The sequence below is a fragment of the Pongo abelii genome, chromosome 1 (assembly GCF_028885655.2).
Source record: "Pongo abelii isolate AG06213 chromosome 1, NHGRI_mPonAbe1-v2.0_pri, whole genome shotgun sequence".
NCBI classification, from domain to species: Eukaryota; Metazoa; Chordata; class Mammalia; order Primates; family Hominidae; genus Pongo; species Pongo abelii.
The window spans coordinates 79,505,881-79,577,969 of record NC_071985.2 but is presented as its reverse complement, the minus strand read 5'-3'; the positions used below and the strand labels follow the sequence as shown (position 1 = coordinate 79,577,969).

General features: G+C 37.7%; 1 protein-coding gene across 5 annotated transcripts; it reads left to right on the top strand.

Moving 5' to 3' along the window:
• Window positions 1–25,049: 25,049 nt before the first annotated feature.
• On the top strand, window positions 25,050–46,750 carry GORAB (golgin, RAB6 interacting). 5 transcript variants are annotated; one of them, XM_054525541.1, is made up of 6 exons: window positions 25,110–25,193; window positions 29,234–29,345; window positions 32,130–32,487; window positions 35,425–35,526; window positions 37,654–37,794; window positions 44,927–46,750. In XM_054525541.1, the coding sequence occupies exons 4-6, from the start codon at window positions 35,471–35,473 to the stop codon at window positions 45,372–45,374; spliced, it is 645 nt and encodes a 214-aa protein (XP_054381516.1). In that variant the 5' UTR covers window positions 25,110–25,193; window positions 29,234–29,345; window positions 32,130–32,487; window positions 35,425–35,470; the 3' UTR covers window positions 45,375–46,750. The 5 variants fall into 5 exon arrangements, with proteins under 5 accessions (XP_002809849.2, XP_054381516.1, XP_063582577.1 ...); XM_063726507.1 differs by lacking the exon at window positions 25,110–25,193 and adding an exon at window positions 26,373–26,560; XM_002809803.5 differs by lacking the exon at window positions 29,234–29,345 and having other exon boundaries at window positions 25,050–25,193.
• The last annotated feature ends 25,339 nt before the right edge of the window (window positions 46,751–72,089 follow it).

Below are 72,089 nucleotides of genomic sequence, written 5' to 3'. Positions count from 1 at the left end.
AAGCCAACTTGATGGTGGTGGATAAGCTTTTTGATGTGCTGCTGGGTTCAGTTCGCCAGTATTTTATTGAGGATTTTCGCATCAATGTTCATCTGGGAGGTTGGCCTGAAATTTTCTTTTTTTGTTGTGTCTCTGCCAGATTTTGGTATCAGTATGATGTTGGCCTCATAAAATGAGTTAGGGAGGTGTCCCTCTTTTTCTATTGTTTGGAATAGTTTCAGAAGGAATGGCAAAAGCTCCTCTTTGTAGCTCTCGTAGAATTCAATGTGAATCCATCTGGTCCTGGGTGTTTTTTTGTTGGTAGGCTATTAATTACTGCCTCAATTTCAGAACTTGTTATTGGTTTATTCAGGGATTCAACTTCTTCCTGGTTTAGTCTTGGGAGGATGTACATTTACAGGAATTTATCCATTTCTTCTAGATTTTCTAGTTTATTTGCATAGAGGTGTTTATAGTATTCTCTGATTGTAGTTTGTATATCTGTGGGATGTGTGGTGATATCCCCTTTATCATTTTTTATTGCATCTATTTTATTCTTCTCTCTTTTCTTCTTTATTAGTCTGGCTAGTGGTCTATCTATTTTGTTGATCTTTTCAAAATACCAGCTCCTGGATTCATTGATTTTTTGAAGGGTGTTTCGTGTCTCTATCCCTTTCAGTTCTGCTCTAATCTTAGTTATTTCTTGTCTTCTGCTAGCTTTTGAATTTGTTTGCTCTTGCTTCTCTAGTTCTTTTAATTTTGATATTAGGTGTCAATTTTAGATCTCTCCTGCTTTCTCTGTGGGCATTTAGTGCTATAAATTTCCCTCTACACACTGCTTTAAATATGTCCCAGAGATTCTGGTACATTGTGTCTTTGTTCTCATTGGTTTCAAAGAACATCTTTATTTCTGCCTTCATTTCGTTACTTGCCCAGTAGTCATTCAGGAGCAGGTTGTTCAGTTTCCATGTAGTTGTGTGGTTTTGAGTGAGTTTCTCAATCCTGAGTTTTCATTTGATTGCACTGTGGTCTGAGAGACTAACACATACATAGTTGTTTGAGGATGAAGGTAAAAGTTGGCTTTAATGTGTGTTTTTTTTCTGCAGAAAAGGAATCATCGCTTTTATCAGCCTAAAAATTGGTCAAGATCATTATTTTGGTGTTTGAGTTGTAGACTCTATTTCTATATAGTACCAGATGTCTATTACTTCTGAAATAAGGAGGCTGATAGGTTGTTATAATTACAAACTGTATAGAGAGAATACTTGATAGATCTTAAGAAATATTCAACTATTTTAGTTTGAAAAACTGCTTTTCTTGGAGTAACTGACCATAAATTTGTCATTCAGATAGATCTGGTTTACTGCTTGTGGAAAGGAGGGAAAGGAAAAGGGAAAGTCTTTGAACAATTTAAAAGTAAAGAAATGTCTTAATATATTAAAAAATAATAATTAGGAATGTGAAAGTACTAGCGGGAAAATGTAATTTTTTCCTTTAAAAAATTATTATTATTTTAATTGACAGATAATTGTACACATTTATGGGGTACAGTGTGATATTTCAACATATGTATACAATGTATAATGACCAAATTGAGGTAATTAGCGTATCCATCATCTCAAACATGTATCATTTGTGTTGGGAACATCCAAAATCTTCTCTCTTACTATTTGAAAGTATAGAATAAATTGTTGTTATGTCACCCTATAGTGCTGTGAACTATATTGCTCCTATCTAGTTTTTGTATGTTAACCAACCTCTTTCTATCTTCCCACCCCCTTATCCTTCTCCACCTCTAAGTAATGACTATTCTACTCCATACTTCTTAGCAACTTTTTTAGCCTCTACATATAAGTGAGAATGTACAGTATTTATCTTTCCATGCCTGGCTTATTTCACTTAACATAATGTCCTCCAAGCTCATTCATGTTGCTGCAAATGGCACAATTTTGTTCATTTTTATGGCTAAATGGGATTCCATTGTACATATGCCACATTTTCTTCATTTATCTACTGATGGACACATAAGTTCATTTCATATTTTGGCTATCGGGAATAGTGCTGCAATAAATATGGGAAAGCAGATCTTTTTTAAACATTCAGATTTATTTTCCTTTGGATATATACCTGGTAGTGGGATTACTGGATCAGAAGGCATACAAATGACCAACAGGTATATGAAAAAATGTTCAGCATCACTAATCATCAGGGAAATGCATATCAAAACCATTGGGAAATATCAACTTATCCCAGTTAGAATGGCTATTATCAGAAAGACAAAAAGAACAAACACTGGTGAGGACGCAGAGAAAGGAGAATTGTTACACACAGTTGGCAGGAATTTAACTTAGTATAGCCATTATGAGAAAGTAAAATTAAAAAGTAAAAATAAAACTATGATCTAGCAAAATGTAATTCTTAACATAAACAGTTGAAATGAATTCTGAACTTAGGACCAATATTAATTATAAAATTGATTTTGGAACACATACACACACATAAACACACACGTATATATTATACACACACAGAATCAGGAGTTGCTTAACAATGGGGATACATTCTGAGAAATATGTCATTAGATGGCTTTGTTGTTTTGTGAACATCATAGAGTGGACTTAAACAGTGGTATAGCCTACTACACACCTAGGCTATATGGTATAGCCTATTGCTTTTAGGCTATAAACCTGTACAACATGTGACTGTATTGAATACTGTAGGCAACTATAACGCAATGGTAATTATTTGTATATCTAAATATATCTAAACATAGAAAAAGGACCGTAAAAATACGGTATTATAATCTCATGAGAGCACTATCATACATGTGGTATGTAGTTGACTGAAACGTCGTGGCGCGGTGCATGACTATATATACACATATGTATCATGGATACCAAAGCACCTAAAATTCAAAGCCATAGGTAACCTTATCATTTTACTAACAGTTTTTGAACAGCAGAATCAGCAATCTTAATAACATAAGTTTTAAAATATTGTGAACAATCTGAAGTAGTCAGAGTCACTATAAAATAAAATGCATCAGAGCAATAAAGGAAATTTAATGACAAAAAGGCTGCCTACTGATTTTCAAGCAACCCAGAATCCACTATTTGAAACATTAAGTATAATATCTGGGGCTCCTGGTACTGAAAAGCAGAGACTATCTTGCAGAATTTCATATCCCTGAAGTTCATGACACAGTAGTCACTTAATAAGTATTTGTTGAATGAATTAAGTGAGTCTAAAGATTCCACAGGCTAGGAATACTTGGGTCAGTTGGTACTGACTCCACTGCCATCACAATCCTAGTGTTAATATCTGTTGTCTTAGATGAATCCACAGAGAAGGGAGCTCTTGGCAGCATTAAAAATGTGGAGCTAGTTTTTCAGAGCTGAGTCAGAAGGTAAGCAATGAGCTGGGAGCAAAGGGAAGAGGTAAGGAAAGATATTATAAATGAAATATATACATCATGTTTGTGAGAACACATAGGCTAGCTTATAGCACAATCATTATCTGAGTAAAGGGGGTACTAGTTTATTCATTCTTATAAAGAACTACAGTGGTTCCCATCATACATCAGCATTGGTATGATTTGATAAATGTCTAAAGATGGATTTTTCTTACATATACATGGATACTGAGCAAGGTAAGACATACATAAATGAGAATCCGATACAAAATCCTACTCATAAATGATAAATTTCCAACAGTCTGACTTTAACCTTCAGTTAATAAAAGCACTTTTGTGTTTGAAATATACCTATTCAAAATATGCAATCTTGTTTATATGAATGGAATTGGCAATAGGGGAAACAATGACAAATCTGTGTCCACTGAAAATAGAATCCTCCGTCCTCCCCAATCCATCTTCTGTTCCCTTGGCTTCCAACAAAGAGGTTCTAGGAGAAGAAGCAGCATTAGGATGCCACTGGTGGTGGTGACTGCTGTTGGCTGCATCTTCACCCTAAGATGCATGTCTGTCTAGTGGTGGAAATAAGGGTCTCTGTAGCCCAACAAGACAGTTCTATGCTGCCACTCAGTCTCCAGTGTTCATTATCGAGGCCACATGAGGGCAAAACCTTCCATTCCTCTCCTCATTCCCCTCCCCCAGCTGAGCATGGAATAGACATTAAGTAAGGCCTCCTTCGCGGAGGGCATTTCCCCCACTCGAACATTCTCTCACAGGCCCCCTTTGTTCCCTGCCCTCCGCCCCATCTACATGCTGCAGCAGCAGTTGCCCAGATGTTCTCTATCAAAGCCTGAGCCATGCCAGCAAACTTTGGCACGCATGAAAGTGCACTGAGTACTGGCCCTCCAGAAATACCTTTTCCCCCCTCTGATTTCTGCAAATATTTTTAAATGTTAATGGGTTCCACTCACCCACAACGTAGGGGGAGGTTGCAGAACAGGACTCTGTGTGTCCAGCAAATTGCAGCCTGAGGATACTGCTTGGCGCCTAGGTTCTGTCCCACCCTCGGGGCATTGGCAGGGGTTCTCCAACCTTGAACTGTAGAGGCCAGTTTGCCAGCACATAGCTTTCTAGTGACAGAGGTTAGATAGATAGGTCGTTGACAGGAAAGTTGCTTCAGGCTACAAAATAAATAAATAAATAAATAAGACCTAAACTGTCTCAAAAGTTTCTGAAAGTAACAGAGATCCTTTAAGTACCACTGAAATAAGATTTTGAAACGTTTATTTTCTCCTCTTAACTCATCCTCTCTTCTCCTCCTCTTCTTTTTTCTTCTGTTTAAAAATATACAATTTTCCTGGTTTGGTACGTAGTCAAAAAATAATTTGACCTATGCTTTGGTACTTTGTACATCACATCCCTTTTAAAGCCCCTTAATAATAGAAAATGGTTCATTAACAAAAGCCTTGGTATAAATTTCAATAAAATGTAAATTCGAATATTTTAGATGGAGGTGGGAAAGTGGTATGCATTTGGAGAGAAAAGGAAAAGGGTGGATGACATGTTTTTCCAGGAGAAACTTATTCGTCTTACTTCCATTGTGACAGTTGTTTTAGGGCCTGGCTAGAAGCCATCTAAAAGATAATGTAAGGCCACCTGCTATGGGCTGAATGTTTCAGTGCCCCCCACCCACCCCACCACCACCAAAACTCATATGTTGTAACCCTAGTCCTCAGTGTGATAGGATTTGGAGAGGGGGCCTTTGGGAGTAATAAATCATGAGATTAGTGCCCTTATAAGAAGAGACAGGAGACAGGAGATTCTCTCTCTTTCTCTCTGCCATGTGAGTACACTAGGAGAAGACAGCCATCTGTAAAGCAGGAAGAGGGCCCTTATTAAGATCCCAACCATACAGGCACCCTGATCTCAGTCTTCCAAACTTCAGAACTATGAGAATAAATGTTAGTTATTTAAGCCACCCAGGCTATAGTATTTTGTTTCAGTAGCCCGAAGAGAATAAGATACTATCCTTAAAGAATTCTTTGTTTTTAATTCTGTCCTAATGGGCTCACTCTGGAAACAAATTGCTTAGGTGTTATTGACCTCTCAGGCCTCTGAAGGTTTCTCCATAGCTAAAGCTCCATCTGTTGCTTACAAAGTTATAGTGCTTGAGGTAGGTACCCCATATGTCTTGCCCCTGCCCATGCTTTGAACTTTGTTCAAAGAAGGATGGTCAGTAACTTTTTTGTGAAGTAAAAGTGAACCCTCAAAACTCAATAACAAGAAAATATACAATCCAGCATAAAAATGGGCAAAAAGATTTGAATAGACTTGTCACCAAAGAAATGATACAGATGGCAAATAAACACATGAAAAGATGCTCAACATTAGATGCCATTAGGGAAATGCAAATTAAAATCACAATGAGATACAACTATACACCTATTAAATGCCTAAATTTCTTTTTAATGATAATACCAAGTGCTGACAAAGATGTGGAGCAACTAGAACTCTCATACATTCCTGGTGGGAGTTCAAAACTACAACAACAATAATCAAATTAGTGGTTGCCAGAGGCTGGGATTGGGGAAAAATGTTAATAGTTGTTTATATTCTGTGTGCTGGCAATACAGGTTTATGTTTTATTTCCTGTACTTCTGTTTATTTTTTAAAATTTCCTCCAAATAAATTTTTTTAAGAAAATGAAGAAATGTATACATTGTGCTAGGTAATCTCCATTTGCCCTTCCAGATAAATTCACAATCTTTCTTTTTTCTGTTTTGTGCCCTGCAAGGCTGACTTCTATGAGCTATGTCAATCAGGCGCTTTGCCCTCTGACTTCCTGTTGGGTTAGGCTAGTGGGAGGCATCAGCAGGACTAAGTGGGTAGGAAGAGAAAAAGGATGGGGTATTTATTCCTCCAGCTCCCTCCCTGGCAGGCCACAGGATGGCAGTGGCTGACTTTCTCTACAGAGGGCCACAGCTCCTGTCAAGGTACCTTCTACAACTACAACTTTAGCAAGCAACAGCCACCAAGTTCTTGGATTCTGGTTACCACTTCCTTTCCTTGTTCCTGTGGCCTTGGTGGTCATGATTCCTAGCAGTTGCTATCATTCCTTGTTAATTTCCTTTAACATAGCTCACACCTTTGTAAATGGTCCCTTCATTAAATTTTTCTCAAATTATCCAATTTGAGTTTGTTTCTTTTTATGTCACATGCTAATAATACCTTGCTAACTCTAGGTGCTCCACAACTTTAATCAAAAAGATCTTTCTTTTGGAATCTTTAACAAAAGCCTGTCAGATTAAAAAGCAGAAATTAATTCCCAGACTAAAAGTATATGCCATCAAGTGTAGCACATAATTATCTGTCTACCCATCCATTTTAGCATTAGGTAGCCAGACAAAGCCTTTGCTACTTACATACCTGGACTGCAGTATTTGACCATTCTGTTTGGCCATAGAATTATGCTAATCAATCAGTTTATATATATATATTTTTTAAATGGCAAAACATGCATTGTACTCTAAATATGTTGAGGGCATTGCTTACTAAATTTCATAATATAACCTTTATTATCACTTACGGGAGAAACTTCTATGCTTCTTTTAAGTACTTTATATATATATATATGTGCATACATATATATATATGACACTGCATATCATATATATGACACTGCATATCATTTCCCCGCTCTGTTTTGGTTCTGAAAAGATTCAGAGCAAAAATTATGATCCAGCTCTAGAAAGTATATGAGACCCAGAAACATAGTGTTTGTGTACTACCCTCATTCTCTGCTATGTTTTCTTTTTCCTAGTCTTATTTTCCCTTAAATTACATTTCTTTATTTTAATATATATAATATAGTTGCACACATATACATATCTATTTACATGTGTGTATGTGTACATATATATATATATATATATATATATATTTGTGCCTGTGTATTTTTAAGGCACCTTAAATTCTTTCTGGCCTAAGCAGCAATATAAAGAGTACAAATTTATAGTTTCTTGACAGATGATTTCTATTAACTAAAGGCAAGAGTATAGTTTAGCCACATTACTATTTAATCTCCATTTTGTTAATGTAATCTAAAGATTATCTAGCCCAGAACTATTCTAACCTTAAAATGTGTGCCCTTTACAAACTGTCTACCCCTCTGAATATGTCTCTTATCCACATATGTTGAAAGAATCTTACATAATTTCTATTACTGTAAAGAACATTAAAACATATGAAATCATTGGCTAACTATAGTAATGACTAGGTTTCTTTAAAAAAATATATTTGAGGCATAACAGTGTATTGACTGGCCGGGCGCCGTGGCTCATGCCTGTAATCCCAGCACTTTAGGAGGCTGAGGTGGGTGGATCACGAGGTCAGGAGATTGAGACCATCCTGGCTAACACAGTGAAACCCCATCTCCACGAAAAATACAAAAAAATTAGCCGGGCATGGTGGCAGGCGCCTGTAGTCCCAGCTACTTGGGAGGCAGGAGAATGGCGTGAACCCGGGAGGCGGCGGAGCTTGCAGTGAGCAGAGATCGCGCCACTGCACTCCAGCCTGGGTGACAGAGCGAGACTCCATCTCAAAAAAAAAAAAGAGTGTATTGACTAACAGCACAAACCCTTGAGTCAGACTGTCTGGGTTAACCCAATTACTAGATGTGGAATTTAAGTTACTTAAATTATTTGTTCCTCAGTTTCCTCATCTGAAAAATGGGACAGATAATAAGAAAGTTGTGCAGATTCAATGAGATAATACAGAAGAACAGAAACTGTCAAAATAAATATTATTTACTATTATTTTAATAAAATACTTTTCCTGGAAAACATCTTTCCCAGAACTATCATACAAATGATGATGATTTTCAAGGATCCAACTCAAACCTCATTCAGAGCAAAGCAATGGTAAAAATTCTTTATGAATAACAAGCAACATAAATAAAGTCACCACTTTAGTTTTTTCTATTTCTATTCATTTTGTCAAGCCACTGATTCTACAGCTACTTAAGGTTATGACTAGGCATTTGTTCAAAATGCTCCATTTGATAAGGTGACTAAATCTTGTCAAAACTCTCTCAGGAGGTCTATGCCCAAAGTAATGGTATTAGTTCATCTTACCCAGTTAAACATTTTTTCCTGTTAAACGTGGGCCTTTATAACTGATTGCTCCCATATTGCATGTTTAACAAATATAAAGTCATGCCTCTTCAGTAGTCTCCTGGAGCTGGTTGATGCCATTGGCATCAGCTGGTAAGGGGTGATTGTACATATCTCTTCTTAACTCCACAATTCACGTTTACACTATGGAAACCAACAATCAAGTTTTTTGTTTTCTTTCTGGAGAGGCTTTTATTAAACATTGCCAGCACATCACTGCCCCTAGTCTAAAAGAACCAGCCTTCACAAAGTGTCAGAGTTAGAATGCCCACAATATCTTTTATAATTGTAGCCTATATCAACAGCTTGTATTAGAGGCTATCCTGATTTGCATATACCAAAGACATGTGGTGTTTAAAAAAACAACAAAACAATTGGGTTTCTATCTGGAATATTCATATTTGTGAATCTAGCTTTTTGTTCTGGTTTAAAATGTGAGCATAAGTCTTTTCAGTTGCAACAGTAACTACTGTAATGATGCTGTCTGATGATTCCTTATATCAAATTAACTTGAAAATATTGATACATGATGTAAGTACCCTTAGAAATTCAGTCTAATTTATTCAAAGAAGTTTAACTACAGAACATTTTATTTTGTTCTGGAAATTTTATAAAGGCATTTTGCCAAAAGCATTAAATATGTGATTTTACTTGTTAAGATTTGTAGGAACTCCTTTAAATTTATTATAAAAAATAACAGCTACAGCAACACATTTTCCCCTTTCATTAAGGTAGTGAGAAAAAGAACTTTAAGAGCTTTTCCATAAAAATGCTCTAAAATATTCCATTAAAATTAAAAGGCAACTGCCATATCACACGTGGTCAGATTTAACTATTCAAAGTTATTTTAGGTATATCAGCCCCCAAAGACCAAACTACCTGAGAGTCCAGCTGTGTTCAAAGTAGATACGGATCTACAGAACTCAACCTCTACAGTGGGATAAGGCTGGCACAAACAGTTGTTAGACCAGAGAAGAAAAGAAGAATTCTGAGTTTAATATTAGTATTTGATTCCCTGAAAAGCCTCACTTGATTATAGGATTATTGTTAAGGAAACAATCATCCCATGATGATCAGGGAGAAATCTATGATAGAGCAAGGAGCTTAGAACAAAAGCCCAATTCCAGCAGTACTAGCCATGTGATCCCATGCCAGCAATGGTGAATTGAGAATCTTAGTATCAAGTAATTTTCTAGGTTGTGGGAAATAATTGCATTTCAGTTGAAATCTTAAACTCTCATAATTACAAAAAGTATCTTTAAACTACTACAACCATATGCATATTTGTTGTTAACTGTTATACTCCTTCTGGTATGGTTCTCCTTGCCTAGTTTTGTTTTATAACAATATTTATGCATTTTAAATATGGTTTAAACATTAGTGGCCACAAAGATACATAGCTCCATGCATAAGTAACTTATTAATGTATTTTGTAGGGTGGTCCGTTATACATATATTTAATTAGCTTTGGAATCAGATGTTAAATATTTATTTTAATGTCCCAAATATCAACAAATAAAAGTACCCTATATTTTTCAAGAATTTATTATTGATTTTGAACTTAAATCTTAATCTTTTACCAGTATCCTTGTTAGGGTCACCCAGAACCCCAACAAACTGACATAATGTACTTTCACCTGAGTACCAGAAGCTGATGTCTTTGGAATCTTAATTTTGGGATAAAAGAGAGTTATCAAAAAAAAAAAAAGGTAAGCTAGTGAGCACAATTTTTTTTAAAATATGGACACAATAAGACAGTAACTAAGTTAAAAACAAAAAAAGACTTGCCAATAAATGTTAACATTTTACTTTTTGAACCAGTGTTAGACACAGGATGTACGAGCAGGACTATTTTTGTTTTGTTTGCTTTGTTTGTTTACAGTTAAGTAAAAAGTACAGGGCTTGAAACTATACATACCTGGGGTATAATTCTGGCTCCTCCATGTACTTATTTCCTTGACCCTGAGAAAGTCACTCAGCTTCAAGTAACATCTGTTTCATTAGATTTTCATTCAGGCCCATCAAATACTGAAAAAACAAAAATAATAGATAAGACTTTCCTGACCTTATTTTCATAAAAACAGTGCCAATGATGAATAAAGGGCAATGGTAACATTGGATTAGGCCATTGCCTTTCCTTGGAATATCCCTGTTAAGAACCTCTCAACCTTTGCTTTAGAATGATTTCCTACCGTTAAGTACGGCTATAATGTTAATCCTAAAAGTGAAGGATTTCTTCAAATTCACACACACACCATCACTACTTGTTTGCAGGCCAGTGGCCATTGGCTTTTCTTTCACCTAAACGAAAGAAGGAGCCATTTCCAGTCTACTCGCCTACTCATTTACTGTGAGCTCAACTGTTATTTGGAAAGGTGCCATACATTTATGAGAGCCTAAGGGATATTAGATGATTGTCATCTTTCTCTTGTTCCCTCGCCCCCCCCACCAAATGCCCTGGCAAAGTTGCTGCACCTGGACATGGAATTCCCTGCAGAGTCCCTTGTTACCAGAATTGTGGAAAACTTGGACCGAGTTCAGAGAAGAGCTGCTAAAATGGTTAAATGACTGACGGGGCCAATTTATAAGGAACTCAGAAATGTTTGGTTAAGTGGTAATTACCCTAAAAAAGGTGTGGTGACTGGCATTAAGTTTAAATTCCAAGCCATACTTGGCAAGAGGCCTCCTTTCAGGTGGCCTCCACATTCAGAAATACTCTGAAGAAGGAGTAGAATCTTACTTTTGCTTGAGCCTCCAACCCCTGCACAGGCTGCTTGGGTGGTATTCACATGCCAAGTGTAAAGCACAGAAGGCAACATCACTAATGCAGAAAGCTCATTTAAGATGACTGAAGAATGCTTAAAGGAAAATCTTCCCAGGAATCAGGAAGAATAAGCCTGGGTTGTGAAAAGCCAGTCCCTACATCCCAGTTAAGCACCTATCACACCCCACACAGCCAATATCTGCTTGATGGGTGGTATCATTTAATAAGAACTGCTGGCTGAGTCCAAAGTATACAGGTCTGTCTAAAATACACTGCTGGGAATATTGATTCCATTACCTGACAAGAGTGTCTACTTGACCAAAGAGGAAAACCTAAGAACAACAGCTATAATAGTCAAGAAAGCAGAGTGAGAAAATTTCTTATAACAGCATTTTCCAAAATGTCTTCTAGGTGATGTCAGTATGTGTTATATAAATTAAAAAAGAAAAGAACCTAAAAACTGGAATAAATGAAGTTTAATCTTGTGTGTTTATGATGTGTTTGTTTTTATTAACAGTAAAACCCCTCAGAGCCATTAATATGCCGAAGCCTATAGTGTGTCACTAAGAAGGGTAGAGTGTACACTATTTCCTAAATTCAGATTGGGCATGGAGTGCTTTATTCCAGAAGCACGGACCTTTGTATTCATTGTATTCACAGCCACTTCCATAATACCTTTTACAACGCTGCATTCAGTAAATGAGCAATGAAAATGAATGAGTCAACCTAGGCTAGAACACAGGTCTTAAATCCCAATCTACTCCTCTTTCCACCACATTCATATTCTAGTTACTCTTTACTTACAATGAATCTTTTCACTCTATATAAATGAAATTAAATTTGTTAACCAGAAGCAGACTGACCTGAAGCTACTAAAGCTCAAGCTTGTGGGCCTCTCTTCGGGCTTCCTAGTCCCAATAACTCAGTGTATATATTTACAGTGCTGCTTTTACTTTTTACTTGAGGAGGCCTCACAAAACTGTATAGCCTTCATGTCCTGCACAACCTGCTGCTACCATATAAAATGAAAATGAGTTTTCACCAAATGTCTAAGTTGTCACTGAGATGACTGAACTGAAATTATTGATGATATTATGGATGAAAATATACTCTGGATTACTCAGGCTCATCTTTAAAAGATTTCATACTCCTGTGTAGCTGAAATGTAGATTCGAATAAGAAATAAATCTGAGTTCATTCTTTCCATACTCTTCATAATTATATTAGCTTCAACCGTTTCTTTTTGTTTTGTTTTGTTTTGTTTTGAGATGGGGTCTCACTCTGCTGCCCCGGCTAGAATGCAGTGGCACAATCTTGGCTCACCGTAACCTCCACCTCCCAGTTCAAGCAATTCTCCTGCCTCAGCCTCCCAATTAGCTGGTACTACAGGCATGCGCTACCATGCCCGGCTAATTTTAGTAGAGATGGGGTTTTGCTGTGTTGGCCAGGCTGGTATTGAACTCCTGACCTCAGTTGATCGCCTGCCTCAGCCTCCCAAAGTACTGGGATTACCACCGCACCTGGCCCATCTCACTTCTTATATGCCTCTAAAATGTTTATCACTTCTACTATTCTGTTGTTTTCTTAAATTAGCACCTTACCCAAAATAGTCTTTCTTCCAATCTCCCCACCCTTCAATATTTTAAGACTATAAATAGTCACTATGAAAACATCACATTGTAAATATTACTACAATTCCTTCTGAAGACCACCAGAAGCTTCTGAATCATTTTTTTCTATGTAATAGTGACTGACACTTATAAACCTGAATCTATAGTGCTGCAATTTGGTGTTCTATTTCAATTCTTTAAAAGCTTCACTTATATTAGCCTCGTCTTTTGAAATTTCCTGTTGGCTGCCTGAGATAAAATAATTTCCAGCCTAATCTTCATCTTATCTCCTATCCATTTGACATTATGCCTTCAAAATAATATTTTATTATTTAATCTAAATGAAGAACACTTGATTCCAGAACATTAAATCAATAACATTAACAGACTGACCTTTGTAATTCATTTTTATCATGATTGATAAGCCAGTTTAAGCTTTCACTATAGCTACCCAAAGCTTTGCAGATTCCTTCTAGACTATTCATAATTTAACAGGATATTCTAACAACCACACACAAAAACATCACTTCCAACCTGTTTGTATGTTAGAGCAAATCAGGGTTTTACTCCCTCATTTCTCATGCAAAAATTACAAAATTAGAAAACTGAGCACAAATGCCAAAAGTTTTACCTGCCTCTCTTTCCTTCCCATCATCTTACCGAGTTGGTGACTATGAAAATATGCTGAGCCGAAAATAGCAGTTGTGTACTGCCAGGTCAGCCTTAGTCATTTCCAAGCCAAAGGGGAATTGACAGATACCCCCTTTACAAGTCTAGTGTTTGTAAATATCAAATGAAATGACTTCATTCAGTCAATTATTTCTGGAGAAAGCTGGCAGAATAATGTGGTAATTAAACTGAGGACTGATGGAAACTATTAAACAGGAGGGCTATTTTGCCCAGCAGTTCTAGTTAATGCTTTTTATGTGTTTTTGTTTTTTAAAAATGCTTGAAATACTAGTTCACTTAAATGGAATTGCCTCTTCATTGAAATACATATTTAAAATGTTCCAGTGAAGACAGCATAAGTAAAAGACAGGAGAAACTCTATTTTCTCATATCTTCTGAGTCATCAGTATGATTTCCTTATTTTAGATGAAATCAAAACACAACTGTATTCAAATGTAAGTAGAACATACCCATATCCCAAAGCCAGAACACAATATAGTCAAGACTCAATTGCCTGGGTGCTGGGTATTCACTTCAATCTGAATATGCTGTCTACAGTGTATGTTTGCCCAGTCTAATCTAGTCTCACTTAGGCTCCTCTAGCTGGCCACCAGCTTGATTCATCCATCCATCCACTCATTAATTCAACAATATTCAGCAACCATCTCCAGCACTGTTTCTAGTTACCTGTAATGCAGCAGTAAGAAAAAAAAAAAAAGTACTTTCCCACATATCTCTCCTGGCTACCTAATATTTATGCACTCAGGGACAGACAAAAGTTCTAACAAAAAAGAACAAATTGGAATCCGAAAGCTAATGGAAAAGATCTCTGAATGCTTCCCAAAGGAAAATGCAAGCTGTTAAATTACTTGTAGCTCTTCATTTTTAAGTGATTTACATACAAATAACCACCATTTTCCCAGTCTTTGATGGATGGATACAAAGGTTTAAAAAACGGAAACTTTTAAGCCATTGGTAATAGTCTGAGAATGGATTAAGAGAAGTTGGCAAAAATTAAGAATAACTTAGGAAAACCAAGCCAGAAAATTCCAAGGTAGAGGGAAACTGGGAGAGTTAATAACTAAAAACAGCTTCTGCTACACTTCATAAATATTTCTCATTTTTCTTTGTTAGAATACATATTTCTATCATATATTTAATAGTATGTGATAGATAAATAAGCATACTGAATAAATAAGCATATTCTTTTGAAAATGCAAATATCATGGGGATGTGGAGTTAAGGACCATTAGTCATCCACATTCTGCTCATATGAGCTATGTAAACATTTAATGAAATGTTTGCCACAGATCTTAGCAAGCTTAGAAGTAATATGAAAGTAGATAGTAGTAGTTAAAATTGTGAATTCTGAAGTTATACTGCTCAAGTATTCAAGAGCTAATATTTGAATTCTAGCTCTATGACTAACAAGCTGTGAAAGCTTGGACAACTAACTTAATCTCTTGGTGCCTCAGTTTCCTCATCTACAAAATAGAATAATAGTTGAAACTTATGCTGAAACTTGCCCTTTTGACAAAAACAGAGTAAGAAACAGGGAATTAATTTATGTTTCCTTCTAAACCCAAAATAAACAAACAAATAGAATAACAATAGTTTTCAAGACACAGGATATCAGGCAACCAAGGACAGTGATCTCTAAGAGATGAGAAAAAAAATGAGGCAAGACCTATGATTTCCGCAGTTGACTGCCTTGAGAGTCCTCAGGTCAAAGCACGTGGCAGGGGAGGGACTGGACAAATCCTAGAGGACTACTACTTGAGGAGGTGAAGCTCAGACTGCAAGAAGAACAAGGAAACTAGAATTTGTATGACGAGGTATCAGAAAGGAGTGAGCTGCATAGAAGAAGAATCGTGGAGACCAGTAGAAAGTTTCCCTCAAGGTGATCAGCACATATAAGTGAGGAAACTACATGAGCCAGATGCTATGATTTGACTGTTTGTCCCTTCCAAAACACATCTTAAAATTTAATTGCCAACACAATGGTATTGGAAGGTACAGCCTTTAAGAGGTGATTACGTCATGAGGGCTCCATCTGCATGGGCGGGTTTAATGCCTTTATAAAAGGGCTTCCAGGAGTGGGTTCTCCCTTGCTTGGCCCTTCCACTCTTCTAACATGTGAGGAACAGTGTTCCTCCCCTTCAAAGGACGTCACGTTTAACAGCCATCTTGGAAGTGAACACCAGGCCATTACCAACACCAAACCTGTTGGCACCTTGACCTTATACTTCCCAGCCTCCAGAACTGTGAAATAAATTTCTATTATTTATACATTACCCAGTCTGTAGTATTCTGATATGCCAGCACAAAATGAGAAAAAACACCAGGGAAAGAACTATGCAAAAACACCAGACCAGGCATAGTGTCTGTTCCCATCAATCAGACTGGAAACCTTCACAATTCCCAGAGCATTTGGTAGAGTATTCAGAAGATTCTTGCATTAGTAGCAGGAAATAATTAGTCCCTGACTAATCATTGAATAATTAGTCCTTGACTAACCATTGCTCTGGTTATGTCACAAATCTCAAAATCAAGGCTCAAAAAGATAAGCCTATTTTCAAGTAACTTCAGTGTATCTCAGAACAAAGCTCAAAAATATTTATAGGAAAACAAAAAATAGCTAGCACCCAACAAGGTAAAACTGACAATGTCTTGAACCAAACAAAAGATTACCAGTCATGCAAAGAAGTAGGAAAATATAAATAATGAGTAAAAAGATTAATCAATTGAAACTTACCTAGAACTAACATAGTTATTAGAATCAGCAGACATGGATATTAATGTTTGTCATTCCTGTATTCCATATGTTAAAGAGATATAAAAATACCTTAAATAATCAAAGATATAAAAACTATCTAAATTGAATACCTTGAGATGAGAACTACAATGTCTGTAATAAAAAATACACTAGATGCAATTAATAAAAGATTAGATATTAGAGAAAAAATTATTAAAAATATTAGTGAACTTAAAGATGTAGCAATAGAAACTAAACAAAATGAAGCAAAGAGAGAGAAAAAGATGTTAAAAATGAAATGACCATCAGTGAGCCACAGGAAAACTTCAAGTAGCTAACATGTAATGGAAGCCCCAAAAGAAGAGGAAAAAAGAAGGGAGGATAATAATATATTTAAGGAAATAATGGTCAGAAAACTTTCAAATTTGATGAAAACTATAAACCCAGACATTCAAGTATCTCAAAGAACCCGAAGCACAAAAATAAAGAAGAATGAAAGAAAGAAAGAAAGAAAGAAAGAAGAGAAAAAGAAAGAGAAAAAGAAAGAAAAAAGGAAAGAAAGACAGAGAAAAAAAGGAAGACAGAAAGAAAGAGAAAGAAAAAGAAGAAAAGAAAAAAAGAGAAAGCAAGCAAGCTACACACTATACCATGGTACATCATATTCAAACTGATCAAAAACAGTGGTAAAGTAAAAATCTTAAAAGACAGAGAAAAAACACCCATTATGTAAGAAAGAGCAAAGGTGAGGATGATACAAATTTCTCATCAGAAACAATGCAAACTAGAAGAGTGGAAGAGTATAAAGTAATTTTTTAAAAAAAAGTTAAACTAGAATTTTATATCTAGTGAAATGTCTTTTGAAAACTAAGGCAAAATAAAGACTTTTCCTACAGACAAAAGGTGAAAGAATTAATCAGCAGCAGACCTACACTGTAAGAAATACTAAAAAAAAAAAAAAAAAAAAAAAAAAAAGCCCATCAGGTAGAAGGAAAATGATGCCTGGTGGAAATATGAATCTACACAAAGAAGTGAAGAACACAGGAAATTTTATCTACATGCGTAAATATATATTTTTATTTAAATCTGTTTAAAAGTTAACTTACTATTTTAGCAAAAATGGTAACACTGCAGTGTGGTTTTAAAACATATGTATAAATGAAAGGTATGAAACAATAGCATAAAGGCCAGGAGAGAAAAAGTAGAGGTGTATATTTATAAGGTTCTTATAGTACATGTGGTATGATACTACCTGAAGATAGACTATGATAAGTTAAAAATACATACCAAACCCTAGAGCAATTACTAAAATAACAAAACAAAGAATATAGCTAATAAGTTTATAAAGAAAATAGATACAGTCATTAGAAAAAGGAAAGAGGAAAGATATACCAAGGCTAATATTTAGCAAAAGAAAGTTACAGTGGCCATATTTATATCAGATAAAGTAGATTTCAGACCAAAATTAGGGGGAAGAAAAAGATCATTATGATAAATGAGTCAAAGAATCAAGAAGACATACAAACACAAACATTTATTCCCCTGTTGTTATTATAACAGAGTTTCAAGATACATGAGACAAAACTGAGATAACTGCAAGGATTAATGAACAAACCTACAGTTATAATAGGATATTTCTCATCCCTCAATAAATAATAGTACAAGGAGTCAGAAAATGAGTAAGGCTATACAGGACTTAAAAACCTAATCTTGGGAGGCTGAGGCAGGCGGATCACCTGAGGTCAGGAGTTCAAGACCAGCCTGACCAACATGGAGAAACCCCATCTCTACTAAAAATACAAAAATTAGCTGGGCGTGGTGGTGCATGCCTGTAATCCCAGCTACTCAGGAGGCTGAGGCAGGAGAATCACTTGAACCTGGGAGGCAGAGGTTGCGGTGAGCTGAGATCATGCCATTGCACTCTAGCCTGGGCAACAAGAGTGAAACTCCAAAAAAAAAAAAAAAAAAAAAAAATTAAAGGGAAACTATATTATGAGACATTTAAAAAGTCTTAATAAATTTAAAAGGATTTAAATTATACAAATTAAATTTTGATGACATGGAACTAAAAATAGGAATCAATAAGAGAAAGGTCTCCAGAAAATCTCCAAAATATTTGGAAACCAAATAACAAAATCTCAAATAATCCATGAATCAAAAAATCAAGAGGAAATAAAAAGGAATTTTGAATTGAATGAAAATAAAAACACAGTATATCAAAATTCATGGGATGCTGCTACAGTGATACTTAGGGAAAATTTTATTGCATTAAGCATTTATTTAGAAAGGAAGAAAAGTTTTAAATTAATGAACTCAGTTTCCACCCTAAGAAACTAGGAAAAGAAGAGCAAATGAAATCCAAAGAAAGCAGAAGAAATACAACAGTAAAGATTAGAACAGAAATCAACAAAATAGAAAACCCATAAACAATAGAAAAGTTCAACAAAACCAAAAGCTTATTGGAGAAAAATTAATAAAACTGATAAACCTCTAATGACAGTGACAAAAAAAATTTTAAAGAGAGAAGACACAAATTACCAATATCAGTAGAGAAGCGAAATCACTACAAAATCTACAGATATTAAAAGAATGATAAGTATATGAGAGGTCTCCATGCCACCCTCAGGTTTGATGATTTGCCAGAAAGACTCATAGAACTGAGAAAAGCAGTCATACTCACAGTTACAGTTTATCACAATGAAAGGATTCAGATTAAAATCAGCAAAGGCAAAAGACACATAGGGAAGAGTCCAGGAGAAATCAGCTGTGAGCTTACAGCTGTCCTTTCCTAGTATATTTGTGTGGACAGCACTTAATTCTCCCAGCAATTATGTGTGACAATGCATATAAAGTATTGATTGCTAACCAGGAAGCTCACTTTGACATGTAGGATTCCTACTGGGGGTCAATCACATAGGCAGAGAGCACTCATATAACTGACTTCAGCTACCCAATCTCCAGCCCCTCCAGGCATCAAACTGATACAGCATGGCTCAGGAAGACAGACAAATAAAAACAGCCATTTACTGAATCACGTTGTTAGCATAAACTATCTGGTAAGGCCAAAAGCCCCATGTATATAAAGATGATCTTATTAGGTGGGATATTCTAAAAGCTTGGAGCTTACCTCCTAGGAGCCAGTCAAAGGCTAGTCTTTTCTTGGACAAGTGCAGGGTTTGAGCATCCCAAGCCCACTAAGTTAGTTAACTCTTTACTGCACAATAAAAGAGTATTATAAACAACTTTATGCCAATACATTGAAAAACTTGGATAAAATAGACAAATATCTTGAGAGAAAAAACACCAAAGTCACTCAAGAAGATTATGTGAATAGCCCTATATCTATTAAAGTTATTAAATTTGAAGTTAAAAACTTTCTCACAAAGGAAACTCCAAATGACTTCACTGGTAAATTCTATCAAGTATATAATGAATATCAGTAGCACACAGTCAGCCAAAAAATTTGAGAGACTATTTCTCAACTCATTGTGTCAGAATATTACCTGATCCCAAATCAGACAAAGACATTACAAAAAACAGAACTACAGACAGATATCCCTCATGAACATATGTAAAATTTCTAAATAAAATATACTAACAATTAATATATGATATATAAAAAGGATAATATATCATGTCTAAATGGAGTTTATCCCAGAAATACAAGATTAGTGTAACACTGGCCACTCAATGCAATTGACTAGATTAACAATATGAAAGAGAAAAATCATATGATCATCTCAATAGACTCAGAAAAAGCATGCATCAAAATCCACTATCCATTCTGAGAAAGGTTCTCAGAAAACTAGAAACAGAAAGGAATTTCATAAGCTGTTAAAGGGCATTAATGAAAAACCTAAAGTTAACATCATGCTTAATGGTGAAAGGCTTTATGTTTTTCCCTTGTGATCAGAATCAAGTCAGGGTATACAATCTCCCTTTTTCTATTCAACATTGTACTGGTGGGTTAGCCAGTGCAATAAGGCAAAAAAGGAAATAAAAAGCAACTAGATTAGGAAAAAAAAAGATGTAAAACTGTTTATTTGCAGACATGATTGTCTTTGTAGACAATCCAATGAAATCTACCAAAAAAATGCTATTACAACTAATAAATGTGTTTATTGTGGTCAGAGGATACAAGATTAACGAGTCCATTTTATTTCTATATTGTCTTAGCTCATTTGGCTACTATAAAAAAAATACCTTAGACTAGATAATTTACAAACAACAGAAATTTATTGTTTGGTTCTAGAGGCTGGGGAGTCCAAGACCAAGGTGTTGGCAGATTTGGTGTCTGGTAACGGCTTGCTCTCTGCTTCATAGATGGAATGTTGTTGCTCCATATTCACATGGAAGAGGCAATCTGACTCCCTCAAGCTTCTTTTATAAGGACACTAATCCCATACATGAGGGCCCTGATCTCGTGATCAAATTACCTCCTAAAGGCCCCACCTCTTAATACTGTCACATGAAGATTAAGTTCCAGAATATGAATTTTGTGAGGTATACCAAAATTAAGACTGTAGCAGGTATAAATAACAAACTAATTAAAAATTGAAATTAAAAATAACACTACTTATAATAGCATTGTATTTTAAAGTAAATCTGACAGGTGTGCAAGACTTATTGTTTTGAGAGCCCAGAGCTAAACTGGGGTTGTAGTACTATAGCAACCCTGACCTTACAGGAAATGAAGGGGAACTAGATATGGGTGTTTACAGAGTGCCTTTCATGGGATACTTCTTTTACCTGGTAGAAATCCTAGTTGTCTGACCCACAACCAGGGGGTCCCTCACAGGGGGATCTTGTTTATACTGGCAGACACCCTTGTGGCTCTTGTCTGACCCACATCCACTCTATGCCTTTCTGACCACTGCTCTGGCACTGGGAGTCCAACCTGTGTTTCTCCAGGGCAAAACTTGGTCTGGGGTAGCCCCATGTTCTCCAGATGGAAGGCACAAATTCAATACACAACCACAATAGGAAATAAGTCCAAAGATTTTTACTTACAGATCCTGAGTAAGGAAGGCATAAGGGTTAGAAAGGCAGTCCTATATCCTCAAGTCGTAGGTAGAAATGAAGAGTCAGGCAAAGGAGCAGGGACAGGAAAGGAAGAGAGGCAACTGGCAGTATAAAAAAGGGAACTGGATGGGTCACTTTACATTCGAGGATAAATGCTGGTAAAGCAGGGAGCTCAGTCTGTAGACAGAAGAGATGACAAATTTTAATTAGTGCTGTAAAAAGTTATAAAAAACATAGAAGTGGGCGGGTGCTACTTAGATAGGGTGGTCATAGAACGTCTACATGAATATTTAAGGCCAAAGCGTAAAGAAGCAGGAAGAACCAGCCAGACAAGGGAAAGATAATAATTAAAGGACAGCATTTGGGAAAGCCCTGGGTAGGTAGCAGAGGGTAGTAGAAAAGACAGTCTGGTGTATTCCAAAACCCCAACGAATGCCAATTTGGCTGGATTATAGTGAGTGCAGAGTAAAGGGAAAGAGCCCAATGGTCACATAAGAGAGGGAGACAGGGGTGAGATCATGTAGGATCATGCAGGAACTGGGATTTTATTCAAAGTGTGCTGGGAAAGCATTTTACTGTTTTGACCAGGCTACAGACACAATTAGTCTTCATTTTTATACTCTAGTCGCTCTGATGGAGAATCAACTGGAGATATTGTCTAAATTGTCATAGGTGGTCCCCTTCTATAAACACATAAAGATGCTAAATACTGTATAACATGTTCTTATTTATGTAAACAAAAAATATATATCACAGAGCCTAAAAGAAAGCAAAGAAGATGTCGAAAGGGGGGGCCTCTACCTAGATATAGGTCCTGGGGATTGGGATTCCTACACATAATTTGAAGACAAGATTGCTGAAATAAAGCTGAGTCTAGAAAAGATAGACCATGTGATCACAGAGGGTTAGAAAAACTCCAGGCACAGTGGCTCATGCCTGTGATCCCAGCAAGTGGGAGGCCCAGTTGGGCAGACCACTTGAGCTCAGGAGTTGGGGAGCAGCCTAAGCAACATGGCAAAACCTCGTCTCCACAAAAAAATATAAAAATTATCCATGCATGGTAGTGGGCACCTATAGTCCCAGCTACTCTGGAGACAAAGAAATGGAAGGATCGCTTGAGTCCTGGAGACAGAGGTTGCAGTGAGCCAAGATCATGCCACTGCACTCCAGCCTAGGTGACAGGGTGAGACCCTGTCTTTAAAAAAAAAAAAAAAAAAAACACAAAAACTTAAGACTGTTGCTTTGGAAAAGCAGTAAGGAGGCTTGCTATCTGTGAGTAATATTACTATTATTATGTTGTTTACATAAAAACATATAACATGTTTTTATTTACATAATCAAAAAATACATCATAGAACTTAAAAGAAAGCTAAAGAGATATAGAAAGGGGGATTCTATGTAAATATAGATCCTAGGGATTGCGATTCCTTCACATATTTGAAGACAAGATTGTTGAAATAAAGTTGTGTATAATTTGTATACATATAAAGGCAATTAAAAAATACTGAGACCTGAGTCCTGTATCATATATGGGGGTGGGACCCAAGAACCAAATTTACAGTAGAAGCTGAAAAAATTACCTTAAATATGGATTAAAACAACTGAAACTTTAGGACCAATAAAACCAATCTGTAGAGACACTTTCTTAACTCAAGGAAGAGAAGACTTCTGCAGAACAAAGAACTTTGAAGATAAATTCCCACTTAAATATTACACATCATTTGAAGAAACTAGCCACCATGAGGGAGAGCCAACAGAAACAACAAACAGGAGATTTAGAACCTAGCAAACTGGAAACTATAACTTTTATACAGACGGATTTTATTATCTTTTACTATGTGTCACTTTTGCTTTGGTTCTCATTAAGGGCCAATGCAAAACCTTTTAAAATATCCTATATTTACATCTCTATTAAGATCACGGATAATTTTTGAAATTCCCCCAGAGTGAACTAAAGAACATTTATGTATAAAATTCAACATGGGGCACACAAGGTGGTTTACTGTTATTAGATGAACTAGATGGCGGTTGCCTGCAAATAGGAAACTGAATTAACTACCAGATTGCCACTGATCCCCGTCTACTACTTTGGAGCTAGATAATCTATAACTTGAATGTACTTAGTCTATATTCAGAAACTGGAGGTAACTGTCTCCTCCAGGCCTTTTGGATGGCATTTTAATTGTTTAATATTATGAAAAATGAGTACACATTTAAAATGACTGCAGCATCCCCAAATTTCAGAAACCACTTTTAAGTTTTAAAAGCTCGGATTTACATGGGAAATTCCAAACATCCTTCACTTTTTATCACTTACTAAATCTGAAGTACTCATTTCAACTTTTCTTGACGAGTTTTGTTTTGTACTTTACTCCTTTCTTTCATTTTGTTTAAAAATATCAACACACTAAAGCCAAAGTATTTTAAAATGTAAGCCAAGATGAGGTGTTTTGTTGTTCTTACTGCAAAAATAGTGACAGAGAACCATGAAAAATAGTATAACTAGTTCTCTTTTGAATCATCCTTATCTATGTGTATTTTGACAACGCTTGCATCTTTTAATCTTTGCAACCATATTTCAAATGAGGAATAGTGTTCAAGGTTAGTGTTCAAGGCAGAACCCGAACTACGGTATTAGAACTCCAGGCAGGATCCTAAGAAATGCTTTTCCATCCCCCAGCACCGACGTTTTACAATGTCTTCTCTGAAAAATAGATTTAAAGGGGAGACTTTTAAGAAATCCCGGCCGGGCGCAGTGGCTCACGCTTCTAATCCCAACACTTTGGAAGGCCGAGGCGGGCGGATCCCCCTAAGGTCAGGAGTTCGAGACCGGCCTGGCTAACATGGTGAAACCCCGTGTCTACTAAAAATACAGAAAATTAGCCGAGTGTGGTGGCCGGCGCCTGTAATCCCAGCTACTCGGGAGGCTGAGGCGGGAGAATCGCTTGAACCCGGGAGGCGGAGGTTGCAGTGAGCCGAGATCGTGCCATTGTACTCCAGCTTGTGCAACAAGAGCGAAACTATGTCTCAAAAAAAAAAAAAAAAAGTAAGAAAAAGAAATCCCTTAGGAGGAAAGTTACATATTGTAATTATTCACAAAGGAAACAACCCAAAGCAAAAGAAATCTGAGAGCCGCTCCGGCCTGCGAGAGACCTGGTTATGCCTGTTCCCTTTTCATCAATTATACCCCACCCCTTTTAAATGTTTCTTCATCATCAAAATCCTAAATCTGATCATTTCCTGAGTCAATCTGAAGGAGGCCTCCAGCGCTGTGCACACTCCCAGCAAAACACAAGGATTTTAGAGCACACTAAGAGCCACAGAGAGCACCGCTCCCGCCCCACAGGTACAGGACCCCAAAGACACTTAGATCTCCCATTTCCGCCACCGACTTGTAGCTCCTTCCCAAATACCTGTTTATCTCCACCCTTATCCCCATCGCCATTTTCCCCCTTAGCTCCTGAAGCGATTAACCAGCAACAGTGAGAAACAACGAGACAGAGAGAGAGTAGAGGCAAGCCAGAGGAAACGAATGTCTGCGTGGCAAGGTTTCCTTAGGCAGTTTGTCAGGCACTGCTGAAGGCAGCCTGGAAGGAAGCCGGACCCTGAGGCCGGGGAGAGAGGGCCTTGTGTTTGGAGTCCGATGCACTGATTGGCCGCGGCCGGGGAAAAACCCGGATGCGCTGGGCAGCGGTGTTGGCAGTCGCGGCTCCGAGATTTGGGCACTTTTGGTGGTGCCGGTGGCCCGGGCCGATGGCGCAAGGTTGGGCAGGCTTCTCTGAGGAGGAACTGAGGAGACTAAAGCAGACTAAAGGTAACAAGATGGGTTTACAGTGGCTTAATTCTTGGGTCTTAAGGGGAAGAGGCGGGGATGCAGCTTTGGCGGGGGAAGGGGGCGTGGAAGCGGCTACGTTTGTGTTAGCGGAAGGCGCTGTAAGTACGTGGACTGGATTAGGGGGTTTCAGAGGTGGACTTACTGGGAGTCACGACGGGAGGGGCAAGCCAGAGGACTGGGATCTTCTTTTAGAAAAAACGGTCCAGGAATCCACTGTAGGGATTTGACTCTTGTGAAAGGAATGGGACTTGGGAGAGGAAGTGAGCCTACAGCCGGGGTGTCTCCCTTAGGGAAGATTGTTGCAGGAATCAACGGTTGGAAGGTTAGGGTCAGGGTAAGGGAAGGAGGAAGGGCGCACACCGTATTAGAATTGTGATGAATTTATAGAAGCAGATGGTTGGAAAAAAGGAGCACAGGCGTCTGAATAAAGGCAAAAATTCGGTACTTTTCACAATTCATCTGGAGTGTTGCGCATTCACTTCTGGTTGCCAGATGATTTTTGCAGTACTTCCCAATTTTTGAGAATCAGCAAACCAAAAGGGTCTTTGAGAGGGTAGATGTGAAGACTTTATATGTTTATATATATACAGTCTTACTGACTTTGGAGTAAGCTAACCTTGTACTTCTCTCTCTTGCTTTATAGAATAATCATTCAATGGGCTTGTACAATTTTATTTTTTGATGAAGGAATTAAGTTTGCTGATTGTTGGTGGAAAACTTAGTAATATTAATTGCACTTTGCTCGTGGTTGAAATTTCGCAGTGATCTGTATGGTTATCGTGGTAGTACACACAATTTCTGTAAGAAGTGTACATCACTCTTGGTACCTTAATTCAAATACTTTATTTTGGTAGAAAATGAAGTAAACCTTTTATTAGCGTTTGTGGGGAAATTGGATGTTGCTCTGGTAGCTTGTGCATTTTTAGCATAAATATGAGAATAATCTAGGGCAGACAAGTGGGAAAAGAAGTAAATTAGTAAGATAGGGCCAATGTAGATTATATCGATTGGGGACATTTTGACTGGTCCAGGGGACTTTAAAAACTCTGTCATAAAGGTTATGCTACGCTGTGTGGTTAACTGACTCTGTGTTGCTTGATATACTCAAATTCTTTTGCTCTGTGTTTTCAACATCCATTCACATACTTTGATATACAGGGTACAAGTGCCCTGGCCTCTGGTCTGACTCCAGTAGACTCATGAGGAGACAAACCACAAAGTTATGTGATAGTAGATATTGCAAGAACTTGCTTCAGAGACAAGAGGAACCTCACTCTGCCGGGGATTGGATGGAGCTTGGGAAGATTTCACAAAGGTTGTGTGTTAGCAGAGGCGCATTTTCCAGGGTAAAGACGACTTAATATAAAAATGTAAATTAAACAATATATTCATTATGTAGAAGTATATTTTGAAATATCTTTGCAACTAGAGGTAGATAGTGGATGGTAAGGACCTGAACTTCAAGGTCCACTGTAGTGTGGAAACCAAATCTCTAGTCCGTGACCACCTCGAGGACGGAAAATATCTTAACATCCTTGTATACCTGTAGCTAAACACAGTGATTGGCATATAGAACTTCCAGCTCTTCCTCTAAATCTTTTCTCCTTGGATTCCTTGTTTGTAAAATTAGAGGATTTGGCCCTTTAATTTTAAAGCCATTTCTAGCTGTTCTCCATCCTTAAAAATTTATTGAATAATTTAGGAAGATGCAGTTGGTTGCCTGGAAAAATAAGGACAATAGTACTCTGGAGACCCCTGTATGGGCATTGAGGAACATGGTCAAGAACGTTGTTAATAGTCTTGTTTATAATATTAAGAAGTTGGAAACAACCAAAGTGTCCATTAACAAGGGAATGGATAAATAAATTGTGGTATACTCATCTAGCAGGCTACTGTGCAGCTGGTGGGAATATATTAGTATTAACTTTAGCCACATGCATTAAAATGTTTGTTAATACAGTATATGTAATTACACTTGGCCCTTGAACAACACAGTTTTGAAATGTGGTGGTTCACTTATACACAAATGTGCATTTAAAAAATACAGTATTTGGGGGATGCAAAACCTGAGTATATGGAGGGCCAACTTTTGGTGTATGTGGTTTTCACAGCGCCAACTGTGGGACTTGAGTATGCACAGATTTTGGTATACATGGGGATCCCAGAACCAGGTATCCTCATATACCAGGGATCAGCTAGCTGTATATATAATATGTACAGTCACGCACTCAATAACAGTATTTCAGTTAGCAGTGGACCACATATACAGTGATGGTCTGGTAATATTATAATACCCTGTTTTTACTGTACTTTTTCTATGTTTAGATACACAAATACCATTGTTACAGTTGCCTACAGTCTTCAGTATAGTGACATACTGTACAGGTTTGGAGCTTAGGAGCAAAAGGCTGTACCATATAGCCTAAGTATATAGTAGGCTGTACCATCTAGGTTTGTGTAAATATACTCTCTGATGTTTGCACAAGGACAAAATTGTCTTACAACACATTTCTTAGACTGTATCCCATTGTTAAGTGATGTATGATTGTATATAGTGGGGAGGCGTGGGAATGTGATCAGGGAGAGGGAATTTCAGAGGTATTGGTATTTATGAAATCAGGTTAAGGCAAGTTAAGCTAAAGTAACAAATAGTCCTAATAAGTCAATTGTTTAAAATAAAGATTTAGTTTTCACTCTAGTTTCATGTTTAATGTGGGTTTGGCAGGTGACTGTGTTCCACAGTCACTCCGTCTTTTGGTGCTGTCTTGTAGGAGTTTACCATGGTAGGAAGAAAGAAGATTGAAAATTGAACATTGGCAATTAAATCCTTTCACCAGTAAATGACATGCGACACTCCTACTTTTATTTACCAAAAGCAAGTCATATAACTTGGGAGACAGGAAATAAATTCTCTCTTATCTTCTAAAAGGAGGATTATGTCTATCCTTAAACAGTAGTTACTTCTACTACGGCCATATTTTATTTCTTAAACTTTTTTTTTTAATCATATAGGTTGGAAGACTGAGTGTGTGTGTTTGTGAGTGTATCACATGCATATATTTGATGTATGATCTATTTCATAATGAAAAATTGGAAGAAAACAGTACAGCCACATGCTGTCAATTTTTAATTAAATAAATTATTTATTCATAAGAGTTATTCTTCATACTGATTCTTTGCCAGTTACATTATGAATATCTTCTCCCAGTTTTTAAGTTATCTTTTCACTTTTATCTTTTCGATGAACAAAGTATTTTATTTTTTGAGACTGGCTCTCACTCTGTTGCCCAGGCTGAAGTGCAGTAGCACGATCATAGCTCACTATAACCTTGAACTCCTGGGCTCAAGCGATCCTCCTGCCTCAGCCTCCCAAGTAGCTGGGATTACAGCTGTGTGCCATTACACCATGCTAGTTTTCTTTCTTCTTTTTTTTTTTTTTTTTTTTTTTTGTAGGGATAGGATCTTGCTATCTTGCCTAGGTTGGTCTCAAACTCCTGGGTTCAAGAAATTCTCCCTCAGCCTCCCAAAGTGCTGAGATTACGGGCATGAGCCACCACCCTAGGCCTTAATTTTAATGTATTCAAATATGTCAACCTTTTTTTAATAGCCAACATTTCCACATCTTAAGAAATTAGTTTCTTACTATACTTAGTATAGTAGTTACAAGTGTGAGCCACTGCACCCAGCCAGTATTCTTGACCTTCTATCTTTTCATATAAAAATTTTAATAATTTTACCAAATTTAATGGAAAACTCATTAGGAATTTTGATTGTAATTGCATTGAATCTTTAGATCAATTTCATCTTCATGTTATTAACATTGCCACTAACATGGTATAAGTCTCCATTTATTTAGCACTTTTTAAATTCTCAATAAAATTTTAGAGTTTTCCCCATAGAGGTACAAAACATGTTTTTGTTAGATTTGTTCCTAGATAAGTGATAATTTCTGTTATTGAAATATATTCTCTTTAATTGTATTTTCTAATTGTTTTCTGCTGATATATAAAAAATACAAGCCAAAAGAAAAGTCAACAAAAGACATGAATAGATATTTCCTAGAAAAGAAACTATGAAGAGATGCTCATCACCACCAAGGAGCAGAGAATTACAAATCAAGAATACAGTGAGGTACTATTTTACACCCATTTGATTGACAAAAATTAAAACATCTGACCATCTTGTATATTGAAGAGAAAGTGCATCCACAGGATCTTATATATTACTAGAGGGAGCACACTTTGGAAAGCATTTTCACATTTCTTCTAAAGTTATATTGTGTGACTTAGTAGTTCTTAGATAATATCCTAAGCAAATTCTTGTACATGTAAAATAAGAGACACAATATTGAAATTCACAAAAGCAAAAACCTGTAACCAACCTAAGTGTCTATCAGTGGAAGAAGATCAGTAGACTCTGGTTTATTCACACAATGAAATGTTATACAACAAAATGAATGACTGCTGCAACACAGACAATATGAACGACTATTGACGGTGTAATATTAAGTAAAACAGACATACAGCACAAAACCCTTTTTATAAAGTTAAACAACTAAGTAAATACTTTTTAGAATTATTTGTAGATGCAATATGACTATTAGAGAAGGAAGAGAATAATCAACATATGATTCAAATGATAGTTTTCTGGGGTTCAGGGAGCAGGACTTAAATAAAGGATATGGAGTATATATCACAAACTGGTAGCCCATTAGCTTAATTTAACCCAAAAATGTATGTGGCTTTTCAGCTTTGCCTCCTTCCTTTCCCCTTCTTTCTTTTTTCCCTCCTTTCTTCCTACCTGCCTTCCTTTCTTTCCCTTCTTCCCTCCCTCCCTCTTTCATTCCTTTCTTTCTTCTTTGTCTCTCTTTCTTTTATCCAATCTTTACATTTCTTTTAGTTAATAATGGTGATAATCATTGTGTTATTTCCTAAGCCAGCTATACCTGTTGCCTTTGTTTGGGGGTAGGTCCATGTACTAGGTGAGCCATTGAATTGTGAGCAGAAGTGTTATGTCACTACTGGGTCAGCAATTAATTGCTGTAGCAAGACCTTCCTGACCTCTCTCTTCTCCCTGTGTTGTGGTGTCCAGCAACACTGAATACTGACTGTACAGTCAGCCTAGAGCCCTGAGAGACTAATCAGCAGAACCTCTCTGTTAGCCTTTAGTTGGCACATGGCATTAATGAAAAATAAACCTTTGTGGTTTAAAACCACTAAGATTTGCCCCTGCAGCGTAATCTAGATTTTCCTGATTGATACAGTTCCCTACATTTAAAAATCAAGATATTTTACATAAAAGTCTAAATTGTAATCATAAAAATCAAAATATCTGGCTATGGTGACCTAAATTTTTTAATGATAGCAATTGACTAAAGGTGACTCAGAATTTGCCCCCTTTACACTAGACTTATGCTTCTCAGTTCACCACAGTCTCCTTGATATTTGCAGCCCCTAATATAGAGTGTGGGAAGCAGTATGTTCTGTGTTTAAGTGGCCTGATTTGCTTATTGTTTATTGTTTAAAATTAGCATTTTCAGTCTTATAGCTAGGTTCTGTAAAAATGCAAAATAAAATAGAAGTTACTACCTGAATTTCAGAGGAACTATTAATAATTCAGCTAATGAGTTCAACAGGGAGATAAGCAGGCTAAGTGACATTTTTTGATGGTGTGAATAAAGATCAGAGCCAAGAATGTGTTCCTGTTGCAAGATAGAGGATACTTTGTGTTTCTGGCTAAAGTCAACAATAACATTTGCTTTTGATAGTACTTCAGTCTTTTAGAAAATATTTTCTGTACATATCTCATTTAATTCTTACACCAACTTCATGCATGAAGTAGAACAGGTTAATTTTCAACCAGCTTGATAGATGAGGAAACTAAGGTATTGAATAAATAATTGACTTACCTGAGGTCACTGAACTGGGCAGAAGCAAAGCTGGAATTGTGACTCTAGAGCTTTTAACTATACTTTGGGAAATTCAAATAATAAGCTTGTTTTGCTTCAAAAGTCAATATGCCAAATTTGAAAGTCCCATTTGAGATGTTCATTTACAAGAACTCATAATTTCACTTCCCAGGCATTTAAGAGAGAATGCTATTTATAGATCTTATTAAATATAGTATGAATGTGAGTCAGATTCTCCAGTTGTCTGCCCTAAGATGTTAACACTGGCATGGACAGTCCAAAAAGTATAATAGAAGTGTTATTATTTATAACTTTAAAGATATTTCCCCCCAGTTGTTTTATCTTCTATTGCTTTACTGAGGCTACTATTAAAATCAGTTTGAATGCATTGATTAGAGCCTGACTAGGCTTCGGGGAGTACAACCTTGAATTGTTCTATAGGATGAAAGACAACAATTTAAGGTTAACTAGCATTCCTAGAAATAAGAGACTTCACTCAATTACATGCCTGTTATAGCATCTGAATATGTATCACATATGTACCAAATTGCCCTAAAAGCTGTTAAAATTTAAGAGAGGGTAATCCCATTTGAAAATGCAACCACCATTTTGTTTCAAGAGAGCAGACAGAACCTTAAATCAAATTTAAAACCACATAATTCAGTCATCTCCCTGATTTGGTCAAAATTAGTTGCTTTCTTTTGACAACTATGAAATCAAATTGAAAAAGAAACTTCACTTTGTGACCTAAGGCCTAACTCACTGATGGACTTTCTCTGAAGATAAATTAAGAGATGGGGCAGTTTCTGTTAAATATTAACATTATGATCTGAAAACTATTGAAACTCTACAGGAAGATGGCTGTTTTTCCCTTAGACTTTCAAGATAATGAGGTAGGAGAACCACTAGAATTATCAAAGTTTAATGTTAATTTTTTATTTTCTTAGAGGAATTATAATTATTTGCTGCTCACACAAAGGAATTTTCCTCTATTTTCTTTTGCATAGATCCATTTGAACCACAGCGACGTCTCCCCGCGAAGAAAAGTCGACAACAACTTCAGCGAGAAAAAGCCCTTGTAGAGCAAAGCCAAAAACTTGGGCTTCAAGATGGATCAACCTCATTACTTCCAGAGCAGCTGCTTTCAGCACCAAAACAGAGAGTTAACGTTCAAAAACCACCTTTTTCTTCCCCTACTCTTCCGAGTCGTTACACTCTCACCTCTCCTGTTGGTGATGGACAACCACAGGGCATTGAATGTCAGCCAAAGGAACTGGGACTTGAGAATTCCCATGATGGTCACAACAATGTTGAGATTCTACCTCTAAAGCCAGATTGCAAATTGGAGAAAAAGAAAGTGGAATTGTTAGTAAGTCTATATGAAAAGTCCATGAGACTTTTCATTTAACCCGTTTTTTCCTAATGGGCTTTAAGGAAATATAATTTGTTTATTTTAACATTTTCTCTTTTGTATTCAATCATAGGAATGTGATGTATAAACTATTGAAAAATAGCTACCGCCTAAATATAAGCTGGACACAGGCATTCTGTAGGTTTTATGTTATTTAGTCTTCATAACAGCCTTACAATGCATGTTTATTATTTAAACTTTATACATGAGGTATCTGGGACTCAGAAAAGATGACACCTTCCTAAAGCTAATACACTGCTAGTAAATAGTAGAGTTGAGATTTACATATAAGTCTGTCTGGGTCCAAAGTTTATGCCTTTTACACTGAGCAGAAGCAGTTCTTTTTTTCTTTTTGTCTTTTTTTTTTTTTTTTTTTTTGAGATGGAGTCTCACGCTGTTGCCCAGGCTGGAGTGCAATGGCGCAATCTCAGCTCAGAAGCAGTTCTTATATGCATAGTGCCTCTCCCCAAATTGACCCCTTTTTTCAACTTCCAGACTATTTCCATTGGCCCAGAAATTGGAACTTGTGGAGAGACGTGAAGGGATGGTCAAAGGAGAGAGGGTAGGAAATTTAGGGGACTAATGATATAACTCAGTTCATCATTAGATTTCTTTTTATTTATTCTTTACTGTCTTTGTATTAGAAACAACCTTCATAATTTAGCTACACTGTTCTTGTGGAAGATGCCATTTTTTGATTTGCAAATTCTTAGAATTTTTTGTTTGATAGCTTGTGTTTTAATATGTACTCTTATTTCTTTGTTTCCTCCTGATTTATCACTCACAGAGAAGGAATGACATTTGTCTCTGTTTTCTCTTTTCTGAGTTCTTTTCAAAGTATCTTTTTTTCTTTCTAATCTCTGACATCTTTTTAATCTGTGCTGATCCAGATTCTATCCTGTGAATTTAAAATGTTTCCTGTCCACTAGGGGTTTACAACTAAGAAATCATTTTGACAAGAGGTATAAAACCATATGAATTATGAAACCTATATTGAGCAAGTGCATACATTAAAGTGTCTCTAAGTGTAGTTTACCAACAAAGGCCTGAGACAAATAGGAGGTAAGTTTACATTGAGCTGGACAATTTGGATTGGATGTTATAGGGAAACTTATTCTTTTTTTGGATACTTGGAAGAATTTTCATAAAAGACATGTAACCTCAAACCATTCATGTAAAGGAGAAATTTTGAGGTTTTAAGGAGGAGAAAGGAAAGCTGTGTCCTAGAGAATGTTCAGAGATGATACCTCATTTTTCTGGGAGAGGTGGCAAAGGATAAGCCAGAGAACAGTAGAGAATTAAAGAAATGAGGAAGGAGGACAGGCGCGGTGGCCCACACCTATAATCCCAGCACTTTGGGAGGCTGAGGCAGGCACATCACTTGAGCCCAAGAGTTGAAACCAGCTTGGCCAACATGGGGAAACCCCGTCTCTACCAAAAATACAAAAAAATTAGCTGGGCGTGGTGGTGTATGCCTGTAGTCCCAGCTACTTGGGAGACTGAGGCACAAGAATTGCTTGAACCTGGGAGGTGGACATTGCAGTGAGCCAAGATCATGCCACTGCATTCCAGCCTGGGCAACAGAGCGAGATTCTGTCCCCAAAAAAAAAAAAAAAAAAGCAGAACTGAGGAAGGATCAGAAGCAGAAGCAGGGGATGAATAAGTAGAGAATTAAAGAAATGAGAAAGGATCGGAAGCAGGGGATGCCTTCCTTCCTAGCAAGTTCACTAATGCAGCAAGATACCATGAAGCTCTCTGAGGGCTAAAGGCCACAATCAAAATAAAGGTTAGAGAAATCCCAGGTGTCAATATTGTAGATCATATGGGAGAGAGTGCAGGGTGAGCTGTGGGACTAAGGCGCCTGGTGAGGAGATGCCTGCAATAGTAAAAGTGAGAAATGACCAGTCCCAGCACTAAGGTGGAAGGTGTAGAAATGGAGAGAGAAGGACAATTTTGGAAGTTGTTACTAGATTTGGGAGTAGAGGTATGTGATATAATGGCTGTAAGAAGTGACAGTAATAGGAATAAATAGCTTTGCCAATACCTTGTTTAATTTGAGTTGACATCAAGCTCATGACTTTATGGGAAATTTTAATATGTTTATTTTAGAATTGGACAGATTGTAAGACAATACATGTTTTCACATCTTTGAATTTTTTTCTTTAGCCCAGCATTCCAGTCTTAGCTCTTAGTGTTTTACTTTGTTTAAAAATGTCTAAGTTGGGCTGGGCACAGTGGCTCACACCTGTAATCCCAGCACTTAGGGAGGCAGAGGCGGGAGGATAGCTTGAGCCTAGGAGTTCGAGACCTGACTGGGTAATATAGCGAGACCCTGTTCTCCACAAAAAGGAAAAAAAAAAAACAAAGACAAAAAAAAAGTCTTAAAGAGTTGGGAAAAAGTGAGCAAATTGAAAGAAAATATTAATATATGAAATAAACATTGGTTATTGTCTGAAACATGTTAAGGTGGTGGAGACTTTATAGAAAACTCTAAAAGGTATAAATAATATGACATCAGCTACAGACCAATTTTTATTAATCTCCATTCTGCATATAATACATAATTAACTTACACAAATTTCTTTGTACTCCTAAACATATGCCACAGTATTCTGGCTTCCAGTTTGTGGATTCCTAGATTATATATATAATGGATTTCAGAGGTCCAATTTATGTAAGCCTCTTTACTTTAGATCGTAGTCTTTGTTCCCATTAGAGCAAAATAATGAACTGCAGATGGGTTTCTTTTAAGAGGACTTTTGAAAGAACATATACATAAATCTTCTTGATTAAATTTTATACTTAGGGGACTGAGACTGGTAAGGTGTTGGATAGGGTAGCAGTTTCTTTTTCTTTCATAAACTCATTTTTATGCTTTTTTTGCCCCCTAGGCAAGAAAAATCTCGTTGGGAAGTCCTCCAACAAGAACAACGGCTAATGGAAGAGAAAAATAAACGTAAAAAAGCTCTTTTGGCTAAAGCTATTGCAGAAAGGTGAGGCACCTGAACCAGGAGAGGCTGTTTGTAACCTGTAACCAGTTGTGTCATGTGTTATATTTATTTTCCCATGTCTCTTTTAATAAACTGATATTTTTTCTTCAACCATTACTTTTAAGACTAACTAAACAAATCATGCTTTATAAGTGATACTGAAATTCCAGTTATAATTTATTAAAGAGAACTTTTTAAGCATAGAGCATATTAAATTTGTAAATATAGTTGCAGTTAAAACTTAAAGACCTTCATTAGTGCTCCCAGTTTTAACCATCTACACATTCATAAGGGAAGCAGTAAATAGCTATCAGTATATGTAAATTAGCAACAAATGCAAGGTTCAGTTTTTATGTGGGGAGGCCTTAATCATTTGAGGTGTAGAGGAATAAGGTTTTCTACATAAGTGACATACTCCCATGAATCTTCATTGTATTTTCTATGGGCATTTTTCTTAAATAATTTGCCCCGCCTCCACAAGTGGAAGATACATGATATAGTTTAACTTTTTATTGATGACTCAGGGTCATTATTATGAGCACTGTGTGAGATTCAATTTTTCTTTCACCTTCCAGTGTCTGTCAGCAGCCCCTTCACATTTACTGCATTGTACCAGCCCCACGCAACAACATTCCCATTGGAATCATTCTTCCCATCCTCCACCACTCTTGCTGAGTTTGTAGTTTCTGTCTAATCTCCTGTGGCCTTAGGAAACTAAACTTAGTCAATAAATCAATGGTTGTAAATAGTGAAAACTAAAGCAAGGAAGTGCATTTTCTTTTTAGACTTCCAGAAGAGTCTGTCAAACTGTTACTGCTTGAAGCTAGAGTATGTGTAGGGGCAGGAGAAGAGGGAAGAAGGTGATGGGTATAAGAGTAGTTCAGAATTTTGTCTGCCAGAGGAGTGAGTGTAGTTGAGAAATGATGGTTTTTCTTTTTCTACTACTGGTACACCTTGATCTTTCTTGAGGCATAGGAAATATGCAACTCACTGAGTTACTATGTTTCAAGGGAAAAAACCAGCAGATAAAAGAGTAGTGCCCTCTTTTTTTTTTTTTTTTTGTAAATGATTATTTAAAAATAATTAAAGCATTTTAGTAGTCTTCAATTTCTAAGAGATGGGAAGGCTGTTTTCTGTGGTTTTACAAAAAGATGTATAGGCTCAGCAGTTCTTCTCATAAGTGCTTTTGATTTTAGACAGCACCAGTATAAACAAAAGTGTAAGGAAATACAACATGTTTGAACTATTAATAAATGGACAACGAAGTACTTGACATAAAAGAATCATACTGTTAAGTGAACTTTTGTAGGCAGAAAGGAAGGGTAAATGCCTAAGAGTAGAAATCAAGAGGATGTCCTATGTAACATAGTGGATTTATATGGGGATTTTTCTTCTTCCTTCACAATGTGTGTGAAAATTTGAAATCAGTGAAATCATGATTAAAGCGTTGCTTTTTTATTTGCTTGTTCCATTTCTTAAGTATATATTGTACTTGGGAGAGGGGATTGAGAAATGAGGATTGAGGTTGGATGTGCTTTTAAATAAGGAAAATGAGTGTTTTGGTGTTCAGCTCCATAAAGAATTTTGGTAACTAGTAGTTTTCCTAGAGAACAAGAATCAAAGCAATAAAAGTTTGGGGAAACGGGTCCCAAGAAAGTTAAAACTAAGTGGATGTTCTCAGATGTATAAAGAGGTGTGGTTTAGTATAGACATCTATCTGTTCTTAATGTCAGGTAAGTATCAGACAAATGAAAATGGGCTTAGCAAGAAGAAGAATTAAAGACTAGAAATTTGGAAAGCTCTGTTGAATGTTTCAATGTAAAGAGAATACAGATATATTCTTTTAGTGTTTGTTCTCTTTACAGAATGAATATCAATCTATAAATGAACTATTTGCTGAGTTTTTTTAGACTTATTTGTTACTTTGTTTATGAAACATGCAAATATAAAATTTCAAAAACTCAAATGTTAACCAGCTTTTATTTTATTTCAATTTTTCTGATTTTTTTCTAACTTTTAAAATATAAATTATAAATGTATATACAGTATCTTGCTTTTTCACTTACATTGTATGTGGACACATGGTTTTAAAATGTTCTTATTTTCCCACTCACATACCTGATTTTCTAGATCCAAAAGAACTCAGGCAGAGACCATGAAACTAAAGCGGATCCAGAAGGAGTTGCAGGCTTTAGATGACATGGTGTCAGCTGACATTGGAATTCTCAGGAACCGGATTGATCAGGCCAGCTTAGACTATTCATATGCTCGGTGAGTTGGGGAAATTGAATCTGAACAAGGAGTATGATTTAATTAATGTTTATTGCCAGCTGTTCCAGGGGCATTTATGTATATATCATCATTGAAGCCTCAAAACAACCCCATTCAGTGCTGTATTTATTCCTCTTTTGTGCTAATTCAAGTGTCTCCTCTTCAGTGAAGTCTTCCTTAACTCTGCCCTACTAGTTAACCTTGTTCATTTGCCATTAGAGCAGTTCTTGCATTATTTATTTACTTTTTAGTCTTTGCTGCTAAACCCGCAGCTATTTAATGTTTGGAAGTTTTTTTACTAATCTTTCAGGATCTAGCAAAGTAAATATCTGAGTGATTTGCCCAAAACTGTTATTCTAACACCAAGTCTGTGTTCTTTCCATTAAAATTTTTGATATCTGATATGGTCCTATAGAATTGAAGTCTAGTTCTCACTTTAGCTTTCATCAGAGTAAGAGGATCTAGTTTAGTTTTTAAAAGCTTATGAATATTTTAAGCATATCCTCTGTCTCGGAAATTTGAAATATATTCTCTTTTTTTTTTCTTTTCAATTATACTTTGTATGAAATAGTTTAATATATGTTTCCTTGGTTTCAACCATTGGCATTTTTTAAAAGAGAAAAAATACCATGGAGTATTTTTAAAATGAACTAACACATGTAATGAATTACATGGACTTTGCAGACAGATAAAAGGGCAAAAAAAATGTCCAATTTCAGGGTTTTCAGCCCTTTCAACATTGCTTTAATCATCCTGGTTTGTCTTTTTTCACAAGGGAATGCTGTGTTAGTGACTCAGTTTTCTATCTTTCTCTGTTACACTAGAAATCCATCAGAATGCCTCATTAGGCCAGGGTAAACCACAACATCAGAATGTTTATATAACAATTTATTAAAGCGGAAATGCTTGATTGTGGTTTTTAATTAACTGTTGAGTGTTTAAGAAAGAGTCTTGTGGTTGTCCTTGTGACTTTTGTAATTGTTTTTGGACCATATGCTATTAGACTTAGAGTTGTCTTTATTAATTAACTACTTAAAAGAATGCCATCAGTAGCTGATAACCAGAGGTTCCAGGTTTCCATTAATAAGGTCATTAAGGGAGGTAACAGATTTTATTTAAGATTAAACTAAGCCGTGATTTGTAGCACATTTTATTCTCTGTAACATAAGTTTGCCAGAGGAACATTTTTATGCCTTTGTAGCCTTTTGTATGAATAATTCATATTATAAGGTAGAAGTACTAGGTACCTCAGTTGAAATTTGAGGCCGGGCACGGTGGCTCACGCCTGTAATCTCAGCATTTTGGGAGGCCAAGGCAGGCGGATCACGAGGTCAGGAGTTCAAGACCATCCTGGCTAACATGGTGAAACTCCATCTCTACTAAAAATACAAAAAATTCGCCGGGCGTGGTGGTGGGCGCCTATAGTCCCAGCTACTCAGGAGGCTGAGGCAGGAGAATGGTGTGAACCCGGGAGGTGGATCTTGCTGTGAGCCCAGATTGCGCCACTGCACTCCAGCCTGGGCAACAGAGTGAGACTCTGTCTCAAAAAAAAGAAAGAAAAGTAATTTGATTCTAATTTTGTCCTAGTGGAAACTGGAGAAAGACGCCTTTTCATATTCAATATTATATAAGAAATGTCATAGTTTTAGCCTTCTAAGAACCACAACAAAGAAGGTGGGATTACTAAAGGAAAAAACATCCTATAGTCTATAAGTACCCTAAATGAAATTTTAGTAAATTTTTAAATCTTTAGTAAGTTACAGATGACAGTTTCTCATGGTACTAATATTGATGTAGTTGAATGTAAGTAGATGTTGTGTGCCACTATTTTTGTTTTTATTTTTAGGTTTTTGAGACAGAGTATCACTCTTATTGCCCAGGCTGGAGTGCAGTGGTGTGATTTTGGCTCACTGCAACCTCCGCCTCCCAGATTCAAGTGATCCTCCTGCCTCAGCCTTCTGAGTAGCCCAACTATAGGCGCCCGCCACCACACCTGGCTAATTTTTTGTATTTTTAATAGAGATGAGGTTTCACCATGTTGGCCAGGCTGGTCTGGAACTCTTGACCTCAGGTGATCCGCCTGCCTCGGCCTCCTAAAGTTCTGGGATTACAGGTGTGAGCCACCACGCCTGGCCATGTGCTGCTATTTTCAAAAGCCGAAGCTCTTGCGTTGAGTCAAAGGGAAACACAGACTTTGTTGACTAGAACCATAGTGTGTCTTGTTCATGCGTAAGATTAAGGTATTATTTTCTAAACTTGCATTTGTGGTTATTGAGAAATTACAGGTTGGTAAAATAATATTATGGTCCAGATTTGAAGTGAAAGATAATCCCTAGGACAGTCAGTTTTTATGGGAGATTTCCTGGTTTTTTCTTTTTTTAATAAATATGATATCTTAGTTCTATAGTATTTGGTACAGTGCTATGTCCACAAAAGGTTCTTGGATAGTGAATAGGTCAGAACTTGCTTTAAAATTGGCTTCTGTAGAGCAGTGTTTGGATAGACACCTCTGAGAAGACTAGCACTTTGAGCCAATTTGAGAGAGTTGCTGCTGCTGCTGCTGCTGCTGCTGCTACTGCTACTGCTACTGTTCACCACTGGGATTACAGTGTTGCCATATGCTGTGCAGACCAGCTTATAAAATCCAGAGTGGCTGCATGTAGAACATTTTTTTAAATCACTATTGACCATCTAGGTTTCATAGACACCCTCATACACACAAACATAACACCCACAGACAAATATTTTTAAATCACTTTATGACTAATTTTTAAAAGTAAGATTAAAAGGGATTGTGTAAAACAACTTTGTTTTAAAATTTTAATAAGAATGTAAGCATGGTAACCATCTTTGTATCAAGTAATGTTTGACTCACAAACTTAAAAAGCTGAGAGAGTATAGTTACATCCTTGTAGCAACACAGGATAGTCTAGATACTTGTAAAATATTGGGTGTACGTTCTCCCTGCTGAAATGATTAACTCTATGATAAAATCATTTTTCCTTTCTATGCTTAGAAATATATTTTTCACTCACTGATTGTTAAGTTTGAGAAAATTCACCTAGGATATGTTTTGCTGAAGACTCATCTGAGATTTCACATATGATCGATTTTATCATCTAGACTCTAGAATGTGTCTCTGCATTTGTATTAGTTTCCTAGGACTGCCATAACAAGTAATCCAAACTGAGTGACTTAAAACGACAGAAATTACTTCTCTTTCATTTCTGGAGGCCACATATCCAAAATCAAGGTGTCAGATTTGTGATTTCTTCAGAGACTCTAGGTATCCATTTCTTGCCTCTTCCAGCTTCTGGTGGCTGTGGGCATCCCTTGGCTTGTGGCCACGCCATTCCATTCTGTGCCTCCATAGTTATATTGCTTTTTGTTCTCTCAAAACTTCCTCTGCCTTTCTCTTAAAAAGATGCATGTGATTACACTTAGGGTCCAACTGGATAATCTGGAATAAACTCTCAAAACCTTTATCTTAATCACATCTTTTTCCATATAAGGTAATTTTCACTCATTTGTCATAGAAAGTAATATTCACACGTCCCAGGAATTAGGAAGTTAATATCTTTGGGAAGCCATTTTTTAGCCTACCACACCATTCATCTTTTGATTTCTGTAACAGTGGCAAAATGTCTTCCTCTGTCAGTTGTCTCTGGTTTGCAAATGCTGGATAGGCAGAAAATGAAAACTAAAAACAGGTTACAAAAATGGTGTTTTCAGTCTTCTTTTATACTTTCTGGAGGTGACATAATACTTTGTACACCACAGTAAAGAAGCTCAACAATGAAAATTTATTGCATCATCCTTTTACATCGTTTTCATATTTTAATTTCTTTTTATTACAAAAGGGAATAATAAGTAATGATGAAATAATTCCTAGGACGATGAAATGGCAAAATGTTTCAAGATACAGAAAATATAAAAATACTGCAATAATCCTATAATATATCTTAGATCTATGAAAGGGTTCTTCGGACCTCTCTAGTAATTGCAAAATATAATTTATTTTATTCTGTTTTTTTAAATAAGTAAATTTTCTCATTATTTGAAAGACTTAAGAAAAGATAAAAATTATGAAATGCTAATTTATACAAATAGTGAGAACTGCTCAGAAAAGGAACTGAAAAACTAAAAGTGGACCCGTGGAACCCAGTGGTATACCGAGGGTTAATGGTTGAGTTTTTAAACATTTCAAGGGATAACAAAACAAAGAGACAATTTCTAGAATCCTTTAAAAATAACATTCATTAATTCATTCCATCCCCCTTTAAAATAACAAAACAGTTCTATAATTACATTTCCAGTTCACTCTGTCTTACTGTGTTATGTATAATGCTCTTATTATTTTGTTCCAGAATGTCATCATACACTAATTTGGTATTACCCACCTGACCATAGGCTGGTAGTGCAGTTTGTGAAACTAATCAATATTTTAAACATTAAATCACTCTGTAGGAGAATATATATTCGTATTTCTGGCCAGAAGGACTTTAAATAAATAAACAAAATATAAAATCTTCAGTGATTTATTCAGGGTGATAGATCAATGGAAACCAAGGGACCTGTTTGCAAATGTTAATTTCAATTCAGTATTCATGAATCCAGACTGTAAATCTCTACTGATTGACTTTGACTGGCTGAAGGAGACCACAGACTTGCAGAGAAGGGAAGTTTGAGGCAGGGTCAGGGCAGGGTATTCATACACCTATAGAGAATGTCAGAACTCTTGTCTTGTTGCAAGAACATTACATGAACAGGGTATGTTATAAAGTATGGAGATAAGGGAACTAGGTATCCAGTAGAGTTCCTTTAGAACAATTCTTTTAACATAGAGGGTTATTGAAAGATAATGGGTGCTCTCATTTTTACATTTACTATATTTACGGTTAAAAAAGGAAATATGATAAATTAACATTATGTAAATGAGTTTTCAAGTATAAATACCAGGTCCCTAAATTTTGCATAATCTTAATTTTAGATTCATGCTTACTAATATATTAACAGTACTTTTTGATTCTGGTGTTCTAAATGAGAAGTTCTGTTTCCTGAGCACCTACCAGGCACAAAACTGGAAGCTTGCCCCATTTATACTGTTTAATCCTCAAAACTCCTATGAGGTATTATTATCATCATTGTTTTACAGGTAAACCAAGACTCAGCTTAAGTAACTGCCCAGAGTCACTGTACTGGAATTTTCAGTTATTGCATGCCTCTTCCCCAACCCCTTCCAGAGGAACCTGGCTGTGTTTTGGACTCAGGATGCTGACCTGGGGCATACCTAATTAGAATAGTGATGGGCTACCGACTCCAGTACATTTAATCCATAGGCTAAATAGTGGTTCATGGCATGGCCTGACACTAAGAGTTCTGTTTAAACTGAGATGAGCTGGGCAAACCTGTGTTCTCCTCTGAGAGTGTGGAATTGGATCACTGAGAGATTGAGTGGAGTGAATTTGATATAGAGTGCAGGTGGTGGCCATATTGGCCTGTGAGTATGATAGGAAAGCTGAAATGAGAGAAAATATGTCGCTTCTAAGCATTGAAGAGAATAGCCTTTGATTCTGATGACATGACTATGAAATTGCCTCGTGTATCCTACAATAAAACCCAATTTTTACCTGAGCTAGTTTGACTGGAAATCTGTTCTTTGCATCCACAAGAAGCCTTGACCGAAACGAGTACACATGGTAAATGTCAGGAAGGTTTTGAACCCTGGGTTTTCTAAAATGAAAGCCATTTATTATTTTCACTGTATTTTCTTCCAAGACAGAGAATCCTAAATTAGGAGATATACCTGTTTCTTTTTTGCTATAACTCTTGTACTAGAAGCTACTTATTATGCTAAGTTGATGTAGGCACTCATAAACAGGTAAAGCAGCATGGCCTTCACAACTGCTAATGGTAATGAAATTGAAGAACTAGTTGGAAATCAATCTTTTTTCTTGCAAGAGAGGAAGGACCCTCTTGTTGCAAAAAGAAAAGCAACAAATTTTATAGAAAAGGCAAAAGACAATAAATTAAGACACGATAACTCTTCTTTTTGTACTGACCTAATGCAGAAGAAAAAAGTGAGATTGCAAGGTGACTTCTCCAGTAGAATTGCCCTACTTCACATGACTTCACATAAGATTACCTATCAACAGAGTTTATACATGTGTAACTATGTAAAATTTCCTAGTAAGAGTGTAAGAGGAGTAGTGGAGAGAGTGAGAACAACTTAACCCAAGGATTCTCAACTGGGAGCATTTTTGTCCAATAAGGGATATTTGGCAATGCCTGGAGACACTTTTGGTTGTCATAACTTTTGGGAATTACTGGCAACTAATGGGTAGAAGCCAGTGATGCTGTTTAGCATCTTGCAGTGCAGGACAGCTTCTCACAACAAATAATTATATAGCCCAAATTGGCAGTAGCACCAAGGTTGAGAAATCTTGCATATAGCTATTCTGAGGTTTTCTGCTTGATGTTTACTTCTTGCCCTCACCCAGTATCATTTTGCTGGGTGTGCTCTTTTCCATTTATATTCATCTCCCGACCACTGTCCGTATCTTTCTCCATCAGAATTTTTCTTTTTTTCTAATTTATTAATCAAGAGAACAGTTTTCCACTTTCTCCATCTCTTGTCTGTCTTCTCATAAATTTAACCAGCTGTGGGCTGAAGCTAGCTTACCCTGGTTCATGTGGATTTTGTGTATCTCTTCCCAGTTCTGCATTCAGTAATATCACGTTGGTGGCTTGAAATTGGACAGGGTGGCAGTAATTATCCCATGGAAATGTAAACGCTACAAATCAGGGCTCCCCATCCTCCCACCCCAGAACTAGCATACCACTGAATTAACCTTTTAGCCTGCCTTCACTCAAAAACAGCTTTGTAAAGAAAACATTGGTGCAGAATAACATGTTTTCATTAGGTGAATTCAAGTAAGGATACTGTGAAAGTTTCAGCAGCCATAGCCTAGTCTGGCCAACATGTAGACAAGTGTTTGTAAAGTAGTAATATCCGTATCTTCATTATATATTTTTTCCCAATTTTGGAGTTGAGTTATTGTTTCTAGATCCTCTTTTGAATATCTTCTTCAATGGAAAACTGATGGACCTATCTTTATACACATCCTTACAGGAAGCGGTTTGACAGGGCTGAAGCAGAGTACATTGCAGCAAAGCTAGATATACAGCGCAAGACTGAGATAAAAGAGCAACTCACTGAACACCTTTGTACGATCATACAGCAAAATGAGCTCCGAAAGGCCAAGAAGTTGGAGGAGTTGATGCAACAACTAGATGTACAAGCCGATGAAGAGACTTTGGAGCTTGAGGTGGAGGTCGAGAGATTGCTACATGAACAAGAAGTAGAATCAAGGAGACCAGTGGTTCGTTTAGAGAGGCCATTTCAGCCTGCGGAGGCGAGTGTGACATTAGAATTTGCTAAAGAGAACAAAAAGTGTCAAGAACAAGCTGTTTCCCCAAAGGTAGATGAACAGTGTGGAAATTCCAGTAGCATCCCCTTTCTTAGTCCAAACTGCCCAAATCAAGAAGTTAATGACATTTCAGCTGCTTTAGCCACATGAAGTTCTGGTATTCTTTTGAGCTAATATGGTATTGAGTAAACTATACTTTTTGCAGTAGATCATGCCCTGACCTCCAATGAAAACCTCTTTAAAACAATGCTGATTTTTGAATTCATGATTAGTTTTAGTAAATTAATATGTTTGGCCATTTTAAAATCCAAAATTATGATAATTGTATTTCTAGGGGTATGTTTTCACCTTGATTTTGGCCCAGTTCTTTCAGTGTTCTGTTTATCCTTTTTACTGAATTAAAGTGACTTAAAAGGATGAAAGAAAAACTACATGGTTGGAGTGTTTTTAGACCAGATAAATATAGAAAGGAAAATGGAAAATGATACTCAATACCTAGTTGAACTCATTTCACTTCTCCTGGGAGATGTATTAAGACTGGAAGTCCTATTTTATTTAATCAGCATCAGTAAAAAGACAAAAATTACAGTGTGAACAAGAGAAAAACAGGAATAGAAGAAAAAAGTTGCAGGTTGAATTATCTATCTGGATATTACTAGAGCTGTAAAACACAACGTGGAAATTGGAATTTATGTGAAGAACCAGACAACTTAAACCAGCATCACTTTTGTCTTCAATTTGCCTTCAAATGGTTTTAGTTTACAACCTGCATTTTGTTATTTGAAACATACACACGTATATATAAACACATGTAATTTTACTGTTATATTGTCTTTCCTTTAATTGATGAATTGATTAAATTTAGACAATTAAAACATTTCTAAAGTGAGGCTGAAAATAATATAGAAAATCTCATTGCTGCTTGTGATTATCAAAAAAAGTATGTGTTTTCTTTCTAAAGTTATCTATAAATATGTGTTTGATATGTTGGACATGAATTACCCTGTCATGAAGCATTTAAATTGTTAAAATGCTGATTTTCTTATTAGTTTGTTAATTGCCTGTTACTAGTACTTGACCAATACATTGTGCTATATGTAAATGTGTAAATAAATATTGTAATTTTCTCACAAAGTCTGTGAATATCACATTAAATTATGATTTATTTATCAGAAATTCCAAAAAGTAAAAATATTACCTTTGAGGACTTTTTTTTTTTAAAAAAAGAATTATTATCAGAGAACATAAACACAAGTATAAGATTGTATCCATAAAAGTTTCTGAAAAACTTAGGGACATCCTGTTTTTAAATGGGTTTGTTTGAGGGTATTATCTTCTGGTAATATAGATGAGCTTTATATTTTTATATTATGTAATTTGAGTTGAAAAATAACATTTTACTACTGACTTCTCTAAACAGAAGCATTTCTATAGATAGTTGTGCTTTTATTTATGAAATACATAAAAGCCAAAAGTTTCATTGTCTAACACACTTCTTTTTCTAAGGAATAAACAAGTCTGATGTACTTATAGTGTCTTTCATTTACCTTAAAAAAATTTCAAACAGTTTAGTATGTATTAAGCATTGTGTGACAATAATGCATCTTGAATTTCCTTGTGGTACATACAGTTATTTACTTTTATTAAGCCTCTGTTAAGGAAAACTCATTATCAATGAGGTTTTATAATATTGGTTAAATGCAGGCATGTGCAATCTTAATTCTCAGTCTAAACACTTCAAAGATACATGAAGAAATGAGAACCATGAAAAAAATATAAGTTAGATGAGACCTCAGAGATAATCTAATTTAATCTTTTTTTTTTGAGATGGAGTCTCACTCTGCCGCCCAGGTTGGAGTGCAGTGGCACGATCTCGGCTCACCGCAACTTCCGCCTCCCAGATTCAAGCAATTCTGCCTCAGCGTCCCAAGTAACTGGGATTACAGGTGCCTGCCACCACGCCTGACTAATTTTTCTATTTTTAGTAGAGACGAGGCTTCACCGTGTTGGCCAGGCTGGTCTCAAACTCCTGACCTCAGGTGATCCGCCTCAGCCTCCCAAAATGCTGGGATTATAGGCGTGAGCCCCCTCGCCCAGCTTCGTTTTATTTTATAGTGAAGAATTTGAGAGCCAAAGATTTCAGTAGCAGCTTGGCCAGCTGGCTCATTTGAAATTTAAAGTGCTAGTAAAGTTGCAGTTCCATATTCCAGATGTGTCACTTACATATTTCGGGCTGTGACGTTCACTGCACTGCATCCCTCCACTTGCAAATTTTGCTCTATAACGCGTTGAGGAAGAGTGTGTGTGTGTGTGTGTGTGTGTGAGAGAGAGAGAGGGAGAAGAAAAGTGCTTTCAAATGTGGCCATAAAAGGTCCACTGAACCCATTATTTTGAAAAAATGTTATCTTGCTTGGCTTTCCTAGGGTGGTATCAGAGTGCTCAGGTGATGATATAAGTGACAAAATCATATTGCATCAGTTTTATACAAAGGCAGCTGTATCCCATCTGTGGGAGGAAAAAGAGCAAATGAATGAAAAGTGAGGGTTCATTGGTATGAAGACCATATGCACTGGCTTTTCCAGGATCGCCCTGACATAGACATATTTAAAATAAAATACAGTACGTTTGAAAGGCTTTGATATATAAATTCACAAATACACAATAATTGTTAATTTCTGTGAAGGAAATTACTGGTTCAAAATTACTGCCATGAGTTTATTGCAGCATTTTATAGAGCTATCCCTCCTGGGGTTAAACTACTCTCCTCCTTGCTTCCACTTCTCAAATTGTTAGAGCAAAGGTGTATCAGGATTCCTAATGATGTGAAAAGTAATCTAGGGGCCACCTCCTTTGTGTTATCTTACTTGTTCTATTTATAGATAATCTTTACCAAATTGTAGTAATTCTCACTTAAAGTATGCATTTACTTGGGTAAACTTAAATTCCTGAATTGAAGGGTTTTTATACTTTGATTTTCTATTCCTTTCTTTAGGGCCATTTTTGGGGGGTTTCAGAGAAGCAAAATTTTTTAAAGTACAGTCCTCATTGCACTTAAATAAAAACTTAAGTTTTTCACCTCCGCAGAGTTCTGCTGAATTACAGCACTTGCAGGTGGTAAATCTTTGTACTCACTGAGGACAGCTGGTTTCCAAGTCAGATGATAATCTCTTACTGGAATTCCTACAGCATATTTCATTGCTGGACTGGCATTTGAATTATAGAGTAAAAACTCAGCTATAAACTTCTCATTCTTTGTTTGCATTTAGCAACATAGTACTCTCAAGGAACTTATCTAAATATTCAGCAACTTCCTCTTCATGGCATTGGCACAAAATGAACTCAAGTTATTCTGACCCAGGCCATTCCCAGTGACCTTTATAAATGATGTTTTGAGTTTTATATTTCTAAGGAACCAAGTCAGCCTTTTAAAAGGCCCTGATAGATGTAACTCAGTCTGCCAGGCAAGACCTGGGGCCACTCTGGATCAGGGTAATTATACCCTTTCTCGACACAGATCTATCCTAGGCCTGATTTGAACTATTCTCTGGCGGGATGAAGCAGGACACTGTTCTCCAATCTGGCTTTATCTTAATGTCAGGCTATTTTTGCAAGCTTCTAAAAGCCAAACAGCTGTCTTGAAAATACAATATCATTTATTTATGCAATTGATCACACAACTGAGTATAGCTATCTATAGGGACAGAACTATGTAAGAGGCATATGATCTCTGCCTTTTGTTCTTCAGAAGCATATACTTTAATTGAAGCAATAGGATTTACACTCATAAAACAGGCTGATATGAATGTCTTAATGGAAAGCAAACTAAGTGATCAGAACATTGAACATGGATATATCCTCCAGAAGTCCCAAATTTGTAGAACACTCTTAATTTTATTCTATCCAGTTTTGCAATCTATGCATGTGCCTAGGACCTACCATATCTTTCAGTTCGCCTCTAGTACTACGGAGCAACACATATACAACCAAAACAAAAAACAAAAATATCTATGTTAATACAGTGTATGTAATCCCAGCGCTTTGGGAGGCTGAAGTGGGCAAATGACTTGAGTTCAGGAGTTCAAGACCAACCTGGACAATGTGGCAAAACCCCATCTCTACCAGAAATACAAAAAATTAGCCAAACATGATGGTGTGCACTTGTGGTCCTGGCTACTTGGGAGGCTGGGGTAGAGGATCAATTGAGCTTGGGAGGCAGAGGTTGCAGTGAGCCAAAATCATGCCACTGCACTCCAGCCTGGGCAACACAGTGAGACCCTGTCAAAAAAGAAAAAAAAAAAGACAATATGTGCAGATTTTGAGTTTGAAAAGTACAGTCCCCAGTACAAGAGTGAATTGGAAAGAGGGAAGGTTTTTGCCTGTCACTGATTTAAAATAGGGGACCCATTGGGATTCATCAGTGCAAAACTCCATCAAGTATTGGGAAAAATTACTTTAAGAACAGACCTTTCTGAGTGAGGGTTGATGGTATCTCTTTAGATGAAAATAGCATAAATGTTAGCACTCATTACAATTTTTCAGGGTGTTGTAGAACCAAGGGGCAGTAAGTATTGCTTAAGTCAGAACACGATGTAAATGGAACAGACAACGTGAGCTCAAGGATAACTCAACATGGAGGCTTGTTCAAAGATCACATATAAGGGAGGTCTTTCCAAGCCAAATGATTCCATGAGCCTAAAATAGAACCATAATTAAGCAATAAGATGTGACAGGGATAACATTTCTTAGTGATTATAGCATGCCTCAAGGGATAAGTCACTAGGCCAAAGGTTCAGCTGAGGAGTGAAATAACCCTGCAATGTATAGTGTCACTGCTGTTAGAGGGAGAATGAGAAGGAAATGAACAATTGGAGTTAGAAGAGTCATTTCATGAGCCATTATTTCAGTTGTTGGGTAATATTACCATGTGCATAGTACATGTGGCCATTAGTTGTATCCAGCATTCTGAAGCTGTGTATTTATGCCAGAGCTTTCACTAAATTTAAAACTGCAGAATTAACTATCTCATATCTGTAACCAAGCAAAAACCAGGCAGTTCAGACACAAACTTGAAAATCAGTAACCATAAATATGGAAGTACAGTCTGGTAGAATTATGATTACAGTTGCTTAGCCCTGAAGCATGTTGGGTCATTTCCCATACTGTGGTTCATTCACCTCATGTGCATTTCCCTCAGAAATTACCAGTAGGCATGGCTCCCGTGTCAGAGCCAGAAGCATCTCGAACTTTTTAGTCTGAGCTTTTCCTTCCCTACCACTATGCTGTTGGTGGAAGAGAGGGAGGACCCTAGAACTAGTGATCAACTAAACTGCACACTATGGTGGTGACAGGTGTTTCAACAGGATGAGAAATGAGATGCCCAGTAGCCATAAGATGGGGCAAGAAGTACCTGACTCTGACAGAGACACTGGAAAGCCCTGCAGATAGAAGCAGGTGTCTTATTGCTGTATTCCTCTCCATGTTTCTGTCTGACCACTTCAGAAGATACGAAACGAAGAGGGCAAGGTCTCCTGTGGTCCTACTAGTCTCCCATGGCACAAGACAGGTCTGTATTCTAGACAAAAGTCTAGGCAAACAATGGCTTCTCTTAGCCTAAGCCCTCTTTCAGGGGTCCAGTGCTCTTTCTTTCAAAATATGCTCTTTGGAGAAGATCTGAAGACTGTTGGGGAAATTTTAAGTTAGTAGATCACTTCTCCCAAGAGTGTTTGCATTTTAATGTAATGGAATATTTTAAAGTAGTGTATTTTAATTTGTGTAGTATAACTTTTAGCCCCCAGCTAAAGAAATGCCAAGCATCAGAGAGCAGGTGAGAGAACTGGGGAATGGTGTGCCTGGAGAGGACTTGAGGACATCCTGAAATCATATCCTAGTGCATGAGCTGAGAAATGAGTTCCTGAAGCCTTTGCCTATACCACGATAATCTCCATTTGAGGAAAATTACCCCAACCTGTCCTGTTCCTATTGCCGGTGCAACATGCTGTTAGAGAAGGAAAACCAACTCTGCCATTCTAGCCACATATATCTGTTGTTTATGGCTGCATAACAAATCACTGCATAACTTAGTGTCTTGACACAATAACCACTTTTATTTGCTCATGGTTCTATGGGTCAGCAATTTGGTCTAGATTCAGCTGGAAAGTTCTGCTGATCTTGCTGGGGATCACTCATGTGATTGCAGTAGTCAGGTGGCTTTCCTAGGGCTGGATGATCCAAGGCAGCCTCATTCACATTCTGGCAGTTGGTGATGCCTGTCACCTAGAGCTTTTTTTCCATTTAGTCTCTCAGTCTCAAGGAGCTAGCTCAGGCTTCTATTCATGGAGGTCCCAGGGTTCCAAGATGGCAACAGTAGGAGATGCAGGGCTTCTTGAAGTCATATCACATTACTTGCTGCAGTCCACTGATGAAAGCAAGTCACAAGACTGGCTAAGATTCAAGTGGTGAACAAACAGTCTTGACAACTTGATGGGAGGAGTAGGAAAGTCACATTGCAAAGGGGCATTCATATAGGAATGAGAGGGATTGTTGTGATCTTTGCAAACAATTTACCACAGTTGGCTGCCTTGTTACAATCATTTACATCCATTACGAATACAAAAATGTATTCACCGCCTCCCCAAAAAGTCTCATCCATCCCATTCTGGTTTCAGATGTGGAGTCCAGGATTTCATCATCTAATCAAGTCCAGATGTGAATGAGGCACCTCAGGTTTTGAACTTCCAATGTGACTCCTCTTAGTCTAAAAACTTGTGAACTAAAATGAAAATTTACCTGTCCTCACCACACTTCAATATACAGTGGTGAGGGGAATAGGATAGCTTCAGGAGACATTCCCTTTTTAAAAGAAAAGGTAGTTGGGCATGGTGGCTCACACTTGTATTACTTGCACTTTGGGAGGCTGAGGCAGAAGAATTATTTGAGGCCACGAATTTGCCTGGGCAACATAGTGAGAACTCATCTCTACAGAAAGTTTTTAAAATAATAGAACTATCCGGGCATAGTGGCACACACATGTAGTCCTAGATATTCAAGAGGCTGAAACAAGAATATTGCTTGAGCCCATAATTTAAGGTTGCAGTGAGCTATGATTGCACCACTGCACTCCAGCCTGGGCAACAGACTAAGATGCAGTCTGAAAAAATAAAATAGCAAAAACAAAAAGAAGAAGAGGAACAGGAAGCAAATGGGAAGCATCCTGAAATCTAGCCTGGGACATATTGTCAGGACTCTTTTTTTCTGGAGACAGTGAGTGTAATTTGGGTTTAATTCTGCTTTCTGGGAGTGGTTACCTAGTTCTATGTTTTCCACAATTCTTGACTCTGCACTCTGAGATATCTGTTTTTTGTTTTTGTTTTTGTTTTTTCCTCAAGGAATGATCCGTGTTTGCAACTTAGTAGCTTTCTCAGCCAGCTTCCTGACCATAAAAACTTATGATGGTCCTGAGCCCTCTTTTCATTTTGTAAAGTCTCCTCTTTTAGTTCAAGCAGGTGGTGCTTTGTCAATACAACTCTCTTAAAATTTGGTAGATTGTCTTTGAATCTGATATGGTTAGGCATTATGTCTCCATCCAAATCTCATCTTGAATTATAATCCTTATTTTCCCCATGTGTCAAGGGAGAGACCAGGTGGAGGCAATTGGATCATGGGGGCAGTTCCTCCCATACTGTTCTTGTGACAATGAGTGAGTTCTCAGGAGTTCTGATGGTTTTATAAGGGGCTCTTCCCCTTTCGCTTGGCACGTCTCCTTCCTGCTGCCTTGTGAAGAAGGTGCCTTGCTTCCCCTTTACCTTCTGCCATGATTGTCAGTTTCCTGAGGCCTCCCCAACCATGCTGAATTGTGAGTCAATTAAACCTCTTTCCTTTATAAATTACCCAGTCTTGGTCAGTTCTTTATAGTAGTATGTGAATGGACTATGGCTGGGCACGGTGGCTCACACCTGTAATCCCAGCACTTTGGGAGGCCAAGGCAGGCGGGTCATGAGGTCAGGAGTTTGAGACTACCCTGACCAACATGACGAAACCCCATCTCTACTAAAAATACAAAAATTAGTTGGGCGTGGTGGCACAAGCCTGTAATCCCAGCTACTCAGGAGGCTGAGGCAAGGGAATCACTTGAACCCAGGAGACGGAGGTTGCGGTGAACCGAGATCTCGCCACTGCACTCCAACCTGGGCGACAGAGTGAGACTTCATCTTAAACAAAAAAAAAAGAAAAGAAAAGAAAATGGACTAATACAGAGTCTTGGTGGGGTTCATTCATAACCCCAAAGACATATTTATTTTAGGCAGCTGTGAAACAATACCTCCACTGTGGACTGAGCTGTGTTCCACCAAAATTCACATGTTGAGTCCCTAATCCCCAATGTGACTATATTTGGAGACAGGGCCTGTAAGGAGGTAATTAAGTTTAAATGTGGTCATAAGGGCTGGGCGTTGATCTATAGGATTAGTATCCTTATAAAAAGAGACACCAGAGAGCTCACACACACCTCCCCACATGAGGACACAGTGAAAGGGTGACCATCTGCAAGCCAGGAAGAGGGCCCTCAACAGAAAATAAATTGGCCAGAACCTTGATCTTAGATTTTTCTAGCCTCCAGCACTGTGAGAAATAAATTTTTGTTGTTTAAGCCACCCAGCCTGTGGTATTTTATTATGGTAGCCTAAGCTGACTAATATAGCCACTAAGCTTCTTAGAAGCCCTTTTGTCTTGTTGAGAAGTTCAAGGCATCACCACCTTAAATATTTTTGAGGTCTTAACAAAAGATCTTATAGTCACACCCTTGGTGTAATTTACCCTGAGCCTGTTTCTTACTTTCACAATCTTCTAGCAGCTGGCAAGGCTAAGGATGAGAAACAGTTTTATTTTCCAACCCAGTAAGTCTTAGCCCTCTCTATTTTCTTTAAATTCTGCTTGCAAACTGAAACATTTTTGTCTGTTTTTGTAGTATCTCTCTCATGGTACCTTATGATATGCATCTAGAAGCACTCAAATGATCAATATTCTGTCTAGAAATCTCCTTTGCCAGAAATTCATTAGGCACATTTTCTATTTTCTGAGTTATCATGGGCGTTATTTTTTGCCAGTTGTTCCACCATTGGATAATATGGGCTGCCCACTTTCCATCTTTCCATAAGCGGTTTCCCCACAGCTTTTGCAGCCTCTATCTGCTACCTGGTCCCAAAGCCAAAGACATATGTTTTAGATTTTTGTTACAACAGCATCTCAGTTCTAGGTACCAATTCTTCCCCAAAACTCAACGGCTTACATAAAACTATACACCTAAAAAGCATGACTTCACTCTAAAAACCATGTCTCAGCATGACTTTGAGGAAAAAGAGTTGCTTAAAACAACAACCATCTTATTTTCTCACCATTCTGTGTGTCAGCGAATTGGGCTAGGATCAAATGGGCAGTTCTTCTGTTCTATCCCCACAATCAGAAGCAAATAAAATGGTTGTTGTTTAAAGACATTAAGTGTTGGGTGTTTTTTAATGCAGCAATAAATAACTGACATGCTGGGCGGTCACAGTGGTTCATGCCTATAGTCCCAGCACTTTGGGAGGCCGAGGCAGGCAGATCACCTGAGGTCAGGAGTTTGAGACCAGCCTGGCCAACATGGTGAAACCCTGTCTCTACTAAAAACACAAAAAATTTAGCCAAGTGTGGTGGTGTGCCTCTGTAATCCCAGCTACTCAGAAGGCTGAGACACAAGAATCGCTTGAACCCTAGAGGCGGAGGTTGCAGTAAACCCAGATCGTGCCACTGCACTCCAGCCTGGGTGACAGAGAGAGACTCTGACTCAAAAAAAAAAAAAAATTAAAAGAAAAAAAAAAACTGATATGCCATAGTGGGTTGAATCAGGAACTCCAGCAAGTTCTTTCAAGCAGTGAAATATAGGCTGACCCAAAAGGGAGGCCAGCCATCCTTAGAGTGATTAGCAGGAACTCTGCCCCATAGAGGTGTGTGCCATATCTAAATGATGTCTAAACTATCTAATCAGAGTCTCCAATTGGGGAAGTATTCAGTGCAAAAAGTAGAGAGCTGTGGGTCTAACATGCTCAGATTGCTACCCGGAGGGTATCCAAGCTGCTTTCCCAGAATGACTCAAGGTCCTTGGTGTGTCTCAGGTTTGGTTGTTGGTTGTTATCTTTCCAAGCTAGCATTCTCTAAGCTGTAGATGGTACCACTGGTACCCAGTACTCAGTCCATTCCCATGTGGATTACATCTTCATTATCCCTTAGACCAGACTGCAGGATTCCTCTAGGTCTGGGTCTCTCTCAGCCACTTCTACACTCATCTCAATGTCCCAGAAAATAATAGGCTCAGCTCCCTTACCACTCTGAGATTATAGAAAACTCTCTGAGGAAACCCTAGACTCTTCTGCTCTAGATGTACCAGGCAGCTCATCTGATCCAATGCTGAGTATAGAGGATTTCTCTGAGGTTTGCCATCTCCTAGATTCCAATAAGGAAATAAGCCACAGGTCTCCTGATTCTCAGAACCTGAAAAACCCACACACAGGGCCCAGCAAGGAGAGGGGCAGGAGAAGAGTGCAGGAGCCCCTTCCCAGGAACTCAGCGGCATCTAACCATCTTGCTTTTCCTTAGAATCGCCTCTTGTATCCCAGCCAGGGGAATTTTTATCATACGAGGGCAGGGGAAAAAAAATTGGCTCAAATTAATCAAATCTTCTTCTTCCAAATCTTTTTTGTCTGAAGCCTGAAGCTCAGCTTTTTAAACTTGAAAGCCAAGAATTTGTCTCTTTTGTTCTCTGGTTCTGCTGTGACAACCCTCCCTTGAGGCAAGGAATGACTCATGGTCTAGCTGCCGGGATGGGGGAGGGTCAGGGGTAACAGGAAATCACGGGGAAAACACATTGGTTAATACATCAAAATATTATCCTGCTACAATAGGATTTCTATTCTCCTTTTTATTCTCTGTTAAATTGAGATGAACTCGTCTTCCTCCTTTCTTACAAAGCCTTCCACATTAGATAGGGTTCTTTGGGATGTGAGTAATAGAAATCAACTCATTTTTGCCCACCACTTCCCTCAGAGAAAATATAATGCAGGTGCTAGAAGGAGCGGGAAGGACTAGAGTCTAAGACAGAAATGTGATCATGCTTCATGAAAGCACCAAAGCTGTGGATTTCTATCAGAACCATGCTTCCTCTGGTTTCTGTTCTTTGCATATTGGCTTTGTTCATTCTCTTCATGGCTTTTCTCTTCCCATCTGTAGACAGGGCCTAAATTTGTGTTCCTCCTCCTGCCATGCTGAGACTGAAATCTCTTGTTCTGATATTTGGATTCTAATGGATCTTCTGATTGGGCCAACAGGGTCAATAATCAATTAACTGTAGCTGAGAGACCCCTTGTAGGGAAGGATAGGATCCCATTTTATAAAATGGCTATGAAGTACCCACCACTGATGGAGGAAAGAAAAAGTGGAGGCTGGGCAGAAATCCCTTCAATATTCAGCTTTCCATTGCCTGGGTAGAAGTGATTTCATAGTTATTGAACTATCCTGGCAGCTTATCTATACATACCACATTTTATACTGCTTTTTATACTGCTTACTTTGTAGACATTTATGGATATAGCTCTACCTTGTAGACCACCAGTAAATAGTGTGCAAGGACTTAGTTCCCTTTCTCCACAAAGGCAAACACAGTGCCCTGCACACAATAGGCATTCAAAAGTGTGCACTGAATGATCAAATGAATCAATGAATGGGAAGGAAGAGTTAACAAACCCAAACAACTGATGGGCACTATGGAAGGAGAAATACAAGGCATTTTCATGACAGGTGTAATTTTGAAAAAAAAAATCCAAATAAGTTCGATTATGCAGCGTACTAAGGCTTTTCTCTTGGCGAGGAAACAGTTAAGAGGTTTTGCACTGTGTTCCTGGACTTCTGACATGATATAAAACACTACAATTTTGGCTTTCCCATTTTAGCTGACATAGTTTAAGTTGATGAATATTTTGATTTGTGCCAGTCTCAGGCAGTTTTAAATGCTATCCCTGCAGGAGTCAAGAAGTCCAGTCATAATCATAACAATATGCTTGTCAGTCAAAAGCACCGGAAGACTGTTTAGGTGCAAAGAGAGCGTTTTCCCCTGAAAGGAAACAGGGCAATTGAAATCACCTACTTTTCAAGGTATTGAAGTCAAAACTGTTACCAGCTTCATGGTGTGAAAATCTAGGTCTGGGCACCCCCTTGGTCAGACTCCAGTATGTCCTTAGGCTATCCAGTCAAAAAAAGTTACAGTCTAAAGTTCAGAAGAAATTAGCCTAAAGGAAAAGTGCAGTGATCAAGGTTGATTCCCCATCATTATTTGCAGGTCACTATTTCAGCAAGGAATGTATAATGAATTCTCTTCCATCTTCGCAGTCAAAGCACCTTGGGATAAATTTGCAGAGCCAATTAAATCAGAGCATTCATGCAATTACATAGGATCTGGGCAGAAGATAGTGATTTTATTTTTCCTGGACAGACCAAGCAAATAATACTTGAAGAATTGACCTAAAGGTTATACCACAGGAACTGTTTGCACTATAGCAGGCAAAATTTAAAAATCCACATAGAATTGGGTTCATTAGAAAAAGGAGAAAAGCCAGAAACCAAACCAGTGTGGGAGAGAGATAGAAAGAAAGAAAGAAGAAAAGAAAGAAGAGAAGAGAATAAGGAAGGAAGGAAGGAAAGAAAGAGAGAGAAAGAAAAGAAAGAAGGAGAAGAAAGAGGAAGAAAGAGAGAGAAAAAGAAAAAGAAAAAGAAAGAAAAGAGAGAGAAAGAAAGAAAATGTAAGAAAGGAAGAAAGAGAAAGAAAAAGAAAGAAAAGGTAGAGAAAGAAAAAGGAAGGAAGAAGGAAAGGAAGGAAGGAACAAGTCAGAGCAAAGGATTTCAAAACTGGAGTCTGACCAAAATTATTCAGATCTTCGAGTAGGTTGATGTCAGGACCTTCTTTTTTCAATGTTAGTGTGACTTTAATAATTCCAGCTGCTCAACAAATTTACTCAGCAACTTTACCCCACCAGAAGAAAATTAAAACACAGATCCGGTGTGTCCCTTCAAATTTTATTGCATTGATAGCAGTTTTTTTTTTCTTTTTTTTTTTGCATGGAAATGCACTAGTTAAATTGAAAGTTACTATAATAGAAAGTACACCTTTCACCCCCAAAGAATTCCATACACCCCATGCTGATATCAAAAGAATCTCCTCATGGGAAAGTACAATGTGGAAAGCAGAGAGTAACAAAAATCTGGTGTTCAGAGTCCACTGGGAGCCTCAGAAAAATATGAAACATGACTTCATGTAGTAGATAAATTTCTCACATTCTTCAACCCGTTTTATTGGCTTAATACTCATGTATCCAGTTGTATGAACAGTAAGCCTGCCCAAAAAAGAATCTGATGGATATTAAAAAATATATCCAGCATGAAAATTTAATAATATGCTGGTCCTTTGTCCATCAATTTACCAATGTTTTTATTAGTTATTCTTGAAGTCATCTAAAAATATCTCCAAGATTATCCTCTTTCACAAATAAGTAAATGATAACTTTGAAAGAGGAACATCTTTTAGTAGTAATAGAGCTGTAGGACATTTACTGTCATAATGTCTAAGTCCCATCTTCCACATTCTCTACTGCCCCAGGATGCAGTACAAACCCTAGTGTTTAAGACACACCACAATTTGTCCCAGACCCTTCTCTCTGTCTCCCTATTCTCCCCTGTGAGACCATGTCTTTTCATTTCAGCTATTTCTACTCATTGTTCCTAAATGAGCCATGGACATACCTGTCTGTGCACCTTTGTATGCCCTGTTTTATCTCTTCTCTTGCCAAAGCTCCATCTATCCTTCAGATTCAGGGCCTCCAAGAAATTCTCCTGGGCTGCCTCAGCCCTTTGCCAGGCATCACTCATCTGGATTCTTCTCAACTGGCAATTACCCTACTCTGTCTTGCCCTATAGGTATCTCTTAGGATTTCATTAATCTCTAACGACCATGTGGTATAATAGAAAGCATGTAGGCTTTAAAGTCAGGCAGATTTAGTTTGAAATCCAGGCTCTCTCCCTAACAAACTGGTAATTTAACCTATCTGCAGTTTTGTTTTCTCATGTTTAAACTAAGAATAATAATAACTAGTTTGGAGAGTTCTTGGGAGTATCAAATAAAGTTACATAAAAAAATGCCTAGGGTTTATACTACAAAGTAAGTTGGTCAGGTTTTTCCTGTTGTGTTCACTGCTGTATCTTTGGCACCTAGAAGAGTTCCTAGCACATAGTAGATACTCAATGTATGCTTACTGCAAGGATTAGTGACTATTTGATACTCAATAAACATTGGTTCTCTTCTCTTTTTCCCCCATCCACTAGCTTGTAATTCTTTGCAGGACAGGCCTTATGCATACATCTCTTGGCATTTCACTGTGAGAAGATTTGATAAATGGGTTTCTCATGAGTCCTTGGTCTTCCTACTCACTAGATAACTCTCAATGGCATAGAAAGATCCATTTATCATACATATGAGCTGACCCATTTGTCTATGAACCTCAATTGCTACTCCCCACTGATATAAGCAGTAGCAGAGTAAAAATAATAATAATCTTAGGAAAAACAAGGAGTGAAATAAGGCATTTTAAAAATATGAAATATTTATTAAGTTTTCCACTGGGCTAGCATGCTGAATATACCATAAAACCCAAAAAGAAAAGTCAAAAGATCAATAATAAAGGTATTGAAGAAGAAGAAAAAAAAGAAGGTAAGGAGGGAGGGAGAAATAGAAGAAAAAGAAGGAAGAGGGAGGCGGAGAGGGAAGGACAGAAAAAGGGAAAGAGAAAAAAATAAGAAAAAAAGAGAAGGAAATAAAGTCATAAACATATTGCTGTTGCCTCAGGTTGCATGTCATGTTTGTTCCCAGGCCTCTCGTGACCATTCTGGCTCAGGCTGTGAACAGCCTCAGAGGAGTCTGAAATCCCAAAAGGATAGTGATATTTAAAGTCAGTAATCTTCTAACAGAATCTCTCTCAGAGACTATGCCAAGCCCCCATACCATCAGCATTTTCTCTCTGTGTATATACAAATAAGAAACTAGATCTGAGAGCCTAAAAGATCCCTTTTTGATTTGAATCCAAGAACTTCTCCAGATTTTTAAAAATCGAGTTCTCCAAAGAAGAGGCTGTGATGTCGTGCACCAGAGAGACAGTCAAGAGCAGCTAAGACAGGCTTTCTGTTGGCATAATGGAAACCATGTGTCCTGTACCATTATGGATTTCTAATGCTCCATTGAGGTGGGTACCCATTGCTTTGAAGAAAAAAAGCCATTTCCACCCCCATTTCTCCTGATTTATGCTCCAGCCACAGAAGGCCCAGACAAGTTGGAAAAGATTTGGTAACTGGAGAAGTGACAGGGGGTGAGAAAGTATATTTTGTCTAATACTGCACACTTGACTCTCACTTTAAATCCTTGCCTTGGGCAATGTGTGAGTTACAGAGTTTAAATCGTGTTATTAGTTTAAGTCAGATTGAGGGTGAAAGACTGCACAGCTCTGAGAATTAGGACTGGATTGTTTTGGTAAAAACATTTTCTAGGTTGGTCAAACATAAATCAGTCCTAATGAGGCACCTGTGATTATAGGCAGGTCTAATGCTCCTCACTGCTCTCCGCCCATTCTCATTCCTCTCCTATTTGCCTTTATTTTTTCCTAAGCAGAAAATCAGAAAGCAATGAGAATTAAAAAAAAAAAAAAGCATGTTGTACTCAGCCCAAAAGAGATTAGAAGAGTCCAGAATGACATAAGGGCAGAGCACAGGACATAGGTGACTGAATGAGTCTTAACAAAGAAGCCAGGTCCAGGAAGAATCAGATGGTGGACACAGAAGAGCTTTTCATCAAACAACAGGGAATGGAAGTCCTAGATTTCAGTGTAATGTCCAAGAATTTGCATCTGTCACCTGGCAGCTGGCATTCCGCCCCTCCCTCCAGGGGACTTCCTTGACTACACACACAGGCTGCTTACCTGGAAGAGTCTCATCTTCCTTACTCTTTGGCTTACAAATCTTTGTTCAGGAGGTTCTAGTCTCTCATTTTTCAGGTGACTCTTGTCTATCTGTGGAAAAACTTCATAGTTGTTTTCTTATTAAACCTTGGGTTTTAATGTTATTTCTTCAGTGTTATATTATTCTTTATTGCTATATCATGAAAAATGGTTTTAACTTTGAATCACTGCTCTATTTCCATTAGCAAATGCCTTCCTTCTTCAAGTCCTATTAGAAACAGAACAACACTGAAAAAGACACCAGGATTATTTTGCCCCTTTGCATACCTTGTTAACTGCTCAAATAGACTTGAAACCTTTTGTCCACCAAATCCAGTGGCCTTGGGAAAAAGCAGTATGTATGGCTCTTTCTAGTCTTTTATCTACATTTTAAAACTAGATTGGTAGGGGCAAGATCGCTGAATAGGAACAGCTCTGGTCTGCAGCTCCCAGCGAGACCAACGCAGAAGGCGGGTGATTTCTGCATTTCCAACTGAGGTACCCGGTCCATCTCACAGGGACTGGTTAGACAGTAGGTGCAGCCCATGGAGGGCGAGCAGAAGCAGGGTGGGGCATCACCTCACCTGGGAAGTGCAAGGGGTCAGGGAACTCCCTCCCCTGGCCAAGGGAAGCCATGAGGGACTGTGCCTTGAGGGACTGTGCTATCCTGCCCAGATACTACGCTTTTCCCAAGGTCTTCACAACTCACAGACCAGGAGATTCCCTCAGGTGCCTACACCACAAGGGCCCTGGATTTCAAGCACAAAACTAGGCAACCGTTTGGGCAGACACCGAGTTAGTTGCAGGAATATTTTTTCGTACCCCAGTGGTGCCTCGAACGCCAGCAAGATAGAAGCATTCACTCCCCTGGAAAGGGGGCTGAAGCCAGGGAGCCAAGCAGTCTTGCTCAGTGGATACCAACCCCATGGAGCCCAGCAAGCTAAGATCCACTGGCTTGAAATTCTCACTGCCAGCACAGCAGTCTAAAGTTGACCTGGGATGCTTGAGCTTGGTGGGGGCAGGGGCGTCCGCCATTACTGAGGCTTAAGTATGAGGGTTTTCCATTCACAGTGTAAACAAAGCCACCAGGAAGTTAGGACCAGGTGGAGTCCACCACAGCGCCGCAAAGCTGCTGTAGCCAGACTGCCTCTCTAGATTCCTCCTCTCTTGGCAGGGTGTCTCTGAAAGGCAGCAGCCCCAGTCAGAGGCATGTGGGTAAAACTCCCATCTCCTTGGGACAGAGCACCTGGGGGAAGGGGCGGCTGTGGGCGCAGCTTCAGCAGACTTAAATGTTCCTGACTGCTGGCTCTGAAGAGAGCATCACAGATCTCCCAGCACAGCGCTCGAGCTCTGATAAGGTACAGATTGCCTCCTCAAGTGGGTCCCTGACCCCCATGCTTCCTGACAGGGAGACAGCTCCCAGAAGGGGTTGACAGACACTTCATACAGGAGAGCTCCAGCTGGCATTTGGCAGATGCCCCTCTGGGATGAAGCTTCTAGAGGAAGGAGCAGGCAGCAATATTTGCTGTTCTGCAGCCTCCAGTGGTGATACCCAGGCAAACAGGGTCAGGAGTGGACCCCCAGCAAACTCCAGCAGACCTGCAGAAGAGGGGCCTGTTAGAAGGAAAACTAACAAACAGAAAGCAATAGTATCAACATCAACAAAAAGGATGACCATGCAAAAACTCCATACGAAGGTAACCAATAGCAAAGACCAAAGGTAGATAAATCCACGAAGATGAGAAATAAGCAGCGCAAAAAGGCTGAAAATCCCCAAAACCAGTGCCTCTTCCCCTCCAAAGGATCAAAACTCCTCACCAGCAAGGGAACAAAACTGGACGGAAAATGAATTTGACAAATGGACAGAAGTAGTCTTCAGAAGGTGGATAATAACAAATTCCACCGAGTTAAAGGAGCATGTTCTAACCCAATGCAAGGAAGCTAAGAACCTTCATAAAAGGCTAGAGGAATTGCTAACTAGAATAACCAGTTTAGAGAAGAACATAAATGACCTGATGGACCTGTAAAACACAGCACAAGAACTTCATGAAGTGTACACAAGTATCAATAGCTGAACTGATCAGGCGGAAGAAAGGATATCAGAGATTGAAGATCAATTTAATAAATAAAGCATGAAGACAAGGATAGAGAAAAAAGAAATAAAGGAACAAGCAAAGCCTGAAAGAAATATAAGACTATTTGAAAAGACCAAATCTACCTTTGATTGGTGTACCTGAAAGAAAAGGGGAGAATGGAACCAAGTTGGAAAACACACTTCAGAATATTATCCAGGAGAACTTCCCCAACATACCAAGATAGGCCAAAATTGAAATTCAGGAAATACAGAGAACACCACAAGATACTCCTTGAGAAGAGCAACACCTAGACACACAATCAGATTAAACAAGGTTGAAATGAAAAAAAAAATGTTAAGGATAGCCAGATACAAAGGTCGGGTTGCCCACAAAGGGAAGCCCATCAGACTAACAGCAGATCTCTCTGCAGAAACCCTGCAAGCCAGATGAGAGTGGAGGCCAATAGTCAACATTCTTAAAGAAAAGAATTTTCAACCAAGAATATCATATGCAGCCAAACTAAGCTTCATAAGGGAAGGACAAATAAAATCCTTTACAGACAAGCAAATGCAAATGCTGAGGGATTTTCTCACCACCAGGCCTACCTCACGAGCTCCTGAAGGAAGCACTAAATATGGAAAGGAAAAACTGGTACCAGCCACTGCAAAAACAAACCAAAATGTAAAGACCATTGACACTATGAAGAAACTGCATCAACTAATGGGCAAAATAACCAGCTAGCATCATAATGACAGGATCAAATTCACACATAACAATATTAACCTTAAATGTAAATGAGCTAAATGCCCCAAATAAAAGACACAGACTGGCAAATTGGATAAACAGTCAAGACCCATCGGTGTGCTGTATTCAGGAGACCAATCTCATGTGCAAAGACACACATAGGCTCAAAATAAAGAGATGGAAGAATATTTACCAAGCAAACGGAAAGCAAAAAAAAAGCAGGGGTTGCAATCCTAGTCTCCGGTAAATAGACTTTAAACCAACAAAGATCAAAAAACACGAAGAAAGGCATTACATTATGGTAAAGGGATCAATGCAACAAGAAGCGCTAACCGTCCTAAATATATATGCACCCAATACACCAAGATTCATAAAGCAAGTTCTTAGAGACCTACAAAGAGACTTAGACTCCCACACAATAATAGTGGGAGACTTTAACACTTCACTGTCAATATTAGACAGATCAACAAGACAGAAAATTAACAAGGATATTCAGGAGTTGAACTCAGCTCTCAAACAAGTGGACCTAATAGACATCTACAGAACTCTCTACCCCAAATCAACAAAATATACACTCTTCTCAGCACAGCATACCACTTATTCCAACATTGACCACGTAATTGGAAGTAAAACACTCCTCAGCAAATGCAAAAAACAAAAAACAAACAAAAAACAAAAGAAAACAAATCATAACAAACAGTGTCTCAGACCACAGTGCCATCAAATTAGAACTCAGGATTAAGAAACTCACTCAAAACCACACAACTACATGGAAACTGAACAACCTGCTCCTGAATGACTACTGGGTAAATAATGAAATTAAGGCAGAAAGAAATAAGTTCTTTGAAACCAATGAAAACAAAGACACAACATACCAGAATCTCTGAGACACAGCTAAAGCAGCGTTTAGAGGGAAATTTATAGCACTAAATGCCCACAGGAGAAAGTGGGAAAGATCTAAAATTGACTCCCTAACATCACAATTAAAAGAACTAGAGAAGCAAGAGCAAACACGTTCAAAAGCTAACATAAGAGAAGAAATAACTAAGATCAGAGCAGAACTGAAGGAGATAGAGACACGAAAAACCCTTCAAAAAAATCAATGAATCCAGGAGCTGGTTTTTTGAAAAGATTAACAAAATAGATAGACCACTTGCCAGACTAATAAAGAGAAAAGAAAGAGGAATCAAATAGACACAATATAAAATGATAAATGGGATATCACCACTGATCCCACAGAAATACAAACTACCCTCAGAGAATACCATAAACACCTCTATGCAAATAAACTAGAAAATCTAGAAGAAATGGATAAATTCCTGGACTCACAGACCCTCCCAAGACTAAACCAGGAATAAGTCAAATCCCTGAATAGACCAATAACAAGTTCTGAAATTGAGGCAGTAATTATTTTTGGTTGGTTGGCCTACCAACCAAAAAAACCCCAGGACCAGATGGATTCACAACCAAATTCTACCAGAGGTACAAAGAGGAGCTAGTACCATTCCTTCTGAAACTATTCCAAACAATAGAAAAAGAGGGAATCCTCCCTAACTCATTTTATGAGGCCAGCATCATCCTAATATCAAAACCTGGCAGAGACACAACAAAAAAAGAAAATTTCAGGCCAATATCCCTGATGAACATTGATGTGAAAATCCTCAATAAAATACTGGCAAACCGAATCCAGCAGCCTATTATAAAGCTTATCCACCATGATCAAGTCGGCTTCATCCCTGGGATGCGAGGCTGGTTCAACATATGCAAATCAATAAATGTAATCCATCACATAAATCAAACAAATGACAAAAACCACATTATTATCTCAATAGATGCAGAAAAGACCTCAATAAAAGTCAACACTCCTTCATGCTAAAAACACACCATAAACTAGGCACTGATGGAACATATCTCAAAATAATAAAAGCTTTTTATGGCAAACTCACAGCCAATATTATCCTCAATGGGCAAAAGCCGGAAGCATTCCTTTTGACAACTGGCACAAGACAAGGATGCCCTCTCTCACCACTCCTATTCAACATAGTATTGGAAGATCTGGCCAGGGCCATCAGGCAAGAGAAAGAAATAAAGAGTATTCAGATAGGAAGAGAGGAAGTCAAATTATCTCTGTTTGCAGGTGACATGATTATATATTTAGAAAATCCCATCTTCTCAGCCCAAAAACTCCTTAAGCTGATAAGCAACTTCAGCAAAGTCTCAGGATACAAAATCATTGTGCAAAAATCACAAGCATTCCTGTACACCAACAGTAGACAAACAGACAGCCATATCATGAGCAAACTCCCATTCACAATTGCTACAAAGAGAATAACATACCTAGAAATACAACTTACAAGGGATGTGAAGGACTCCTTCGAGGAGAACTACAACCCACTGCTCAAGGAAATAAGAGAGGTTACAAACAAATGGAAAAACATTCCATGCTCATGGATAGGAAGGATCAATATCGTGAAAATGGCCATACTGCCCAAAGTAATTTATAGATTCAATGCTATCCCCATCAAGCTACCATCGACTTTATTCACAAAATTAGAAAAAACTACTTTAAATTTTATATGAAACAAAATACAGCCTGTATAGCCAAGGCAATCCTGAGCAAAAAGAACAAAGCTGGGGGCATCATGCTACCTGACTTCAAACTATGCTACAAGGCTACAGTAACCAAACAGCATGTTACTGGCACCAAAACAGATATACAGTCCAATGGAACAGAACAGAAGCCTCAGAAATAACACCACACATCTACAGCCATCTGATCTTTGACAAACCTGACAAAAGCAAGCAATGGGGAAAGGATTCGCTATTTAACAAACGGTGTTGGGAAAACTGGCTAGCCATATGCAGAAAACTGAAACTGGACCCCTTGCTTACACCTTATACAAAAATTAACTCAAGATGGATTAAAGATTTAAATATAAGACCTAAAAGCATAAAAACCCTAGAAGAAAATCTAGGCAATACCATTCAGGACATAAGCATGGGCAAAGACTTCATGACTGAAACACCAAAAGCAAAGGCAACTAAAGCCAAAAAATGACAAATGGGATCCAATTAAACTAAAGAGCTTCTGCACAGCAAAATAAACTATCATCAGAGTGAACAGGCAACCTACAGAATGGGAGAAACTTTTTGCAATCTATCCATCTGACAAAGGGCTAATATCCAGAATCTGCAAGGAACCTCAACAAATTTACAAGAAAAAAACAAACAACCCCATCAAAAAGTGGGTGAAGGATTTGAACAGACAATTTTCAAAAGAAGACATTTATGCAGCCAACAAACATGTGAAAAAATGCTCATCACTTTTCATTAGAGAAATGTAAATCAAAACAGCAATGAGATACCATCTCATGCCAGTTAGAATGGTGATCATTAAAAAGTCAGGAAACAACAGATGCTGGAGAGGATGTGGAGTAACAGGAACGCTTTTACACTGTTGGTAGGATTGTAAATTAGTTCAACCATTGTGGAAGACAGTGTGGCAATTCCTCAAGGATCTAGAACAAGAAATACCATTTGACCCCGCAATCCCTTTACTGGGTGTATACCAAAAGGATTATAAATCATTCTACCATAAAGACACACGCACATGTATGTCTATTGCAGCGCTATTCACAATAGCAAAGACTTGGAACCAAACCAAATGCCCATCAGTGTTAGACTGAATAAAGAAAATGTGGCACATATACACCATGGAATACTATGCAGCCATAAAATGAGTTCATGTTCTTTGCAGGGACATGGATAAAGCTGGAAACAATCATTCTCAGCAAACTAACACAGGAACAGAAAACCAAGCACTGCATATTCTCACTGATAAGTGGGAGTCGAACAATGAGAACATATGGGCACAGGGAGGGGAATATCATACACTGGTGCCTGTTGGGGGTTGGGGGCAAGGGGAGGGATAGCATTAGGAGAAATACCTAATGTAGATGATGGGTTGATGGGTTCAGCAAACCACCATGGCACGTGTATATCTATATAACAAACCTGCATGTTCTGCACATGTATCCCAGAACTTAAAGTACAATAATAAAAAAAAACTAGATTTAAATTGTCTGCTTTTATTATGTTCTCTGCCATTTGTAAAGATGCTTTTTCTTTTTTTTTTTTTTTTAACCAGTATAACCTTCTTACTTTTATTATCACTCACCACAGGTAATTCCCTTCTTCAGTTGACTTACACTATTTTAATATCCCATATCAACTACTGCTTGGGTTAGTTGCTGAATTCCAGGATCTGATGGAAAAAAATGATCTTGTTTGGGAGCATCATGTGATCAGGGTACTGCTAATTGTTTGAAAATGTTTGGGTTCTCCTGGGTCTCATCACAGTTGGAAAACAGATTATGTCCTCATCTTTAGGGAGTTGATTTAGTTTGCACTGTGTATTTTATATAATGCATCAAAGTGTCCATTTGTTTTAGTTAATAAATGACAACATTTGAGGTGAAATCTTTCACAAATATCTATTTAAAATAACATTTAAAAACCAAACTTGTATAAGGTATTCAAATGCTGTATCTGGCAACACTGTGACATCAACCCTAACAGACAGAATTGGCTATATTTTAAAATGAAGAACAGAAGTTCAAAAAGATGAAGTAATCTGTCAAAGTTCTTATAAGTCTTATGTTGGGTACTCAGGAATTGGGCCATTTTTTGTCTGGTTCTAATGCCTAGTTACCTCCTAAATAGATTGTTAAGTGAATAATAATAACACAGACCCAGTGCAGTGGCTCATGCCTCTAAATCTCAATGCTTTGAGAGCCCCAGTCAGAAGGATTGCTTGAGCCCAGAAGTTCAAGGCTGCAATGAGCTATGATCACACCACTGCACTCCAGCCTCAGCAACAGAGCAAGACCCCATCTCTAAAATAACGACAACAATAATAACAACAACAAATGATAGCCATATAAAACTTCCAAGTTCTCAAGTTCTGATTTCACTGGATATTCCTGAACACCAGTCAAGTCTGGCAAAGAATTATTATTATTTCCATTTTATAGTTGAAGAGATGGAAGATCAAAAGGTTCAGAAATTTGTCAAAGACTCTAGTCTTCTGATTCCTACTTCAGCACTTTTCTTCTAGTACATCCTACCATCTCCTGAGGCTTTCTTCTCAGCACTACCTTTGCATCTTTCCCTACTTCTGACTGTGGTGTTTGTTAGCCACCCAGAATGGAAGATGAAGATGGTTCTGGAACAATCACATGGATGATGACAGAAATAATGCCCCATTATACACACAAGAAGGCTGTGTGTATTTGTAAAATTCAAACTAAATTTTAGTTTTTCTGTGACAAAAATTATATATATTTATTGTGTACACCATTTGTTTTGAAATAGGCATAAATTGTGCAATGGCTAAGTAGAGCTAATGAACATGTGCAATACTTCACATACTTTTTGTGTGGTAAAAACACTTAAAATCTACTCTGTTAGTAACTTTCAAGAATATATTTGTTATTTAATCACCATGTAGTACAATAGATCTCTCGAACTTATTTCTCCTATTTAACAAAAATTTTGTATCCTCTGATCAACAGCAAAAACTCCATCATACCAACTCAACCCCAGCCCCTAGTAATCGCTATCTATTCTCTGCTTCTATGAGTTCAACTTTTTAAAATTCCACAAATAAATGAGCTCATATGGCATTTGTCTTTCTGTGCCTAGCTTGTCACTTAACATAATGTCCTCTAGGTTCATCCATGTTGTTGCAAATCACAGGATTTCCTTCTGTTTTTTAAGGTTTTCTATTATGTATAACTACCACATGTTTACATCCATCCACCCACTGATAGAGACTTAGATTGATTCCCCTGTCTTGGCTATTTTGAATAATGCTGAGTACAGATATTTCATCAACATACTGATTTCATTTTCTTTGGCTAAATACCTAGTAATGGGATTGGTGTATCATACAGTAGTTCTATTTTTAATTTTTGAGAAACCTCTGTACTCTTTTCCATAATAGCTGTACTAATTTACATTCCCACCACCAATGATCAAGGGTTTCGTTTCCTCCACATCTTCACCAGCATTTGTTATCTTTCATCTTTTTTATAATAGCTATTCTAACAGGAGTGAGATATCTTATTGTGGTTTTAATTTGCATTTACCTGATGATTAGTGATGTTGAGCATTTATTTTTTTAAATTTTTTTGAGATGGAGTTTCACTCTGTCACCCAGATTAGAGTGCAGTGGCATGATCTCAGCTCACTGCAAGCTCCGCCTCCTGGGTTCACACCATTCTTCTGCCTCAGTCTCCCAAGTAGCTGGGACTACAGGCGCCTGCCACCACGCCCGGCTAATTTTTTGTATTTTTAATAGAGACGGGGTTTCACTGTGTTGGCCAGGATGGTCTCGATCTCCTGACCTCGTGATCCACCCGCCTTGGCCTCCCAAAGTGCTGGGATTACAGGCGTGAGCCACCGCACCTGGCCAAGCATTTAAAAAAATATATCTGTTGGCCATTTTATGTCTTCTTTTGAGAAATGTCTATTCAGTTCATTTGCCCATCTTTTAAATCAGGTTATTTGTTTTCTTGCTTTTAAGTTGTTTGAGTTCCTTATGTGTACTGGGTGTTCACCCCTTATGAATGTATGGTTTTCAAATATTTTCTTCCATTCCTCATTACTTTCATGATGATGAATTGTGTTCACATGATGATACATTGTTTCTACTGTATGATAATACACATGGCCTCTATTTTGCCTGATTAACTGAGATGTACTCTGGGGTAAATAAACAATAAGAAATAAACATTAGGCCTCAAAAGTATGTGCTTCACATAGCTTAGTGTGTAGCCTTAGAATAAAGCCTATTTAGGATTTTTCATAATAGGAGATCGTTTCAAGAGATTTAATCCTGTAGAGTGAACTCTTTTGACAAATTTCATTCTTCAAACAATCATTTCTTGAATATCTACCATGTGTCAAGTACTATGATACTGGAGATACATCAATGAAAATCAACAAATTGTGATCCTTTGGTAAAAGAAGGTATATTGACAGGTGGGAAGAGAGTTGGTGAAAGGAAAGGCAGTAAATGAACAGCAATGCACAATATCTATGTGCCACTTTTATGTATGCATAATATATATATGAACATGCATCACAGTTGAATACCAACTAGAATAAAACAGTGGTAATACATTTACTGACAACGGGATTGATGATGAACTTTAAATCATGTGTCACGCAAGGGCATAGAGCAAATAGTCACCACAATGTGGCTAGCTCATATATAATGTTGTTAGTCATTCTAACAACAACTGCATGATAAAAGTTGGCTTTTTGTTTAATTCATATTTAAGAATGTCTAATCTTCCTCAATCATCTCCTTTCCCAAATTTCCAATTAGTTCTAAAACTCCTAAGAGATGCCTCACTAATTCTTCAGAATAAGTTCTCTAACTACCATGTACCGTGTGCCATACTCCCTTCTCTGTCTGTTTCCCTTTAGTGATTTTCCTGTGAATACAAGTGAAGGTTCTTTATTGCGGCCACTGAGGTTGGACTACTTCCTGCTGCTGGTGTTGCCACCCAGTGGTCCCTGTGGGCCACCCTGTGCTCCTGCTGTCCTGCAGAGGAGCTGCACTGCTCTGAGGAAGTAGAGAGACCCCTTCCCTTCTCCCCTTTCCCTGAAAGAAGTGTATTTGTGCCACTCTCTGCTACCAGGATCTTAAAGGAGGGCTGTCTTGCATTCCTAATTCCTCGGGGTGATTTCTTACTTGTACGCCACTTTTTTAAGATTCAGACAGTAGTATTTGCAGGTTGTTGAAAATACCAGTTTTTCAGAAAACTTCATGCTGTCCTCCTGTCTTACTTGTCCCGAGTAAGACATTATATATGAGCTAGCCACAATGTGATAACTATTTGATGTATAGTTATCAGCAGACAAGGATTAACTGCTGATGCTTTACTTGGGGAATTGGTTAGGGTGAGGAAGAAGGAAGG

What these genes read in the sequence shown, in the direction of transcription:
- GORAB (XM_002809803.5), top strand. Translation starts at nt 25,058, where the DNA reads ATGCGCTGGGCAGCGGTGTTGGCAGTCGCGGCTCCGAGATTTGGGCAC. An exon ending in GAGACTAAAGCAGACTAAAG is followed by an intron (nt 25,194 to 32,129) that starts GTAACAAGATGG and finishes TCTTTTGCATAG; the next exon opens with ATCCATTTGAACCACAGCGA. An exon ending in TTAGACTATTCATATGCTCG is followed by an intron (nt 37,795 to 44,926) that starts GTGAGTTGGGGA and finishes ACATCCTTACAG; the next exon opens with GAAGCGGTTTGACAGGGCTG.